The 72,089-nt window shown below is 37.6% G+C and overlaps 2 protein-coding genes across 2 annotated transcripts; both read left to right on the top strand.

Annotated features, from left to right (window-relative positions):
* Positions 1 to 26,383: 26,383 nt before the first annotated feature.
* Positions 26,384 to 28,978, top strand: LOC125863860 (uncharacterized). Its single transcript, XM_049543838.1, has 6 exons — positions 26,384 to 26,473; positions 26,549 to 26,656; positions 26,742 to 26,834; positions 26,952 to 27,059; positions 27,146 to 27,311; positions 28,929 to 28,978. Exons 1-6 carry the CDS (start codon positions 26,384 to 26,386, stop codon positions 28,976 to 28,978), a joined length of 615 nt encoding a protein of 204 aa, XP_049399795.1.
* Positions 28,979 to 31,382: 2,404 nt separating this feature from the next.
* On the top strand, positions 31,383 to 32,218 carry LOC125863862 (uncharacterized). Its single transcript, XM_049543839.1, has 2 exons — positions 31,383 to 31,565; positions 31,676 to 32,218. The coding sequence occupies exons 1-2, from the start codon at positions 31,383 to 31,385 to the stop codon at positions 32,216 to 32,218; spliced, it is 726 nt and encodes a 241-aa protein (XP_049399796.1).
* The last annotated feature ends 39,871 nt before the right edge of the window (positions 32,219 to 72,089 follow it).

The raw sequence follows: 72,089 nt of genomic DNA on the forward strand, positions 1-72,089 counted from the left end.
GAATGTTGTTCCGAAGGATAGACTCACCTATGAGGAGATCCCAGTTGAGATTCTTGATTGTCAGGTTTGTAAGTTGAGAAATAAGAAAGTCACTTTAGTAAAGGCTTTGTGGAGGAGTCAATCCGTAGAGGGAGCTACATGGGAAACAGAAGCAGTGAAGAGATCCAAGTACCCTCACCTTTTTCATTCGGATTCAGTTTCAGCTTGAGGTAATAGGTCCTCTCCAGTCTCTCAGTTTACTATTGTCTAATTTATTCTCAGTATCTTGCTCCCCCAATTATTCTTGAATATATGGATATTTGCATATTCATTGAACTCGGTTAAGTTAGATATCAGTTTCCATTACTTAGTGGTAGGGATTGCAGCTCCTTCCTTCCATGCTCATCTTGTGTAGTCTTCATTCGAGTAGGAATGTTACTAATGAGGAGATAATGTAACACCTCAGGTCCAAGGAGGTGAGACCTACAGTTGTGGTCCATGGCCTGTCGATGACCCACGGTCTGTAGGTGGACTCCTATTATTGGGGTCCAAGATTTAGGGATATTTGATCACACCCATGTGCGACTAGTACGGTACATGGTTGGACCTGTGGACCTTAGTTTTGGCTGTTGGTGAGGGTTGGAAATTACTTGGAAAGAAAGGGCTTTTGGGTCAATTTCAAACGGCCGTATCATATAGCACAAAATGAATTAGGTGACCCGTGACCTATCAAATTAAAGATAAGAGAATCCGCTTTCCAACGCCACCAGGTTTGCTAAAATCCAAGCCCAACATAAAACGTTATACTCATTTTAGTGAAGCCATGTTGACCAGTGCACAAACTACGACCTAATTGGCGAGCAGTGGTTCAAACGATGGCCCGTCAATCCCTTCGTGACTGACACTTCGTCAACTTTAAGTCAAGGTCAGTTTTTCATCTTTTCCCTTATGCGTTGGGCAATTAAACTATGTCGTTTCACTCAGTCTAGGCCTAATAACCTAGTCAGACGTACCAAGAACCCTCATTCTCTTAAAATCACCCAACTTAGAGTAAAAAAAAAGGAGAGGTCGTCAATTTCTTTCAAGAACAAACAGAGGTGTTCGTCTAAGTTCAGCCCCAAAACTCAAATCATTTCTCTGCATATTTCATCACCAGGTATGTGGGATTTCACTAGTGAGTTCCTTTTACCCATTACATCCCTAGAATTTAATCAGTTCTTCGGATTATCATAAATTTTTTCAAACCTAAGGTTTCTAGAGTTTCAAGATTTGTTGTGATTATGGTTCCTTTGATCTGACTAGCTTGTTTCTTGATAATTTAGTATAGTTCCATTCATATCACTCAGAACCCTAGCTTGTGTAATTTTTTCCTAGTTCATGCACTATACTTGTTAGGCCAGTTAGACAGAAATTCATGCTTCATATTTCGAATGACCATATATATATGTGTGTGTGAGTATGTGTTGCATTCTTAGTTAGCATGTTAGTTTTTGATCTATTTATATTTAGCATTTTAGCTTCATGAATATTCAAATGGGAGTAGACTTAGAACCGAGTTGGACTTGGGTTGAGCGTACCCTCAATGTCCTAGAACTACGTGCTCACATAGGTTTATAAGTCCTCTCAATTGGGCATCAATTTTAGTAAGCATGCCACAATCATGACTTTATATCGCTGGCAAGGTAAATCATGTCCTCTCTTTGGGGCATATACATCGGGATCTGCATTTAGCTCATCTTGTTTATGTCGGTTAGTAGTAGCTCCCAGAATAAAACTCTTATTGCATTAACCTGGTTTTCAGTAGTGAGTTCAATATACAATTCAACATGTTATTTTCATGATTAGTACTTGTTCATTGCTTTCAGTTTAGTTTTCAGTTATACTTCAATACATATATATATCCTTGTTCAGATTATATCATTGCTCAGTTATGCATTTTTCAGCTTATGTACTTTGTTCAGCTTAGCATATCTATGTCATGCATGCTCAATACATTCCAAGTACTGACGCATACTTTTGTACTACATCGTTTTATAATATAGGTTCATGTGCTCAGCATCATGATCACGCTCAGTTTGATCCTTAGTCCGACTTAAGCAGCTTTAGTGGTGAGTCCTCATACTTAAAGGACAATAGATATGTTCTACTTTTTAGTCTCTACTTTCAGTTTTTAGTCTTTTTGGAGTTAGCTGGGGGTATGTCCCAGTAACTCAGCTCAGTCAGAGGCTTTTCAGACATAGTAGTAGATTCATCTCGAGTGGTTAAGTGGTTGTGTCATTCATCAGTAGACTCTTACTAATTATAGTTACTTTTAGAATAGTTGGATTTTGTTCCCTCTTCAAATATCCATTGATTTATCTTCCGCATATGTAAGATCCCTCTATTCTTGCATAATATATGTGGCCTTGTATAGCATGGTTATATGAGGAGTATATGACTTTATATCATACATTGGAGGTTATGATTGGAAATATGTGGCAATATCAAGGAACTAAACTAATGTTTTAGGTCAAAGGGACCCCTCAAACAAAGTTTGTGATTAAAGAAATGGCTTGGGTAGAACTTCGCCCGTTTGAAAGGTTTAAATTGTCCCATACCTTGTGGATAAGCCTATGACTGTACGACATGCTAAGAATAGTATGTTATGAGGTATTATAATAGCACAAGGGTCATATGTTATGATTTGAAGTCAAGAAAATTAGTGAACTAAGGTCAGCAAAAGTTATCTAAGTTTCTCTAATAATATTTCTTAACTTTGGGTCAAATGTTTTGAATATTTTCTTCCAATATGTAAAGAGTTAGAAATCCTATCACCCATTAAATCGAAGGCCTATGAGTATAGTTTGTAATGCACAAAACCCCATATCCAACCAACATCGGAGTAAAGAGTTATAAGGGTTTTACCGCTAACGAACGGGGTAGAATCTGGATCACGATCTAGGTCGGGTCAATAAATGTGGTATGCCGGCTTACTTAACGTTTTAAGCCACAAAAATATTTCTTTTCACTCCCTAACCAGAAATAAAGCTTAAGAGATGGATTTAATGGAGTTCTTGCATGATGAAGGTTAGTTTTTGATGATTTCTACCATTAAAGGTAGCCCCCGTGCCTATAAAGGTAATCTCTACACGTGGCAATCATTCTCCCCTTCTATTAGATGCGCTTGGAGCTAGTTTTTGAAGATATAAATTTGTAGTTATTGGTGTTTCTTCAAGATTTACACTTGGTTAACTAAAGTAATCATCTCGAGTCTCTTTTATGATTGTTTTTATGAAGTTCTACGAACATTTCATCAAGTTGAGGCCATTTGGAAAATCTGCTGATTTAAGATCAATTATGAACTATTTATAGGTGCGTACCAGCTGTGTATATATAGTGTTTGTGAAGCTTACGATATAAGGAACAACATTCGTAAAGAAGCTATGGCCATTTGAGCGTTCATTGGAATGGTATGTTAAGGCTAAGCTATGTCCCTTATTTTAGCACCACCCCTTGGAAATTCCTAAAACGCCGAATGTGATATGTTGCACATCTCTTGCTAGAAAGACCTTTAGTGAAAGACATTGGAGACTCAGCTGAATTATTTTCAAGATTCTATTATTTTGATATTTCACTCGTTTGGATAAATAGAGTATTTGACATCTACATGTCATTTTATCGATTTCCTTGATTAAATGTCCGCATGTATGAATTCATATTCTTGTTTGGGTGATGTGACTTAAAATATCACGGGAGACCCTTATTACTTGTAACCAGCCCTCTTTTCCCACTAAAGTTATTATGAAAAATCTTGAAAGTAACTCACGATCTTCAAAACTCTCTAATATAACTTAAATGTTTAAACTATTAGAACACTTGGTTTTTGAAATACTTCTCTTATGGATTATCTAGGAAACAAGTTAGGAACTAAGTAAATCACCTTAAACTTGTTATGAATATATGCAAGGTTAGGTTATCTTTCTAAAATTTGAGTTAACTTTTCAAGATTATTTGAAAGAACATATGAGGTTCCATGAGATGGTTACATGTTATACGAAAGTGATTATGGGGTTATGAGAACAAGACTACAAACAAGCCAAGATTGGCAACATGACAACAGTAACTTATAGGTGTTATAAATTCATGACATGACATGTTATGCATTCTACTCTTGAGCTATAATCAGAAGGTATTGGGCCTATTCCCTATATTTATACGTATGAGACACAGATGGCCACAAGTTGGAGAATATGATGTCGGTTCGCTACCGAAGGCACCCCCATTGCTACCATTTGGTTGGGTATGTCATGCATTTGCATCTATATATATATATGTATGTATTCATGACATACTATTATACCAACATACCATGCATATTTAAATAGTAGGGGGCCAAATTTCAGCCATGGAGATTAATTGAGTGTCAGTTTCAAGTGGTATCTCTATTACCCTTTTACGGTTAATATTTGTGATTCTACTTTCTTCTTTACATACCAGTACATTTTTATTCGTATTGACGTCCCTTTGCCAGGATACATTGCTTTTTGTTTCGTGCAAGCAGGTACATGCAGGGACTCTAATCGACCCACCCGCTAGGATTCAGGTTTAGTTGTGAGTTGGTAAGCTCCATCTAATCCTAGGGCTATCACAAGATTTTTACTTTTGTTGTGCAGTTTGGGTATATTCGGGGCCTTGTCCCGACAATGCTTATCTCACTCATAGAGGCTATTGTGGACACAATATTCTGGGTTTTCTTTTGTATGTTTCAATCTCCAACCCATAGTCTTGGCATGTATATATATCTGTGTATAAGTAGGTATGTCTTCAGTTGTGGCCTCGTCTGCTAGCTAGTATATCTTTATTTTTTTGTCTTGCCTACCATTGTTTGTATGGTTTATTCTCATTCAGGTCATGACCTTAAGGGTCAAGGATTAACTTTTTAGAGGTTGTGCTGCCCAATCTTTTTGTCTCATGGTTTGGTTAGCTAGTATGCTTTAGTGGGTAACTTGTTCTAATAGGGTATCTTGTGCGAGTTAACCCCCCTACTTTGGGGCGTGATAGAATAATACATATTTTAACTTAGTTATTTTTAGTATGCTTGATATATATCATACTTAGGGTTAGCTTGGGGTCATTCTTGGACCTAGGTTTTGTGTTAAGTATAAAGGGTAGTCTCGGGACATGACATGCTCAAGGCAGCCAAGGTGAAGGTCACCTTGACGTGCCACTAGATGGCCTGTGGTGACTTGTATGGTCTGTTTAGTGGTCCATAAAAGTCACACATCAGATGTTGAGTTTTGGGTCAAATTTAAACGAACATTTATCTCAGCACAAAACAAATTAGGTGGTCCACTAACAATAAAATCAAATTTCTTTGAGTCCTCTTTCTGGTGCCACCTAGTTTGCCTAATTTCAGGCCTGGAGTAAAAAGTTATGCTCATTTTAGTGAAGCCCTACGGGCACCGCAAGTTGACGATCGATTAGATGGGCCATGATGCATTAAACAACCTATGAAGTAGTATACGACTCATGAGACTAGTTGTTTGGGGAACCTTTTTCAGTTTTAAAAGTTGCGGTCATTTCGGTGATTTCCCATGCATTTGTTACTTAAACTACGTCGTTTTAACGCTATTCTAAGACTAAACTACATCCTTTCACACCAACTTAAGGACTTAGAAAGTGTTAATCAATTCTTTGAAATTCATTAACACTTCACGACATTAGAGCAAGGTTCCAAGAGGAGAAAAACTAGGGTTCGGATATTTTTCAAGTTTCTTCGAATTTGCCTAAGAACTTCATTCTTCTAGGTATGTAAAGCTATCATAGTATTGGACTAGTTCATACTCATGCATTTACTTTCAAGTAAGTAAAAGAGTAATCTAGGGTTCTTTATTTAGATTTAAGTATTCCTGAGATGAGTTGATATTGAGTTATCAATCCTTGAGTTGTTGATTATTTAATTCCTATTCCTAATCATTGAATTGCCATACAATGTGAATTGTGATTATTAAGTTGATTGTTCATGAGTATTTTTCAGTATAAACCCTATTTTGAGTATTTAGTGAATTCTTATTGAAAATCTTTTAAACAAAACATTATTGTTTAAACTAATTTTTGAGGATGTAAAGAACAATTTGAGTAAGAGTATAAGGGAACTAAGTATTTTCCAAATATTCATTTTAACATGAAGAAAAAATAGTAGACTTCATGAGAAAAGTTAAAATAATTTTCAGAAAGATTGAGTACGGAGCAGTTACCTTTAAAGAGGCCCCTTTTTGAGTAATTATCTCAACCCACAATGTATTTTTACGGTTAGTAAAAATAAAGCTTGTTTTCTAAATAAACAATGAGTTTCAAAGACAATTAAGAGCAGTTACCTCTTTTAAGAGGATAGTTTGAGCAATTATCTCAAACTAGAAAAGCAGTAATATTTTCATACATTTGAGAAATAGTATATATATATTTTTAGGATTAGTATTGAGCACCAATATGGGTGAGGGTTCACACAACTCACAGCCCCCATAAACTATGTCTTTCTAGCATGGGTACAAAATCATACTTTTAGGATGAATCCTTATTACCTTCTGGCAGAGCTTAGTGGATCCACTTAGTTGAGGTGTCTTATATCACGGCATGATATAGAAAAGTTCTGGCAGCGTGGACAAGACATTGTATCATCACAAAGCTCATAGTGATGGTTCTCAGATAGAAAATCTCACAATAGAATTAAAGTATATTTTTATGCATCACTTCTTATGTTAAGGTTCAAAGAATGAGAAAGTATTTTGTTAAGTTAAATAATTTCATTCCTTTATTTCTTTACATTTAGTGGAGTTTATGTTATACCTATTGCAGTCCATTGTTTCAGTTATTTCCCCTTGGTTATATTACATACTCGTACATTCAAATGTACGGATTTCATTGGACCTACATCATTTTATGAAGTAGATACCGGTATTCAGGATCATTAGCAGGTGCTTCGTTGAGGTCATTTGACACTCCCCTTAGCTTTGGTGAGCCTCCTTGCATTCCGAAGGATTCCCCTTTTTCCTTTCAGTTTGGTCCTTTTAGGGTGTTGTGGGTCTTCTCCTAACACCCATGTTGAACTATAGAGGTTTTATAGATAGTTAGATTTGAGAAGTCTCTCAGTATTTCCCTTTTCATTGAGATGTTTTGAGACTGTTTTGCAAGGTATTATTATTATTGCAATTAAGTATTTTCAGGCAATTTGAGTTAAGTATTTCCTTGAGCTTAAATGTTATAAATTTCATTTTAAAGCTTCTTTATGCTTGAGTGAGTCTTCCTGTAAAGATTCATCAAGGCCAAGGGTTCGCTTGGGGATCAGGAATCGTTCTCAAGTTCTATCCACATCGAGGGAGTAGGCTCGGGGCATGATATTCATCCCATCGCTAAGGAAAATAAGAACAGTCTAAGAACTAATCTTTGGTGCATGTAACCCCATCTAACCTAGGAAGTCTTTGAAGTATCATCCCATCGTTTTAATTTGAGTCTTGGCTCCATTAAACATGTCTTTTATCACCCTAACGTAAGTTATTGATATACCTTCAGCCTCTAGGATTCTAAAGAGGACATCTCTTGAAACTGTATCGTAAGTCTTTTCTAGGTCAATAGACAATATATGCAAGTCTATCTTTATTTTCTACTATTTCTCAATTAGTCTCTTCACTAAATCTACGACTTCTGTTGTCGGTCTCCCCGACATGCAATCAAATTGGTTCTTAGAAATGGACACATCTCTCCTTACCCTCATCTCCATGAGCCTCTAAAATTTTTATAGTGTGACTTTGCAATTTGATGCCCTCGTAATTATTACAGTTTTGAATATCATCCTTATTCTTTTACAACGAGTTCATTGTACTCCACCTTTTTTCTTTAGACATTTTTATCATCTTAAAAATTACATTAAATAACTCAATCAACAAATTTAAGTCTATCATGATTGTGCTTTTCTAAAATTCCACCAGAATCTCATTTGGTTTGGTTGCTCTTCATATGTTCATCCTATTGATAGCACACTTAACCTCATCAACCTGGATTCACGCACAGTAAATAAAATCTTGATGCCTCTGAGAGTTCTCCAAATCCCCTAAAATAATGTCTATGTCTCCTTCTTCTTTCAAAAGTTTGTGGAAATATGTTTGCAATCTTTGCCTAACGAGGTTCTCTTCTACTAACACCCTACCTTCCTTATCCTTGATGCATTTCTCTTGATCAAGTTCTCAAGACTTTCTCTCTCTTACATTTGTGATACTGTACAATTTTTAATCTCCGTCTTTATCCTTTAGATCCAACTACATGCATTTCAAAGCAACCATTTTCCGTACCGTACCTACTAAATTACTCTCCATATTTTTCGTCTTATATATTGACATGTCATTTGTTTTTCCTCCTCATCCTTGGACTCCATCAATTTTTTAAAAGCAATCTTCTTCGCTTTCCCTTTTTCTTGGACTTCTTTATTACACAACAAATCCCCTATAAGACTATCAAAATAATTGTCATAATCCAGATCATCGTGAGCGGCACCCACGCTAACACTCTAGTGGGAGAACCAACTACCAACTTAAAATTAACCCAACAAACAATTTCTAAAACTAAGGCATCATAATAAATACTAGGAAAATAGTTTTTTTAAATAACTAAAGGATTAAGTCCCCGTAAACTCAATCAATAGTCGAAACTTATACATAAATAAAACCCATAGAAACTTAAAGTCGTAGTACTTATACTCCAACCAGTCTTGAATATAGATGAAACCCCGGAAACTGAAAATTGTATACCTAATATTCTAAAGTTTGTGTCTGAAAAAATGGACCTTAAAAGATAGAAGAATCTATGGCAACCTGGAAGAGTAACTAATCCTTGAATTTGAAAAGTCAAGTTTCCTTCAACTGAGGTCTTGTATCAACCGTCTGAATATGTCCTTACTAAATAGGGAGAGAGAAATTGAATTATCAATACACAACTATAGTGTAGTGGTAGGATCACACAACCAGTTCGAAACTATGAATGTAAACAGACAACCATAACATAGAAAACACAGGCTAATACATATGACAACAATTACCAACACATAGACTCCTGGTCACAATATCTTGAATCACCAATATCTGGAACATGTCCCATATGATCACAACTACACTTACACTATTCTTTCATCCAACCACAAATACAAATATTTGATCCTCTCATGGAACGCATACACAAAATGTTAGTGTATCAGCGTGGTACCCGAGTCAACTAATGTTAGCACTCATAACAAGCATGGTACCTGAGCCAACCATTAGTATTTATGTATCGCAGTGGTACCCGAGCCAATATCTAATCACAAACAACATACACAATCACAATCTAAATGAACAATAATACTTGAAATCACAAGTAAAATAATTAGGTTCATTACATGAGATTATCAACATGATTTCATTTCGTATCTTTCCTTAAGTTTCCCCAACATGCATTGCACAAGCGATACTGTCAAGCAATAATAACGAATTCATACATAAATTATAAAACATAGAACCATCACCTACCTCGAATCAAACCTCTAGGAAACTCTAAAGAACCTGAGATTTCCCCTTGTCAAATACCTTGGCTTGTTCTTGGTCTAAAATAATAAACACATACAACAATAAAAAAAAATGACCAGATTATAACGAAATCCTAATTCAAAGGCCAATTCATGATCATTCTATCCAACCCAGGGATTTTCTCATCACTAAATCAAGTCAAACTCCTCCCCCAAGAGTAGTATCCTAGATTTAATGGTTTAAGAATCAATTTATACGATAGGAGAGTAATGAACATACCTTGACTAACAAATTTTGGGAAAATTGAGCATAAATTGTTTTCACTCACCCCACTATAGTGGCGTCACTATAGTGATTGTCATCTCTCTATAGCACCTGCATGTGCCCGCTATAGTGGCCTGCCATCCACTATAATGGATTGCACAAAATTCAGAGATTCAGAAACCCCAAAAAGGCTATTTTTTACACCTACCTTTGACCATTAACGTGTAACACCCTAAAAATCCCAACCCAAAATCTAACCTTGAAATTTTTTATAGTCTGGTCCGACAGAAGCTTTCTACGGGTTGTAGAAGTATCTACAGACTGTATATGGGTTCGTGGAACTAGGACCTTGAATGTTGGTTCTCAAGTCTTAGTTACACGGATTAGAATACTGGTCGTACAAGTTTCTATAGTCTATAGAAAGGCCTCATGAAAACCAAGTCTTGAAATACCCCTTAGTAAGCTTTCTACAATTGAGAAGGATGGCCTATCAAAGTTCATATGAGCCATACAAATGATACGTTGACCCCAACTTCTGAGATCAACAACCTCGCATGTTTTTTATGAGAAGTCCATGGTCGGTAAACTTTTGTACGGTCCGTAGACTATTGTATGGACCGTAGATGGCCTTCCATAGATGAATTCTATTAGCTTCTAGGAGGGGTTATATTTAATCATGTCCAACCCTTTTTAAGCCTATACCCAGACGTTTTTGCACCTAATTAAGGTCACAAGAAACCCCTAGAATAAAGTTGATTTGAAAGCTCCCTTACTGATTAACTTGCAATAAGTCATTCTACTTAGGTAAACTTCTAATGGCCATATCTCTTAATTCATAATGATTTAGGTGGCCTATTATCTATAAACTTAAAGGTCTATGAGTCCTCTTTCCAACGTCACGAGGTTTGCTCAATTTAGAATTTGGAGTAAGATCTCATGTACGTTGAAGTAAAGCTATGTCAGGCAGTCGAAGTTCTTGAATGACATGACAGATGGTGGAGTGTTGAAGGGTTGCTACAATTATTTTTCACAAAATTCCTGCATGCTTTACAGGGTTATTTTGGTCCTTTCCCATGCGTTTTAACCCTATTCTAAGTCATTTTTGAGCTTTTTAACTAATTATATCATTCGACTAACTAGTTTTATCTAATAAAATCATTGATCTAAACATTCAAGTATCTTGAAATTTTCTCAAAATGCACCTAGGGGTCCTCTTCTCCATTAAGTACCCTAAAAACATTCAAGTCAAAAATTCAAGATACAAAGAGAAACTTTCTATCAATGGGTTTCCCAAGTTCTTCAACTCTTAGAACTTCATAACAGAGTTTCTTCTTTCAGGATCAAACCCCAAGATTTCAAGATCAAGATAAATCAAGTCTCCACGAAAGTTTCCGTTCTAAAATCTTCATAATTAAGTACTTAAGGCTATAACAGTGTTGGACTAGTTTGTCGTCACGCCCTAGATCTACTTTCAAATCAGTAAAAGAGTAATCTAGAGTTCTATCTTTAGATTTAAATGTTCTTGAGATGAGTTGATGTTGTGTTCTGAGTTCTTTAGTTTTTGATTATTGAATTTATGTTCCTAATTATTTAATTCTTGTATATTGTGCATTCAGATTTATTAGGTTCACTGTTTATGTTTATTCTTCAGCATGAACCATTCCCATGAGTACTCATTGAGTTCTTGTTGAGAATCTTTTAAAAAAATGTAAATGTTTTAAACTAAATTCTAAGAAAACGAAGAGGAGTCTTGAAACAGAGATTGAAATATGATTTGAGAAAGAGAGTAAGGGAACTAGGTAGACCCAAATGTATCATTTTGTTACATTAAGAAAGAGAAACTTTGATTTCTAAATGACTTTATAAGTTTAGAGATATTTCAGAGCATCACCTAATTGTTCTATGCATTTGAGCATGAGTATATATTTATTGGGAGTAGAATGTATCAATATAGGGATGAGTTCTAACAACTCAAAATCCTCTTATACCGTGTCTGCCAACATGGATAAAGGATAATACTTTTTTGATGAATCTTTATTGCTTAGTAGATCCAAGTAGTTGAGCTGTTTTATCCCTCGACACGATATAGGACAGTTTTGGCAGTGTGGGCGAGATGTTGTATCATCACGAGCTCATAGTGATGGTTGTTAGTTATAGAATTTCCAAAACAGAATTAAAAGTGTATTTTTAACATATAAGTTAGGCTTAAGTCATACACAGCCCATTAAAGTTTTCCTCATATTTCATTTAGCCACCCCAATTCAACTTTTTACCTAATGAATTCTTACATTGTAATAAATTTGTACCTATTATACATTTTTTGTCGACATGGTAGTAGGTGTGTAATACACACACTAGAGGAGTATGGAAAACATCATTTACTTTTAAAAATAAAGTTTTTTTTAAAAAAATTAATGTAACATCTCTTCTTCTTTGAATAAACTCAACCACCATTGCCACAAACTAGCCGCCATCGCCATTTTTTCTTCGATTATCTTCTTCCCCTTTTATTTTTCGAGCCATCATTTACTTCCTCTTCTTTCACCACCCACCACTGATGTCATAAGCTGAGCCTACACCCTTAACGTGGTCGGAACTCAAGAACCATTGCTCATCCCCCAGCGAACACTCAACCAGGCTTGGCTACATGTGGAAGACTAACTCAAGCATACAAAAGCTTAAAACTGAATCGATTTCAATAAACTCAAATACTCAACCTTTTTAATAGTTTGTACAATACTCAAAATAAAAGTAAATACAGAAACTCCTCAACTGTGTCTATCTATGAAGCATCTACTATTACAGAAGGATATCGGGACAACACCCACAACATCTCAAAACTACTAACTCTAAGATAAAGGTGAAGTCCTTTGGAATATAAGAAGGCTCACCAAAGCTGATTGGAATATCACATGACCCCAATGAAAAGCCTATTGATAATCCTGAATACATGTATCTGCATCATGAAACGATGCAAGCCAAATTGCTCACTACATGGAATGTACGACCATGTAAGGGCAATTCTAAATCGTAAACATAATTTTGAACTGCTGGAAAAGAAACAAACGTACCTCTTCTCAACTCAACTAAGAGAAAATAGGGCTCAATTCAATAATAAGATACTCAACTTATTGAAACATAATTCAACTTAACTTAGAGAAATAGGGCTCAACTCAACAATAAGATACTCAACTCTGTGAAACATAGTTCAACTCTAGATACTCACGGATAAAGCAACAATAAAAGATGCAATATATGGAAAGCTTTTAAAACATTAGATAGCAACTCAATGTATCGAATAATACAATAATAACTCAATTTATATATAAAAATACAATAAAAATTTGTTGGAGATTCTCTAATCGACAACCATCACTATAATCTATGTGATGATACAACGTCTAGCACACTCTACCAGAATTGTCCTATACTTTGCCAGGGTATAGAGCCTACTACTATGTGGTCCACTAGCCTATGCTAAAAATCAATAAGGAATCATCTAAAAAGTGTGACCCTTTCTACCCACGTTGGCTACATGGTTTATGGGGGCTGTGAGTTGTCTGAACTCTTCCCCAAATCGGTGCACAATACTACTCTCAAGATATAACTAGCTCATATGTTTAAAAACATAATTTTTTCTGTGTTTTGAGATTATTACTCAAAAATATTTCCCTTAAAAGAGATAGTACTCAAACTGCTCAAAACCTTTTTGGAAATCTCAGTTTCCTCCTCTTTTAATTGTAAAAACATTTACTCATGGGAATATTTAGTTCCCATATATTCATTTTGAAAAACATGAACTCAAATCTACTCTTTATCAAACTTAAGTGCTCAAGACTTTAAAACAAGTTTTCAAACAATTTGTAAAAAGACTTCTTAAAATAGGGTTTATGCCGAATTATGGACGTGAACGACTCAATTCATTGTTTTCAATAACCATACATAGAACTCAATAACTCCAAAACTCAAAGTGTCAATGATACTACTCATCTCAAGAATGGTCGACTTGGTTGATTCATGCAGAATTATGGGCATGAACTACTCAACTCAAGGACTCAATGATATTTCTCATCTCAAGAGTACTCGACTCATAGGGTTCATACGAAATTATGGGCATGAACCACTCAACTCACGAACCTTCATGGGTAACATGTAGTAGTTTCATGATTAGCAATATAACCCCAAAATGATTAGGAACTCTTTACTCCAGACTCAGAACTTGGAGATAGTACTCCTCTCAAGGATACTCAACTTATGGAGTTCATACGGAATTTATGGGCATGAACAACTCGACTCAAGCGTCTACATAACAATATGGAACTCATGTATACGACTCTTCTCATTATCATACTTACTTCCTCAAAACATAGTTCAAATCTATAGTTGATCTTAAAGGACTCACGAATTAAATCAAAGACTTTCTTGATTTGCACTCCTAAATCTTTCTTGAACTGGAATTATGAATTCAAGACTTATTCTTCATGATATGAAGGATCTCGATGAGAATGTAGACTTATGAATACATTCTCCTAATATCACTAAATTTTATCTCAAGAACTTCTCAAAACCTCAACAAAACAACATTTAGAATGAAACTTCAAGAACACTTATCAAGAACTCATCAAGAACATAAATTGCTCAATATTTATGGATAGATTCTCAAAATAAACTCATGATTGATGTGTGGGTGAACGAATCCAATACTATGGAAGCTTAAATACCTCAAAGAACTAGGTTCTTGGCGAAATCTTGAATTTCTTGAACGAACGCTTGAAACTTTGAACTTTTCCTCCTCTGTTCTCCTCTATTCTCTTCTTAAACTCCTCTTCAAACCCTAATTGTATTTTAGGAATAACTAAAAATGATTCCAATCAGTTTAGAGTCCTAAAACCTTACCAAAAGTGCTTAAATCTGGTTAGGTACGGAAAAGGCCAAAATACCCCTCATATATTTGGGTAACTTTCCATTTTTGGACAGCCCGACTTCAAATGGGAATATGTTCCGCATACGAACTCAAAATTAGCAAACTCGGCGTCTTTGAAAAGAGGGTTCTAAGACCATTAATTTTATATCTTATGGATATCCTAACTCTTTAATTCTTTTTGGAACTCAAGGTGCTATATCTAGTGACCTGACCTTAATACTTAAGAAATTTTATATTCCTCTGTTATACCTTACTCACAATGAAACATGGTTCAAGTCTTAGCTCAAAAAAAAATTCTAGGGTGTTACAATATCTCCCCCTTGTGATAATTCTCCCTCGAATGACAGCTGGACTAGGTATGGAATGGGGTTATTCTTATCATCTCCTCCATAGCTACTAGAATTTTCCCGCACTACTATTCGGAGCCAACTAAGGGCTCTCATTTAGCTATTTCTCATCGTAAACCCCCATCCACTTCTTCCTCCTCATTTATTGTCACGACCCAACCCACCGGATCGTGCGGGCACCCAATGTAACACCTAAGTAGGATTACCGTCATATCCCAATAGTAAAACATGAGGAAATTTAAAAAAAACAATAATAAAAGCAATACCTATGATTTTATAAATAATACCTTTAGACACGCTTTTGATTTAACTTGTAAAGTAATTTAAAACAACTCTTATGGATCTAGTCTAAACAGGTACAAGAGCTACTAAGAGTACAACTGGACAGTAATTAAAAGACCGAGCTCCCACAATGCGGAAGGAAGAATAGAAGTTGCTGGAGATTTCCTTCGTCTTCACCTAATGAAACGCCATCAATCCTGCATCTAGACTATGTCAATAAGACATAGCAAGAGTAGTATCAGTACAAAACACGCGTACTAGTAGGCATCATTAGTCAACCCGAGTCCCACCACATAACAAAAGAAACCAACTAGTAAGATCATGACATTAACCACTCGCTTGTCAACCTTTATTCTCTCTTGAAAAACCTCCAACATATACTAGTACTCTGACTACTAACATCCTTTGCAATCAACCTACCCTCCAGGTACTTGATCATAGCCTAAGTATTTTGACTCATAGAGCAATCCCCCAAACACAAACACCAACACCAACATTTTCACTAACCGTACATATCAAACCCCAATTTCCTCGTCGCATTACCCATCCATAGTCACATAATACATTAAATCAAGCTCCCTTAACACTAAACCAAATCTCTTTCCCCCAAGGTGAAATCCACCTAAGCGTGTTTCATCACACATGCTACCTCTACTCCTCGTCAGTACAACACACGAACAACCCTTACTATCTATTACTCGCCTCTTGAACACTTTTCCCTTCCACTATACCCAATAGGTTCGCTCATTACAACAAACAATCAAATATAAACCATCATACACGTGCCCACTAAGTGCAACATAAGCAAGTCAACACAACACTAAACTCACATGCGCATATCAAACATATACTATATCATCAATATTTACGAACAACAAACAACTTCACATTTTATATCGCATCATTGGTCCTCTCATGGAACCCAAACCCAAACAATTGGTTATGCCAGAATGTGGCAATCGATCTAAGTTAGTTATGTCAGAATGTGGCAACCGATCCCATAGTTATGCTGGAACCTGGAAACTGATCCCATAGTTATGCCGGAACGTGGCAACCGATCCAATGTTAGTTATGCCGAAATGTGACAATCGATCCATTTGACACATCACAATCACAATCACAAGTATATCTTAAAGATCATACATTTAAGTCATGATTTCATGGAAAATATAGTTCATCCATCCCATTTACAACCAGTATGATCAACAATACAACATTCATATACAACCATTGATTTGACCCTACTTAACCCTAGTTCATCATCTAAGGCTTCTTTGTTGGGTTTAGTCACAATTCATCATAAATCCTCAATTCAATCACTCCAATTTATGATCTAGCATGCATTCATAAATTTAGTTCCATTCATGATTTCATAGTATTATTCTTCAACCAATTGTATCCATGATAACAATTCTATAGTCCCAAACAATTCATCAATTCCTCTTCTCAAGGCATAAACCCACATACTTTGATTTCTAGGGATTACTCATGGAATTCATTTGGTGCATGAAGGTGTACGCATAAGCCTACCATTGATTTCCATATATTACGTAGTAAGCATAGATTTATAACTACTCAATTCATAAAACCTACCTGGGCGCCAAGCAGTTGCACGGAGTTTTTGACTTCGATTCAGGTTTTCCAGGCTTTCTGACAGTGAATTTAGCCGAGAATCCGCAAGATCTCACCATCCTTACACTAGAAATCTCCTTCTCCTTCCTTCCCAAGCTTATAGCAACTTTTCTGAGGTTTCTAGGGTGTTTTTCGACTTAATTAGGTATTTTAGGGAGATGGAGAAAATAGGATTTTTCATAATTTATTATCTATCTCACTTATCCTACTCTGGCTCCCACTTACACGCCCTGGCGGGAGGATGGCCCAGAATTTTGTTCCTCTTAAATAACGACGGTTCAAGTCGTTACAATAGATATCAATTTACCCCCCGTTCGTCCCTGAATGACTAGTGTATGATCCTCATGCGTCATATGTCGGCTTACTTTTGCATTAAAGAATCGGTCTACTACACAATCACAACGAATGGCGATCTTCCAACTAATTAGTACAGGTAGAGTACTATACCTAAAGACTAGAAGAAATTTTGAGGCAACACCTGAAGAAATGAAGAAATTTTAACTACACAGTCTGGCCTGCCAGGGCAGGATCCCTCCCGCTGAAGCGAGAGATCGGAAAACAGTAAAGAGGGAAAATGGAAAACATTTTCCCATTTCTCTCTTTAACTCTCAAAAACTACCCCAAATTTCGTTGGATCACTCTTCTCCAAACGTCGAAACTTCAGGTAATTTCACATTCCTTACGCTTTTTACTACATTACTTAACTAACAACGATTGGATGCTGCTATTTAATCGATTAGAATTGGTTTGGGGAGGTTTTGAAAATGCAATGAGTTGCTAGTTTAGTTTGATAATCGCAGCATGGTTACTTCCCTTACATCCCCAGCGTTCCCACAATGTCCTAGGAATAAGGATTTCGTAGCAATACGGGTAAGTCTGTACAAAAATGGGTGGGGGAACTTGAAGGGTCTCTTGGTATAAATCTCGGATTTAGGCCTCTTTTAGGAGTTACTTTGCTGAAATGATTGCTTATTTATGTTCTAGGATAGTTAAATAACTCCGATCTGCTGAAATTTTGTCGAAAATGGTGGTTTTGGGACAAAAAGGTACCATTGACGGGCCTGGTGTTCGTCCCAGATGAAGGCCGCTCCAACGGCCTTTATCCCGCTATGGCGACCTTCATAGTCCCACCAATGCGGGATTATGGCCACTGTGGCGGGATGCGCCAGTGTCACGTCGTACTTGACCCCAAAGGGGTCGCATACAAGCCCTTAGCATAATCATAACATTCAAGACATAGAATAATGCGAAAAAATTTAAAACATTTACAATCAAAGTTCAACTTCTTTTTCATAAAAAAAAATACGAATCTAGACTTATCTGAATCACCATCTAGTACATAAGGAGTACAAATAGGGTCAAAAGCCCTTTACATCAACAATAGTCTCAAAGTAGGAATTACAATAGAAACTAAGAAGTGATAACATCTTGTCCTCAAACTTGAAGAGTCACCAAGCCTAAGTAATAATCGACCCATGCTTCTCTTTGACGAAAGTAGAATGTATCAATGGCCGAAACCTACACTCATAGAATGTAGAAAATATGGGTTAGCACAAATAATGTACTAAGTATGGACACCATGCACAAAAATCCTTAAAACATGCATAAAAGGGGCATTTAGTTGAAATCATGCCTTTATTAAGTTTAGAAACCATTAAGCACATTTATGAAGAAACATAAGTCATACCAACACACGCGCAACCAAAAGCCACACTAGTGCAATGCAAATGTAAGGTCCCATAACCTCACCCAATGCTGTCACCCTTAGGCTACCAACATCATACACATCTTACTTTGCCTTATTCATAGTGATCATACAAGAGTAAAGAGTCATACATATTCATAACTCACAATAAGTGAAGTCAACCTTATTATTCATACATACCTTTCATACATAATCCATCAGTCATCATAACATAAAAGAACCTCACCATAACCTCTCTTAAGGACTACTTGTGCTTTGTGTAAGTGAAGTCAATACCCCCACTCATACTAAGTAGTACCTCTTAAGAAGTCATAATTAAAGTTCATGTTTTTACCGTAGTTCATATTCGTATCATATAGGGATAATAGCCTTAACTGACATACACCATGTGAGCTATATGGAATTCGGTTTTCAACCCCCACACCAAAAATAGGTGTCCTACTTGCCTGAGGTACGATGTACATAATAGCTTTTAGGTGGATCCACTAACTAAGACCTATGTGGGCACATAGTTATGGGATATGGGGATTGCTACTAGAAACCCGGACTTGCTAAACGTAAAAGGTTTCCATCCCATGAGAAAACATACATTGGGAAGCCGGACTTGCTAAAGGTAAAAGCCTCCATCTCATTTTCATATCCTCTCATTGCTAAGCATAATTACCTTTGAAAGTTACATTAAGTCTTTACTTAAGTTTAGGTTCATGAAATAATGCACTAGGCACTCAAACCTAGCATACATCATAATTGCTCATAGATTCATTAGTTGAGAATTCCCTTTCAACCTTAGAATCATCAACATGTGAGTAACCCTTTCACATCATATTCATAATGTTCATGAGGATGGCCTTTCTTTCAACACAACAATAGTACCATAATCATATCATATCATACATAATCATGTGTTGGGGTATAAGGAAAAAGGATCTTGCATAAATACCACAATATACACAATAACTAAAAACCTCCACCTTTCAAGTGGATAAACACGATCATATACATTTGTCACAGATTCATCACTATCTAAGTGAATCACAAGTTCATATACAATCTTCATCAACATACACAAACCCTAGTTATTGCCCCTTAAGGCTAAGAATCAAGATCAACCCTAATTGCAAAAATTACAACATTAGATAGGGAAATTCCATGATTCAATGATATATTAAGCATAAACATAATCAATTGACAATCTTACAAGATCAATCAAATCATACCCTAGTCCACAATTTAGGAAAAAGGGGAAATCATGGGTCCAAGGGAGATTTTCATCAAAATCCAACAATACTTCAGTATTCCCATCATAAATCATCATAATCAACCATAACAAACAATAATTAAATAATGGAAAACATTTTGGAAAAACACCCATGTTGTACATTGAAAACCCTAGGTTTGGGAAATTTGAAAACATAATTTGAAGGGGCTTCTTGGGTGATAGCTACCCAAAAATTAAGAGCATCCATACCTCAATTAAGAATCTCCTAGAACTTTGGGGAAGAACCTTCGGAATCCACAACCCTAGCTTCAATCACTTATTCTTCTTCCTAGAACTTAGAGAGAGAATTTTTGAGAGAAAGATGATGTTCTTGGGTTTCTTCTTTTATTAAGTGGGAGTAACTAAAAAGGAAGAATTTTGACTTCATAAAGTATATATACTTGTTAGGAAAAGAGTGGGAAAGTGTTGGTTCATGTTTTTGAATGACTACTTAAAAACCCCAACTTTAACTTTAAAAAATTTCCTTCCTCATGCTGGAGCTCACCCTTTGGCCCTCCTTGGTTCGCCAAGGGAACTAGGAAACTCGCCTAATGAGCCCTTGGCTCGCCTAAAATTCCAGTAAGCTCCCTAAATGGGTAGCTCACTAGCCTATGGGGTGGTGCATTGGGGGAATCACCAACTCAAATGGCGACCCACGACCTTTCTCGCCCAATTTTCTAGAACCTATGCAAAGTGAAGGTTGTCCACCAGGCGAGGAGAGCCCATTTGGCTCATCGCCAAGGCACATGGGTGAAGCTACTGCCCATCTCTGAATGGACCAAAGGTAGGCATTATTTTCCTTCATTTTTCTTAGGTAGTTTAAGGTCCTTCACTTCATCCTACATGATTACTGATGAGTCCACAAATTGGACTCATTTAGGAATGTATTTTGATAGAGATAGTATCCTCGAATGAGTTTCAGGTATTTGAAGTTTTAGTGGAAGCATGGACACTTAGGCGCAAAAAGGAACAAAAGGGCTGAAAAGAACGAAGAAGCTAAAGCCCGAGCATCGCCAAGCACACTTGGTGAATCGCCGAAGGGATTTACTCCGCCATTTGTTCCAATACGTGAAGCCCTGAAGGAGAAGGATCAAAAAGGCGATAAAAGGTGCAGTCGGTGCTTCGCCGAATAGTTTCGCGAAGCAGTACTACATCATCCAATGGTCCAAAACGTGAAGATACGAAAGGCAAGCACAAAATGGTGATGAGACAGACGAAGGGCGAATCGCCTAAGTCATAAGGTGATAGCGACTAACTTCACTGAAAGATCCGTCAGTGCTATTTTCTGAAGTCTATAAATACTGAACTTATTATTAATTTTAGGGACTCAAAATTTTATTTTAATTTCCATAATAGAATAGTACATTTTGGATATTTTTCTCTCAAGTTTGGAGAGGGTTTTTGGGAGACTTAAAGAAAGAAGGATTTCATCTTCCCCAAGTTGGAAGTGGTTCTTCGCCATTCTTCTTCCTTTGCTTAAACTAAGGTTTAATCTCCTATACCCATTTGATTTTACTATCATTTTAGGTGTATTTTGTTACTTCTTGATGTCTAGCTAAAAACCCACATTCTTGGGGTGTGATTTAGCAAATATGTATTGATATTATTGTTGGGTCTTGCTTACTGATAGGTTAGATGTAGTTTAACAGTGATTTCACCTAGTGGTTGTGGTTTAATCTAAAGGTTTTGTAGTTGCAAATACAAAGCGACCCATATGTTTTTGGCTTGCCCGAGAGGGAGGTCATAAAACCTAGACCTCTAGACTGATGGCTTAAGGAGTGGGTCAACATGAGGTTCAGCCTGAGAGGGTGAGGCCTAGTCCCATATCCTAATACTCAGCTCCAGAGAGTGAGTAGGGTAAGGGGTAGAATGGTCTTCATGCGGCGAATGAGCGTTCGAGAGGAACGCATTTGAAACGGGGTAAGTTGCCCTAGAGGGAACTTATTTCTATTTAAGCTTAGCCTAGTCACTATTATCTTACAAATTTCCTTTCAAAAGCATGTACCCAACTACTTATATCTCAACTTGTATTGCAGTCACACCCCAAGAACATTTCCCCATACACTACTAGAAATTTGACTTACTGCAACACTTATGTAGCAACGGTTATACAATCGTAGCAATAGCTCACCAATTACAACGGTTATAAATGTTGCCAAATATCCTTGAATCTAATAGAACAATTCTTAAAATGAACCGTTGCATCATCCCTATAAGTGTCCCTATAGAGATTCTATGGCTACAAATTTTAGAATTGTTGCAATAGATGACTCTATGGCAACGGCTATTTTAGAAAAAATATTGTGCTTCTGATATTTATCCTTAAATATATTTCCCTCCATTAATTTTGCAAAGAGGCAAATATATTCTCTCATTAAAAAATCTAAAAGAAAAAATCCGTTTATTCCAGAAATTTTCAGCGATGTGAGGATACTCCACAAAACGACTAAGAAGCCCTATTTCAGAAAGTTTCAACCAAAGCGACTGTTTCAAAAAATTTCAGCAAAGCTTTTGGTGAGGAAAACAACAACGAACAACAACCTCTTGGACTACGAATCTCTTGGACAGCGAAGTTATGGTTGCAGCTCGTTGGTCCTCTTGGACAGCGAGGTTCGACTACGGATTCTTGCATATAAAGGTGAATAATGTTTAAGTTTTCTCTACTAGTTCATGATTTCGAAATCCCCATTGAATGATTTTTGAAAAATCTTAAAGAATAATATATGGGCTAGTCTTAAATCTATGTTATTTGTTCTAATCTAGGTAGTGTGTACACTTCCCCTGTTTGACTCTGTGATGTATAGTGAAACAGGAAAAGGAAACATCTCTAAATTAAAGTTACAATTGAGTATTTAGGATTAAACTTGAAGAGGATTTAGGGCTAAACTTGAAGAGGATTTAGGGTTGAGTCAGGCTCTAGATTGAAAACACTAATGCTTTCTGGTTGTTTGTGCTATATGCAAGCTGGCTCACTTGGGAGATCCAAAATATAATTGCTTTGTACCTATGCCAAATGAATTTAAGATAAGCTAAATTGTTATTTAATATGCCATGTTCATTGTTGAAGAGTTGCCTTATCTTTATTGAAATGAATTTGATGAAAAATCTTTGAGGGTGTAGTTATCAAATATTTATTTGTATTGCAAAATACACAAAAGATACAAGAAGCCAACCCTTGGTAAAGTAAAATTGTAGAAGAATCTGTTAGAAACCTTTATGTGTTCTCGTCTCAGTGTCGCTACCCCCGCAAAGGTAACTCCTTTGGACCTCAACTCGTTTTAGCAGGCATTTTGTTTTGATAATCTAAAGCTTACTCTCACCTTTTGTTCTCCTTCGCTCGAATGGTTCTTTTCTTCTTTGATTTATTATTGATGCCTAGTGATGGACTATTTGGTTTCAAATTGAGTGTGTCTTAGTTGTTTGAGGTATTAGCTATGCTCTTGCGTTTGTTATTGTTTTGTTCGTGAATGTTATCGCTTCAATCACTGGTTCCTTTGAATGGTTTTAGTCAATTATGTTTAAGGAGTTATTTATCGATTTTATTTAAGTTTGGTTAGCATGGTATTTAGTTGTCTGGTTGCTTTCAGCTTATGTGCTTGCTTCAAAAACTTACCGGATTAATTTGAGTAATTGTCTTTCCCATGCCTGTTTGTGATATGTGGAGCTTCGTCTTTAATCCTTAACAAATTTGGATGAGTTGAAAGAGCATAGAACTGGGAGGTTGCGACTATCCACCTAGTTCCTTGACCTATTTCCTCATTTTATATGCCTGATGTAATTGCCTTTGGATAAGTAGTTTATATGGTCTAGGAAGTATTGCTTTGAAGTAGGAAGGGGCTGATCTTGTTGTTAAGTTTTGACTTTGGCTTCCCCCATAAATATTTTTTCCTTTCTTCAAATATTAGAAATTATTTGGCTTGATCTTCCAGTAGTTTGGTTTGTGCTTTGTTCTCTGGAAATTTTACTTTAGATCAATTGACTCTTAATAGAGAGGGATTAATGTGTGTTGTGCGTGGCATAAGTTGCTACAGAATGTGTCGCATTCTCCTCCTTGCCATAGCTTAAATGTTAAGATAATTTTGTTAGCTTTGAATATGTGAAAACACTAATACTTTCTGGTTGTCTGTGCTATATGCAAGTTGGCTCACTTGGGAGATACAAAATATAATTTCATTTTATGAATACATGAAATGGTTTACTACAATTAAAATAAATGTACTGATAGTTATTTGCTTGACACAGTCTGTTGCATTGTGGTGTGACTACTTAAGTTTTGTTCAAGAGCACTACCAATTAGTCCATAAACTTTCTGCAGTTGGAATTTCAAAGGTCAAAAATCTGTTTGAGCGTGCCCTTATTGCTTGGTATAATCTATGTTATTTTCTCTAATCTAGGGTTGCCATATTATCTATGTTATTTTCTCTAATCTATGTCTGTGTGTAAATGAAAATTTAGATACTAAATATTGCAGCAACATTACTAGTCAGTGGGCAAGTTGATAACATAGCTGAAGGAGTGGCAACAGCCCGTACAACACATATATAAGGGCAAAGCTCTCAATACTCTTAATCTTTTGATTGGTGTTACTACGGTAAGTCAACCATACTACTGAAATACAAATTACAGAATTATGAGCTCTTTTTGTTGGACTAGAAAACAAAGCGATGATGTCTTCTCATCCTCAATTTTATGAAACTTCAAGTATTAATTAGGGTATATTTTGTTCTTCATATTATTGATCTGAGATGTGCCTTATTTTTATCCAGATACTCTTGTTGTTCGTTCTACTAACTGTTTTTATGTTGTCATTCATAACTGAAAATTCTGCACTAAGGACATCTTCTAAACACAAAAATGAGCAAAGAAAAATAAAATGTGATTGAGTGCAGAAAATATTATCAGAATGTCCCTTAAGGTTTAATTCTATTTTCAGCTCTTTGTCTCATATAACTGATATGATTATTAAAGAGTTAAATATTTGGTTTGAAATTTTTACTGATAAAAAATATGATTACCTTGGTGATTATGTTTAAGTGTGGGTGTACTCTGCCATAATTTTTAACCACTTTAGTCCTATGATTACACAGGTTAGAATAGTCATGAGTCAACAAGAACCTTCAAAAAGAAACAAAAAAGCAAAAAATAAGACATTTACTAAACCAGGATCGTTATCATTCTTGGTATATAAGAAATAGTTGTTATTGACAACAAATGAAATTGTTCAAGCTATAGAGTGTGAGAAAGGACATCTACTTAAATTAATTGGAATACAACAACCAGTAGCACCACAATCTGAAGAAAATAGACAATATGTAGAGGAGCAACCTGTCGAGGAGCTGCCTTTCGAGGAGATGCCTTTCGAGAAGCAGCCTGTGGGAGAGCTGCCTTTCGAGGATCAAGTGCAAATGAATTTTGTCACTCCTCAAACAGATGATCAACCTGAAGAACAAGGTAACATATAAGCTTAGAAACCTATTAAATGTATCCATGATTTCTAATTATATTTCTTGTATTTTCTTATAGTTGAAGACGTTTCCACTCAAATAAAAGAGGTAGAACGCAAATGCATAATGTACATGCCCAAAAAGAGAGTAAGTTGATCCTACTTAATAGGGAAAATCAACCTGTTGGTCCTACTGATGATGTTGTCATAGAGTTAAGTAGCATCCTAGGAACTATGGCTAGAAATGCGACTCTTTGCCCATTTGTTATATTTGATTGGAGGAGCATGGACAATAAACAAGATTTATGGGATTATATCAAGGTTTGTAGTTTATAATATTAAATTATTTGTAAAAGTATTTTACTTCTTTTGGCTAAGCGAATGACACAAAATTATAGGAGAAATACATTATTCCTAAATCTGCATAGAATTGGACTATGCTAACAATTCGAGGGGCTTGGAGAAGACGTAGAAGTGATTTGAATATGACTTATTATGATCCATATGACAATGATGAAGTTTGAATGGCAAAAAGGCCTGGTCATATTCCAGAATGTCAATTTAGAGAGCTCCTCAAATATTGGAAGTCTGAAAAATTCAAGGTAAAAATGTAGTTCAGAATCTCAAATTTTCAGCTTATTCATTTTGTGATCTCTTTTATGATATCAGTGTTGCTGCTGCTGCTTTATTTTTTTCTTTTACTTTCTCTTCTTTGTTGTAATATGTTGCAGCTTATTTCTTCATTTGGTGTGATAGTCACAATTAAAATAGCTTGTTTACAAGACACATGACTGTTATAAAGGGTTGCCAACCTGCTTTGATCTCTATATTGGCTTGAATTAAAACTTGAATAATGTTGTGACTTTGATAATTATAGCAGCCTCCCAAATCTATTACTCGCTCTTTCTATTCAATTGGACTTGTTAAAAAAGAAATATTTATATATTGGCCTCGTCTAGTACACTATATAACACTAATATGCCTTCGGTTAACATAATTGATTCATTTCTTTGCAAAAAATGTCTGAAAAAAATATTAAGAATCGAAAAAACCAGATGAATCCACACGCTTCTGGCAAAAAGAGTTTCGCTTTAGTCCGTAATAAGCTGGTGTGTTCTCTTATTTATTATCTAGTCTTAACATGTCATTTAAACAATTTCTGATATACATTTCAAAGTGACTAGGAGAAAGATAAGGAGACAGTATCATCTAAGGATCTCTGTGTGTTTACAAGAACAAGAAAATCCGAGCGTTTGTACAAGACTTCGAATGAAAATACTACTGGTAAAATTGTATGAGTACTGTCTATTTTCATTTTTTTTATTGAGATCAATTATTTTTTTCATAAGATTGTGTTTGTTGGAATTGCTTTGGTAGGCTGAAATGGAGGAGATTGAAAAACAAATGAGCATAAATGATGAGTATGTTGATGCATTTTCAAGCGTCATGGGTCCTGAACATCCGGGATGTGTAAGACTATGTCGAGTAGGAGTTACAAACACTAATTGGAAAAAAAAATTTGGCAATTTGGATTCAACTTTGAATGCAACAACTGATGGAATGCATTAAATGCAAGAAAGTATGCAGAAAATGGAGAAACAAATGGAGGAACAAAAGAAAACAGGGAGACAAGAAGTTATTGCAGATGTAATTGCACAACTTAAGCATGCGGGATTAATTGATCCTAACATACTGGCAACATTGTCCATTCCTTCCCCAAAGAATCTACTTCTATTCAAGGGGCTGAGCAAGGTTGGTGTCACTAATTCTATGTTTTGCAGAAAATGGAGAAACAAATGGAGGAACAAAAGAAAACAGTGAGACAAGAAGTTATTGCAGATGTAATTGCACAACTTAAGCATGCGGGATTAATTGATCCTAACATACTGGCAACATTGTCCATTCCTTCCCCAAGAGAATCTACTTCTATTCAAGGGGCTGAGCAAGGTTGGTGTCGCTAATTCTATGTTTTGACTGTTTCTTCTTCTTCTTCTTCTTTCTCTGTTGCGACTTTGTTTATTTTTCTATTGCGACTCTTTTTTCTTGCTGTTCTTCTTCATTTTTTTATTGATGGTGATGTGGAGGGTGTGGTGAAGTATGTTCTTTGGGTGTGGAAGAAAAATGCAATAAATGGAATGGAACTATTCTTGGTGATAGTGTTGAAAGACATAGCGTGAAGTACTGATAAAAAAACAAGATGGGGCAGTTTTAGTTCATAAACTTGAGGAATTGGTAATGCCTTGTTTTATTTCACAGACTTGAGGATTGGAATGCACTAATTGCCTGCTACCTTAAATGAGTACACACTTGAAATTTTTTAGTGAATTTAGAGTGTTCAAATGTGAAGTTTAGCGTATTTAATTATGCTGAATTAGGCAGATTATTTTTTTGAATTTTTTAGAGTCCTAAAATCTACAGAAATTTTGCTAAAATATGGTATTAAAGCTGAAGTACTATGAAAATGTGAATATGTTGTTATTTGCATTTTTATTTTGAAGGGTAATGTACTAAATTGTGGACCTTATTTGTCGTGAAAATGTGCTGAAACAACACTATAGAAACTGCAGATAGAAAAATTCCGTCCATATTTGAAAAATGTGAAAGATGTTCATAACATAGTCTAAAAGAAATAGCTAAAACATATATATAGTTTAGTCCCTATGGGAAGTGGAAATGACTTAAAGACTGTCAAAAGTTAAAACTATCTCCATCAGCAGGAGACAAGGATAGACAACCATTTAAGGAATTATGTGTTTTTCATCAATTGTACAATTAGGAAAAAGGCCAATTATGATAGAGATGTGTCTTGTACAATGGTTAAAATCAATGAAAGAGTTTGTGAAAACTTCAAAAGGATTTAAGACTATTTTACACATAGTCACAATCTTCCTACTGATTCTTTAAGGTTAAATAGGAAAGCATTTCAAATGAACCTTAAATAGGAAATAATGTATTAACCATTCAATTCAAAGCATACACAAAAATAGGCTATGAAAACTGTCCAAAGGAATCTGGAATTCTCTGAGAGTGCCTATTGTATCTGTTTGCAGTTTGTAAAGAAGGTTGTTGTTATTGGTTCTATAACAATGACCTTGTGTTGTGAATTGTATGTTTGATTTTTCACTGTATAAATCTTGAGTTATTTGATTATTGGAGATTAATGCATTGCCTTGTAAAAGCTGTGTATGGAAATATTCGGACGATTTGATGTCTTCAGGATCAGTTGTTGAGAAGGCATTGCTATCAAAGAAAGAAGAGTTCCTTTGCAATTCAATACTAGTACTGCTTCCATTATTTGTAGTGAAAGTGTGCTGAAACAGCCTATAGAAACTGCAGATAGAAAAATTCCGTCCATATTTGAGGAATGTGAAAGATGTACATAACATAGTCTAAAACAACAACTATAACATATATATAGTTTAATGTTGTTTGAGTTTATTGAGTTTATAAATGTATGTCTTAGATATATAGAGTAATAACTTTGTAATATATTACTACTGTGGATCCATTAAGCTTTTGCGAAAAAATTGCTAAATTATTTATATTTTTTCTAATTGTATGTAGGTGATGAAATCGAAAAAGGTGATGAAAGATGTAGTGAAGACCTGACATAGGAGCTAAATTGTTGATGTTAACTTACTGATGTTATAGAAATCTTATATTTTTGAAGATTGAAAACAGCGTGGTGCATGTGTTTCACCTTTTTTTGAATGGTAAAAAAGTATTTGTATAATTTGCTTTTATTGATATTCGCCAACCATGGATCTTGAATTATAATTTTGGTAATGAACATTTCTTATCATGAACGATATATGTGTATTTTATGTTATAAAATTACTGCAATAGCTCAAAAGTATAATATTTGTGGAACTGCACCAATAATATATATACATTGCAATAACTTAATAGTAACTATTGCAGAAAGTAAGAACTGTTGCAGTACCCTGTAATAACCATTGCAATAGCCATTGAACAACATTTATAATTGTTTAAAACTGTTGCATTACCCTATAACAAATGTCGCAATAGAATAAAATTGTTGTTGAATAGAAATAAAATTTGTAGCCATAACCTCAAAAGAACTGATGCATAAAACTCTTTGCCAACGGTTCATAACCGTACCAATACGACACTAACCGTTGGCAATTAATTAAAGTGAAAACCGTGGCAATAGGTCTATCTACTGCTACAGTTATGGGAATCGTCGCACCTAACCGTAGCAAAAGTTCTATTGCTACGCAATCTGTTGTAGCAGTTGCCATAACCGTGGTTTTAGACCAATGGCTACGGTAGGAAAGTCTATTGCAACGGTAAATGAACCGTGACAGTAGTTCAGATTTCTAGTAGTGATACTTGATTTTCTTGTTAATTTTTGCTATTTTTACTACTTGTGACAAAACCCCCAAATCAATATTTCACATTTTTGTGTCGCTCCCTTTAATTTACTATGTTTTTAATCGTTAATGTCTTTAGCTACGACTAGTTAGAGCTTAATTTTACTTTTCTATCAATTCTCAAAACCACTCCCTTGGGACACGACCCCAACCTTTAGTTGGGTTACTATACTATCGACGATCGTAGACACTCATACCGTAGGTTAGTGTTGTTGGTCACGATAAGCATCAAAATGGCGCCACTGCCGGGGAGTAGTGTTATTTGAAAAATTTTAGATTAGTAGAATTTTTGCTCTTCTTAGTTGTAATTTACTAATTTAATTTTCAGTTTTGTTTTGAGTATTTGTGTGACATAACAGGCCATATGAGAACAAACAGGGACAATAGCTGCCAAGCGTGCTTTTCATCGAGACGACATCAACGATGCTAATATTGTTTATCATCCGACCGGCATGGGAGAGATGGGTGAAACTTGCATATCACAAGCTTACGGGAATGTAATATTCGAAGTTACCAGTGCAACACTCCAACTCATACATTTGAGAGGTTTATTTGGAGGGTTGGAGCATGAAGATCCACACAATCATGTAAGAAGCTTTGTGGAAGTGTGCACCCCTTTATCATTAAAGAACCTATCTCAAGAATCCGTACGGTTTCGCTTATTTCCATTTTTGTTAACTAGAGGAGCCACTAAATGGTTGATTGAGCGCCCGAACAACTCCATCAGATCATGGGAGGAGTTGGTTATGGCATTTCACGAAAGATTCTTTCCTCCATCAAGAATGATGAAGTTGAGGGACGATATCCAGAATTTCAAGGAACAAGAGGGTGAACCAATTCACGAGTCATGGACAAGGTTCAAAAGATCTTTGCGTAAGTGCCTAACGCATGGGCTACCAGGTGAGTTGCTGCTCCAATACTTTTACCGTAGTCTAGATTCAGTGAATAAAGGAATAGTTGATCAATTGGTTCAAGGAGGAATAACGTTACAATCATTTGAAGTAGCCTCATTTCTCCTAGATGGTATGACTAAAGTAAGCCAAGCATGGTATACCAAAGATGATCAAGTCTCCCCACTATGCTTCCGATTAACGCAAGAACAAATCGAAAAAGAAAGGGAAAGGGATGATAACATCAAGAAGATGTTATCTCAAATGGAAATGCTACAAGAACATATGAAGGGGACATGTGGGGTGTTTCGAGTTGAGGAGGGTTATTCTTTCGGTTACTCAAGACCGGGGGAGAATTAAGGTTAGAACTCCAGAAGATACGAGGAGGGTTTCCACACACGCTATTAACCGCGGGGTGGGAATTAAGGTTGGAGCTATCATAGAGGAGAAAAACCAGGGAGGTATTGGAAAGATTGGGCTGAGCAGGATGGTTAGGAGGAGGACCATATTCACTTGAGCGAAAGCCCAAAATCTAAAGGGTGTACAAGTAGTCCTCGGGTAAATGAGTTGTTATCACGCATACTCGACAAAGTTGAAGGCTCTGATGATCTGCTAAAAGGAATGAAAGATGACTTTTCATCATTGAACAACAAAGTAAATTCTCATGCGGATGCCATCAAAATGCTGGAAGGTAAATGAGTCTGTTATCAGCTCAATTAACATCCACAACTACCATGGACCATATTGAAAGAGAGTTGGTTGTGGTTACTCGTGGCGGTAAGGTGGCGATAGGGGATATGATGGAAGATGAGGATACTCAAAAACATGAAGAGTTTCAAGGAGTGGAGGAACGAGATTTGCTTATTCAGCAAGGCCTTACTAAAGAACCACAGGAGGAAGCAGATCAACAAGTTCAAGTTCCAAAAGTCATAAATCCCTTACCCAAGATACCTCCACCATTTCCCCAACGTTTGAAAAAGAAAAATGAAGATGAGAAGTTCAAAAAAAAAAAATTTCAGTATTCAAGAGCTTATCAATCAACATTCCTTTGGTAGAAGCATTGTTGGAAATGCCGGGATACGCCAAATTCATGAAAGAATTGGTTACAAAGAAAGGGAACTTGGAATATGAAACCATAGAGGTGCCCCATAGTTGCAGTGCAATTATGACAAATGATTCAATCACTGAGAGAGAAGATCCTGGAGCATTCACAATCCCGTGCACAATTGGCATGCTCCAATTTGCTAAAGCCTTGTGGGACTTACGGGCAAGTATCAACTTGATGCCCTATGCAATAAACAAGAAACTTGGTTTGGGTGAACCAAAGGCAACCACAATGAGACTCCTCATGGCTAATAGATCAATCAAGCACCCAGTCAGAATACTCTATGACATATTAGTAAAAGTGGATCGGTTTATCTTTTCGGTTGATTTTGTGATTCTAGACTGTGAGATCGATGCTGAAATTTCCATTATTTTGGGAAGGCCTTTCTTAGCTACAGGGAGAGCGCTAGTGGATGTTGAATGCGGGAAATTGACGTTCTGTGTGAATGATGATGAGGTGACCTGATATCTTTAAGTTCATGAAGCAACCAAGTAACATCTATGTGGTCTCCACTGAGGATGTGATAGATAAGGCAGTGGCAAGTGCGAGTCATTTGATACGCAATAATAAGCCCCTTGAATCTTCGTTTGCTAATTATGATGAATCTTAAGTTTAGGGTCATGAGGAAGCGGTAACTGCTTTATCAGGATTAGTAGCATATTCAAGAAATCCAATCAAATTGGATATCGATTTGAAAACCACAGAAATTCCCCCCGCTAAACCATCAACTGAAGAACCACAAAATTTTAAGTTCAAAAGTCTTACCCTCTCATCTCAAATATGCCTTCTTAGACACCAATAATACTCTACCGGTAATTATTGCCGCCAATCTGCTTTAAAGGCAGGTGAAATTGCTCATTAAAATACTACGGAAGCACATAAAAGCTATTAGATGAACAATAGCCGGTATAGTAGGAATTCATCCTGGCATCTGCACTAACAAAATTCGGCTCTACAAGGAATGCAAGCCTACTGTAGAACATCAACGGAGATTAAACCCTCCAATGCAAAAGCTGGTAAAAAGGGAAATCATCAAGTTGCTAGATACAAGGGTGATATACCCTATTGCAGATATTAAGTGGGTAAGTTTGATGCAATGTGTCCTGAAAAAGGGAGGAATATCCGTAGTCCTGAATACAAAAGGAGAACTTGTGCCAACAAGACCAGTGACTTGGTGGAGAGTATGCATGGATTACCGAAATCTTAACTCATGGACCGAGAAACACCATTTTCGGATGCCTTTTATGGATCAGATGCTTGACCAGTTATCAGAAAGAAGGTGGTCCTATTTCTTGAATAGATACTCTCGCTACAATCAAATCTCTATTGCACCGGAAGACTAAGAGAAAACCACTTTTAATTGCCCTTTATGGAACTTTCACATTCAAAAGGATGCCATTCTGGCTATATAATGCCCCAACAACATTTCAGCGTTGCATGCTGTCTATTTTTGCAGATATGGTTGAAGACTCTATGGAGGTGTTCATGGACGACTTCTCAGTCATCTGGGATACGTTCGAAGAATGCTTGACTCACTTAGGACAAGTACTCCAAAGATGCGTCGAAACGAATCTTGTTCTGAATTAGGAGAAATGTAACTTTATGGTAAAAAAAAACGTATTGTTCTTGGGCATAAGGTATCACAAAAGGGGTTGGAGGTTGACAAGGCAAATATTGAGGTCATTGAGAAATTACCCCCACCGATTTCAGTAAAGGGTGCTCGCAACTTTTTAGGGCACGCAAGATTTTATAGAAGGTTCATCAAAGACTTCTCAAAGATTGCACTCCCATTATGCAAAATCCTAGAAAAGGAAGTGAAATTCCACTTTAATGATGCTTGTGTGGCTGCAATTCAATGTTTGAAAGAGAAGCGAATATCCATCATGATCATAATCAGCCCTAATTGGTCCGAATCTTTTGAGTTAATGTGTGATGCCAGCGGTATGGCACTAGGGGTTGTGTTGGGGCAGAAGCGCAACAAAATGTTTCACCCAATCTACTATGCAAGCAAGACTCTAAATAGTGCCCAGCAAATTATACGGTCACCAAACAAGAGTTGCTTGCAGTAGTCTATACATTCGAAAAATTGAGGGCGTACTTGCTAGGCACCAAAGTAATCATATACACTGATCATGTTGCACTCTGTTATTTGATGGCAAATAAAGATGCAAAACCACGATTGATTAGATGGGTACTACTATTACAAGAATTTGATTTCGAGGTGGAAGATCGAAAAGGGTCAAAAATCAAGTGGCTGATCATTTATCAGGGCTGGAAACAAGGGAGAATGTCGAGCACGAGGTTGACATAGATGAATGTTTTCAGATGAACGGGTGTTTGCAATATCCCTCAAACATATACCATGGTATGCAGATTTTGCAAATTACATTATGTGTGGGCTGATGCCGAATGAGTTGACCTTTTACCAACAGAAAAGATGTTAAAAAGTACTTTGGGGATGAGCCATACTTGTTTCGAGAGTGTGTTGACCATGTCATCAGAAGGTGTATTCTTGAAGAAGAAGTGGTAGAAATTCTCCTTGCGTGCCACACATCACCAGTGGGAGGTAACCATGGTGGTGTCTTACCGCCGCTAAAGTTCTATAGAGTGGATATTGCTGGCCATCACTCTACAAGGATGCAGATGAGTTTGTAAAGAAATGCTCTAAATGTCAGCACCAAGGCGGAGTGTCTAGAAGACACGAATTACCTCTCACTCCTATTTTAGAGGTTGAGTTATTCAATGTATGCGGGATAGAATTCATGGGCCCATTTGTGAGTTCATTTGGAAATAAATATATCTTGGTGGCTGTGGATTTTGTTTACAAATGGGTGGAAGCCATCGCACTTCCAAACATTGATGGAAAAAGCATCGTCCAATTCTTGAAACGCTACATCTTCGCTAGATTTGGCACTCCGAGAGCAATCATAAGCGATCCCACTTTTGCAATAAGTGGTTCTCAATGGCACTGAGTAAATATGGGGTGAAACATAAAGTGGCAACCCTATATCATCCCCAAACAAGTGGCCAACTCGAAGTGTCGAATAGGGAAATTAAAAGTATCTTGGCCAAGACAGTAAATGTCAATAGAACTGATTGGTCTAGGAAACTCGATGATGCAGTATGGGCATATCGGACTGCTTACAAAACACCAATTGGGATGTCTCCATATCAGTTGGTTTATGGTAAGGCTTGTCATCTACATGTTGAGTTTAAACAAAAAGCATTATGGGCATTGAAAGCTTTAAATTTGGACTGGTCAAAAACTTCAAGGGAGAGAACAGAGCAGCTGAACGAACTGAATGAATTTAGACTCAGGTCATATGAAATTTCAACCATCTATAAAGAGAAGATGAAGAAATGGCATGATGCTCGAATACTCAAGCAAGACTTCAAGGTAGGAGATTAGGTTCTTCTATACAACTCATGACTTAGACTCTTCCCTGGAAATCTCAAATCCAAATGGTCTGGACCATTTTGAGTAACGCGAGTGTTCATCAATGGTGCCACAGAAGTTAAAGATCAGGAAGGACCTCCATTTACAGTGAACGGTCAACGTCTAAAATTATATCTCGGAGATTGCCAAGAGATTTCGTTGGTTGAAGTGGTATATTTAGAAGACGTCTGAAGGCACTGTTGCGTCGTACCGCGATGTTAACTAAGGTGTTGTTTGGGAGGCAACCCAAAATCCCTTTAATTGTTTTACTTTTATTATTGTCAGTACTTATTTCTTGGTAATAAAATGGTATGTTGTTTGTGTAGGTAAAAGTACTAAACTGAATGAAGGATGGCAAACAATAAACCCCTGTGGCAAGTCGCCGAAGTGGTCAGCAAATCCGACCTTATCCGTCGTTTGACTCAGAACATCGTAAACACTGAAGCCTGTTACACTCGACGAGATTTGGAGATTATCTGTGATTCGCCATCAATTTCGGCGATCTCGATGAAAACCGCCATTTGGATCTTCACAATGACTGTAGATTCTATAAAACTCGGCGAGTCAAGTGCTCACTCAGGGAATCGCCAAGATATTTGGCGATTAGACCTAATATTGCCAAACAAAAAAAAGAAAAAAAAACATAACTGATGCCATGATAGATGGAGCAAACTCCATTAGCCAGGATCCCCTTCTAACCTCCCTCTCTATCTTTCTTTATCTTGCCTCTTAAATTCTCATTACTTGCATTTGAGGGCAAATTGCTTTTTATTTGTGGTGGGGTGAGGCTCACCTTTTGTGTGCTATTTGTGATTCGTGTTTTGAATACATTTGGGTTGTATGTTCATAATTGTGCTAATAACTGCTTTTCTGTGGATGTTTGAGCTCGTGCCCCCATTTACTTTTAATTGCGAAATGATTTTGATGATTTTGACCATTTAATTTTTTTTTGAATTTTTCGCACATTTTTGGCACCGTTCGTGAGTTGAATGTGGCTGTTCTTTTGCAAGAATTTAAGTCTCAGTTTTGATCAATATCGATGACTTGAATAGTACTCTCAATTGAACGAACATGAATATATAGCTACGATGACGCCAAATGAAGTTGCATAGACAATATGTGAACTCGTTGTGATTAGCCATTTATCGAATTGATTCTGTTGTTATGACCGTTGTACACTATCGAAATTGTGTAGATGCCTTGTGTCATTAGATTGATTTGAACCATACATGAATAAACCTAGAATTTGCCCTGTTAGTCTGATTGATTTAGAAAGGTGTGCTCTTGAAATGATCTTAGGAAACTTTAAAGAGTGTGAGCCAAATTTGACATATACCTTTTTGTGGCCTACCCGTGAGTGTATGAAACTCTTTTGAACACCCTTTGAGCCTTACCTTTCTTTGGAAGAACCTTGATGAACCCTAGACCTTACTTGATCCACTACCTACTATCCCCTTAATTTGTGATTTAGTAAATAGCCAACTTAGGCCAAAAGCCTAAGTTGGGGGTATGGTAAAAAGGAAAATGAGAGGTCAAGAAGTGCAAGAAAAAGTCCTAAGTGGAAACCCCTTCAATTCAAAAAAAAAGAAAAAACATGTGCAATAAGATACGAAGGAAATCGAGTTTCCAAGCAATCCATGAAGGTGAATAAACAGGTGACTTAGAAGCATTAGAAAAAAATTGATAAAGGAGGAGAAGGGAATGCCTTGAGAATACCACATCCCACGAGGAAGGAGCCATTGATCCTAAATGAGCATACATTTGCACTCATCCCCATTACAAGCCTTAGAAAGACCTTATTGATCTTGAGTAAGCCGAATCAAAAGTCAATTGGAAAATAAAGGCAAACATATGGGTGAAAACATGCATTGTGTTCCTCATTTTTTGAGTGTGAGCATTGCATCTGATTCCTGATCTTGAATTGATTAACCTCTGTGTATGAATATGGAATTTTTCTTCATGTGAGGGCATTTAGATACTTTTTGTCAAGCTTGAACTCGCACAAGTAGCGAGTGTTGCGAGCATGAGAAACTCTGGTAAAGGTGTGTCACAACTTGAATCTTTGAGTGCACAGTTGATCTTTGCATAAGTAATTTGAATCTTGTTGTGTATGTTCATGATTGAGTCTTGTGTAGCACTGTTTGAGACGCCCTTTTTGAACGGCTGAACTTGAATTTGCCTGACGACAAGTAAAAGTTTATGTTGGGGTGTTGATGAGTCCACAAATTGAACTCATTTAGGGTTGTATTTTGATAGAAATAGTGTCCTGAAATGCTTATTTTGTCTCAATATCTGATAAAAACTCTTAAGTTTCAAGTATTTGAAGTTTTAGTGGAAGCATGGACAATTAGGTGAAAAACGAAACAAAAAGGCTGAAAAGAACGAAGAAGTTGAAGCCCGAGCATCGCCAAGAACACTTGGCGATTCGCCGAAGGGATTTACTCCGCCATTTGTTCCAATACGTGAAGACCTGAAGGAGAAGGATCAAAAAGGCAATAAAATGATCATTCAGTGCTGCACTAAATAGTTTCGCGAAGTAGTACTATATCGCCCAACGGTACAAAATGTGAAGATGCGGAAGGCAAGCACGAAATGGCAATGAGACAGATGAAGGGCGAATCACCGAAGTCATTAGGCGATATCGACTAACTTCGCCAAAAGATCTGCCAGCGCTATTTTCTGAAGTCTATAAATACTGAACTTATTAATAATTTAAGGGACTCAAACTTTTATTTTAATTTCCATAATAGAATAGTACTTTTTGTATATTATTCTCTCAAGTTTGGAGATGGTTTTTGGGAGACTTAAAGAAAGAAGGATTTCATCTTCTCCAAGTTGGAAGTGGGTCTTCTCCATTTTTCTTCCTTTGCTTAAATTAAGGTTTAATTTCTTCTACCCATTTGATTTTACTAGCATTTTAGGTGTATTTTGTTATTTCTTGAGGTGTGGCTAAAAAACCCCATTCTTGGGGTGTGATTTAGCAAATATGTGTTGATATTATTATTATGTCTTGCTTGTTGATAGGTTAGATGTAGTTTAATGGTGATTTCACCTAGTGGTTGTGGTTTAATCTATAGGGTTTGTAGTTGCAAATACAAAGTCACCTATGTGTTTTCAGCTTGCCCGAAAGGGAGGTCGCGAAACCAAGACCACTAGACTGATGGCCTAAGGAGTGGGTCGACATGAGAATCAGCCCGAGAGGCTGAGCCCTAGTCCCATATCCTAACACTCAGTTCGAGAGAGTGAATGGGGTAAGGCGTAGGCTGGTCTTCATGCGGCAAATGGGTGTTTGAGAGGAACGCATTTGAAACGTGGTAAGTTGCTCGAGAGGGAACTTATTTCCATTTAATGCTTAGCGTAGTAACTATTATCTTACAAATTTCCTTTCAAAAGCATGTACCCAACTACTTATCTTAACTTGTATTGCGGTCACACCCCAAGAACATTTCCCCATACTTGATTTTCTTGTTAATTTTTGCTATTTTTACTACATGTGACAAAACCCCCAAATCGATATTTGACACTTTTCTGTCGCCCCCTTTAATTTACAATGTTTTTAATCGTTAATGTCTTTAGCAACGACTAGTTAGAGCTTAATTTTATTTTTCTATCAATTCTCAAAGTCACTCCCACGGGACACGACCCCAACCTTTAGTTGGTTTAGTATACTATCGACGATCATAGACACTCATACTATAGCTTAGTGTCGTTGGTCACGATAAGCATCACTTACCTTCTCCCTTTTTATCCTAGTTTAGTCTAAAGATCTCCGGAAAGTTACCCAAAATCTCACGCTTAGGCTCTAGGTTAACCTACCATTTTCCGGGGTGTTACAACCAGGCAGTGGCCTTACCCCTTATCACCCACAAATTCATTTTTCTTCATTCTCAATTTTTAGCCTTACCCTGACTATACTTTCGCGTTCGAACTTATCTTCAACTTATTCTAGACTTTCCAAATGGCATGACAAAATTTTCATCCGATTTCCCGATGCCGCAAGTCGGGAGAGACATCACAACAACCGCAATACGGGGTTCTGTTGCGAGAGGGGTTTTATGTTGCACAAGCTAGAGGAGAAAACGTTTGCATTTTATGCTCGCCTGATGGAGTTCGGATGGGCTCCACAAACTGAGGCTCCCCCAGATGCACGTTCCACTTGGTTGAGGGAGTTCTATGCCATCCTCCCTACCATCCGCTTGAATGACTCTTACCCCATCATTTGCGTCCGGGGAGTCGACATCCCCTTGAATGCCACTACAATTAATGAAATATTAGAGTTTCCCGATGTTTAAAATGCAGAGTTTGAGGCCAAGCTAAGGGAGATGGATCTGGATTGGCTGAGAGACACTCTGGTTGAGCCTACTCGTTGGGATCAGGTATACAGGGCTACTGCGGAGGGTATTACTACCACGGAGTGGTCACCCGATTCTAAGAAGTGGCTACACTTGGTAACCCGAAGGATCCACCCGTCGGGCAACTGTACCGACGTGACCTTTCCTCGAGCTCTTGTAGCGGCGTGCGCTGTACAGCGCATCCCATTAAATGTGGGGGAGCAGATCATTTCAAAGTGGAAGATGTTCTACCGGGGCAACAAGAAGGCTTTCTTCCTACCGGGGCTGATTATTGCACTATGAAAGCGGGAGGGAGTGCCACTTTTCGACGCCGATGAAGTACTTCCTATGAATCCCTCCTTTCACCCTATATCGGTTAGACAGGGCTCTACTTGTAGGAGCAAGAGGAGAAGGACGGGCAGGGCTAGCAGCAGTAAGGCGGTCGTGGATTCGAACGACGAGGACCTACTTTCAAGTACATGGGTTGAAGAGGATCTAAAGGCTGTCTGGAAGAAGATGGGGAGTACCCATGCCGACTTCACTTCGGTTCCACCCAGCACTACACTAGATGTCATGACCCAAGCCTAGGGCCTAGACGTGACAGGCGAATGGGGAACCCGAAGGAACCCCAAACAAGCCTCATAGCGTATCATTACAAATCCTTGGTCGCGGAAGCAATTGAAATGACCATAAGCGATAAGCATAATCAAGGGGAAATCGGGACTAAGGGAGCAAGAAACAAAAAAAAGGGAGTGATACATAAATACCATAGATGAGTCAAGCTCAAGCATAATACACAACTTGTCCAACACCACCTCTAAACATGGGTACTTAGCGGGGGCCAAGACAAACTACCGGGCTCACCCTCATAGTTAATACATAACAAAAAAAGGAAAAGGTCTTATACATAGCAAAAGATCATGAGCAACGTCCCCGGAATGGAGGACTCACCAATAACCTTGATAGGAAATCGTATTAGCCACGCGGAGGAGGATGGTCAATCGGTGCTCCGGTCCCTACATGGTGACATCATGTAGGCATAGAGTATGCATTAGTACGTTTGAATGTACTAAGTATATGGGATGCAATGCAATGCTACAATAGATGGACATCATAGGAAAAATGCATAATCATACCCGATAGATAGCACATTAATGAAATGATATATATAATGACGCTTACATAAAAATCATATTTAGTGGGACGTAGTACATGTGTGGTGAGTGACCATCAATATAGTATTTTCCAAGGCCTACCACCCCCTTGGAGAGGCGAAAGAGGTACAAACCCCTCAATGTGGTTACCCGGGCCTACCACCCCCCGAGCTAGGGACCAAGGTACAAACCCCTCGATGTGGTTATACGGGCCTACTACCCCCCGTACTAGGCAACCAAGGTACCAACCCCTTGATACGGTTACCCGGGCCTACAACCCCCCGAGCTAGGCTTGGTCGACTCACAACACTTATATAGAGAAAATCATATACATGTATCCCTTTCATCATCATTTCAATAATTATATAATCATCCGACTCATAGGATGTACATTGGACATTCCATTCCCTAAGAATTCTATCAATGGCATTTTATCAAACACATGGTGGGCTATTGTTCATGTAGATAAAATTATGTCTTTCAAGAGTATTAAGTCCAACCAATTCCGAAATACATATAAATCAGCCCACCAACAACATACATATATATATCAACCTTCATAATTTGATCATGGAAGCATGAAAACCATAAACATCACATAATAATTCCATTTCATGATAATATGCAAAAATAGACCATAATAGAATGTGTAGTAGTAATTCCATAATTCAAGAGTTCATAAATGATCATAAGGACCCATAAACTTGAAGTAAAATAGAGGATAAATGGTTGGACTTGTGGAAAGGAAGGTTTCCACAATCAACCCACATACCTCAACTTTGGAGAATCCTTGATGAAGATTGGAATGGAGAATTGATGCTTGAGATTGAGTCTTGAATCCGGAATTAGAACTTGAGATGTTTGAATTTGGTTGAAGATCTTGGTGGAATTTTGGAGAGGGATTAGTGAGTGTTTTTGAGTGTTTTGAAGCTAGAAAGAAATATAACTAAGTATGGGACAATCCTCTTTTTTATAAAAGAAAAACGTCCCAGCCGCTACAGTAACGTAGCTCACTGGAATTTGCAAATCTGCTCCGACAGGTTTTACGAAAATGGTCATAACTCCTTCATCCTAACTCGAAATGAGGTGAAACCAATTGCATTGGAAAGATAACTCGAAGGGCTTTAATTTAATAGGTAGTGGCCCTTCCAGTTCCTTGTGTGCTAAGAGATATGCCCCTTTAAAGTTGACCCTGAAAATCGCATTTTTTGCGATTTTCGAATTTTGATACGGTTGCTCTAAAATTCGGGTTAGACCCATTTCCCACTCAATTTTACCCCCTGAATAAGAATATGAAGTCGAATTTCCGAAATCATGCACGGATTTTGAGATATATGGAAATTACAATTATAGGTGTTTCCGAAGCACATTTTCGGGCATTTTTGGGGTCGTTTCAATATCTCCCCCTTGGGAACATTCGTCCCCGAATGTTAAAGAAACGTACATGAGGGACACAAACATGGCAATATCAGCCCACATAAGGATGCAACAATGCACTTACATCTTATTTCAAAAACCTCAACATAGTTGTAAAACCACAATGAACTTGTCAATTTAAACATGAATGTATGCAATGACATGGGGGCTGAACTTAAGACCTGAGATTTTTATAAAGGGCTTAAATTAATACCTTAGGCTTGAGTGGATTGGAAAAGATAAGGATATCGCCTTTGCATGTCCGCTTCGGCCTCCCAAGTAGCACTTTCAACTTGTTGATTTCTCCAAAGGACTTTAACGGAAGCCACATCTTTGTTTCTCAACCTCTTCACTTGTCTATCTAAAATCTGGACCGGAACCTCTTCATAGGTCAAATTATCTTCAACAACACCCACAACATCAAGAGACACAATGGCATTTGGATCACCCACACACTTCCTCAACATAGACACATGAAATACCGGATGAACCAAATTCATTTCGCTAGGCAATTCCAACTCATAAGCTACCTTGCCAATTCTCCTCATCACCTTATAAGGACCCACGTATCTTGGGCTCAACTTGCCCTTCTTACCAAAACGAACCACACCCTTCATGGGTGACACCTTCAAATAGACCCAATCACCAACTTGGAATTCAAGAGCCCTTCTCCTCACATCGGCATAGGACTTTTGGCGACTTTGGGCCGTCTTCAACCTTTCTCTAATCATCCTAACCTTCTCAAGAGCCTCCATAACTAGATCTGGTCCTAACAAGGCCACCTCACCAACCTCAAACCACCCAACCGGTGATCTACAACGCCTCCCATAGAGAGCCTCAAAAGGAGCCATACCGATGCTAGAATGATAGCTATTGTTATAGGCAAACTCAATCAATGGAAGATGATCATCCCAACTACCCTTAAGCTCCAATACACAAGCCCTAAGCATATCCTCAAGTGTTTGGATAGTCCTTTCGGCTTGTCCATCCGTTTGCGGGTGAAAGGCCGTAGTAAGCTTAACTCTCGTACCTAGACCCCTTTGAAAGGACTTCCAAAAGTGTGAAGTAAATTGAGTACCACGGTCCGATATGATGGATAGAGGAATCCCATGCAACCTTACCAAGTCATGAATATATAACCTTGCATAATCTTCCGCCCCATATGTTGTCTTTACCGGTAGAAAATGAGCCGATTTTGTCATCCTATCAACCACCACCCAAATAGAATCAAAACCTTTTCTAGTCTTGGGTAAACCAACTACAAAATCCATATTAATTTCTTCCCACTTCCAAGTAGGAATCTCTATGTCTTGGGTTAGACCACCCGGCCTTTGATGTTCGGCCTTGACTTGTTGACAACTATGACAACCGGAGACGAATTTGGCAATGTCCTTCTTCATGCCTCCCCACCAATACACATCCCTCAAATCTCTATACATTTTGGTGGAACCGGGGTGAATGGAGTAGGAAGAATTATGAGCCTCCTCAAGAATTTTCTCCCTCAAACCATCAACACAAGGCACACACAACCTACCTTGGTACCTAAGGGCACCATCTCCCCCTTGGGAGAAAACTTCCACCTTGCCCTCTTTCACCAAGGCCTTCAATTCTAACAAGGAAGAGTCAAGATCTTGTTTTGCTATCACCTCATCAACCAAGGAAGACCTAGCACCATCAACAACGACCACACCACCATTACCAACCTCTTCCAACCTAACCCCCAACCTAGCCAACCGATGCACCTCCCTAGCCATTTCCCTATCACCAATATCAACATGAGCTAGGCTACCCATAGACACCCTACTCAAAGCATCCGCCACCACATTAGCTTTACCGGGATGATAATGCACACTCATATCATAATCTTTAAGAAATTCTAGCCACCTTCTTTGTCTCAAGTTGAGATCTTTTTGGGTGAAGACATATTGGAGGCTCTTATGATCGGTGAACACATCAACATGTACCCCATACAAGTAATGACGCCAAATCTTTAAAGCAAACACCACCGCGGCTAATTCAAGATCATGCGTAGGATAGTTCTTTTCATGCACTTTGAGTTGTCTAGAAGCATAGGCTATCACCTTACCATTTTGCATTAGGACACAACCCAAGCCAACTCTAGAAGCATCACAATACACAACAAATCCCTCAAGCCCATCCGGTAGTGACAATATAGGAGCGGACACAAGTTTATCTTTCAAGGTTTGAAAACTCCTTTCGCACTCGTCGGTCCACTCAAACTTAGCCTTCTTTTGTGTCAACTTAGTCATGGGAGAAGCAATAGAAAAAAACCCATTCACAAATCTCCGGTAGTAACCCGCTAAGCCCAAGAAGCTCCTAATATCCGACGGGGTCAATGGCCTAGGCCAATTTCTAATCACATCGGTCTTCTTAGGGTCCACCTTAATACCATCCCCCGACATCACATGACCTAGGAAGGCAACCTCCCTCAACCAAAATTCACACTTTTCATACTTGGCATACAACTTCTCCTCTCTCAATCTTTGCAACACAACCCTCAAGTGACCCATATGTTTTTCCTCACTATGCGAATAGATTAAAATATCATCAATGAAGACCACAACAAAGGAATCAAGGTAGGGTTTAAAGACCCTATTCATTAGGTCCATGAAGATAGCCGGTGCATTAGTCAACCCAAAGGACATGACCACAAATTCATAATGCCCATACCTAGTCTGGAAGGCTGTCTTGGGAATGTCACACTCCCTCACCTTCACTTGATGATACCCGGACCGAAGATCAATCTTAGAGAAATGGCTAGCCCCTTGCAATTCGTCGAACAAGTCATCAATCCTAGGAAGAGGATATTTATTCTTGACGGTGGCCCTATTGAGTTGCCGGTAATCAATGCACATCCTAAGGGACCCATCTTTCTTCTTCACAAACAACACCGGTGCACCCCATGGTGATTGGCTAGGCCTAATAAAACCCTTGTCCAACAAGTCCCTCAATTGTTCCTTTAACTCCGCCGGGGCCATACGGTAAGGGGGAAAAGAAATGGGTTGAGTATCGGGGAGGAGGTCTATGCCAAAATCTATTTCCCTTTCGGGAGGAACACCGGGAAGGTCAGTAGGAAAGACATCAAGGAATTCATTTACAACCGGAACCGACTCTATAAGAAGGGTTTTGGACTCCACATCTCTAACCCTCACAAGGTGATAGAGACACCCCTTAGAGATCAACTTACGGGCTTTAATGCAAGAGATGAACCTACCCTTGACTACCACATTTTGGCTTTCCCACTCAAGAATGGGTTCACTTGGGAATTGGAACTTGACCCTACGGGTTCTACAATCAATGGAAGCATAGTATGCATGCAACCAATCCTTCCCAAGAACAACATCAAAATCGACCATGTTCAACTCAACAAGATCACAAGGCAATATTTTATGCAAGATGCAAATAGGACAATTTCTATAGACCTTCCTAGCAACAATATATGCATCAATAGGAGTAGACACCTTATATGACTCACGCAACAAGTCGGGCTCAACATGAAACTTTTTGGCAACAAAGGGGGTGACAAAAGAAAGAGAGGCACCCGGATCAATTAATGCATATACATCAAAGTCAAAGATTTTCAACATACCGGTAACGACATCGGGGACTTCATCGACCCCTTGCCTCCCATGCAAAGCATAAAATCGATTGTGCCTTGGGGCACCATCTTGTTGCCCCCTCTCCCCAAAGGAACCGCATTGGCACCTTGTGGACGGACCTCCTTACCCTTGTTGCGATTTCGGGGACAATCCATTGCCTTGTGCCCCATTTCCCCACAACTGTAGCAAGCACCGGTATTTCTCAAGCACGGGCCACCATAGCCCTTACCATACTTCGGACATACATCAATAGGACTCATACCACCAACACCTTGGGCCCTTGGAACATCATTGGCGAACCCCTTATGGGGCGCATGAGAAGACCCTTGGCCTTGATGAAACCGACCTCCCCTTCGACTTTGGAACTTGCCCTCAAAACGGGCCCTCTTGGCCTCATGACCCCTCATCTTCCTCAATTTCTCCTCCTCCATTTGTTCGGCATAGACCATCAAGCGGGACAAGTCCATGTCACTAATCAACATTGCGGACCGGCATTCTTCACTCACTAGGTCGGACACACCCATCACGAATTTGTTCATTCTAGATCGTGAGTCGGCAACCAAGTGTGGAGCATATCTTGAAAGTTGGTTAAACTTGAGGCATACTCCCTCACACTCATAGACCCTTGTTTTAAATTCATGAACTCCACCAATTTGGCTTCCCTAAGTTCAAGAGGAAAGAATCGATTAAGGAAAGCCGTTTTGTACTCTTCCCAAGGCACCACATAGTTTGCCCCCTTTTCTTCTTTCCATTGGTTGTACCATATTTGGGCCACCCCTTTTAGTTGGTAGGCCGCCAACTCCGCCTTATCTTCTGACCTCATGCCCATGATAGCTAATATCTTGTGCACTTCATCAATGAACTCTTGAGGGTCTTCATCTAACTTAGACCCATAGAATTCTGGGGGATTCATCCGCACGAAGCCTCTCACCCGAGATGCCGGGGTAGGAGCCTGAGGAGCTTGGGCCCCGTGGTTGGCTTGATTAGCCATAGCTTGAGCAAATAAAGTAAGGGCATCCCGAAGATCCCCATTGGTCGGTTGTTCCTCGGGTGCGCGGGCTCGTCTTCCTCTTGTATTACGCATGATCTAGCATAACAAAGAACAACCATTAGGGAAGAACTTAATTCAACTCTACAGCACGACTTAGAACAAGGAGAAGGGAAACATTTCCTAAAACGTCTCATAGCCTCCTACTCATAGTTGTGGTGCACAACACAACCATGAATCGGACTCTAATCAACGCGGTGTGTTGGACTCCGAGGATCTATCAACCTAGTGCTCTGATACCAAGTTTGTCACGACCCAAGCCTAGGGCCTAGACGTGACCGGCGAATGGGGAACCCGAAGGAACCCCAAACAAGCCTCATAGCGTATCATTACACATCCTTGGTCGCGGAAGCAATTAAAATGACCATAAGCAATAAGCATAATCAAAGGGGGAAATCGGGACTAAGGGAGCAAGAGAAAAAAAGAAGAAATGGTACATAAATACCATAGATGAGTCAAGCTCAAGCATAATACACAACTTGTCCAACACCACCTCTAAACATGAGTACTTAGCGGGGGCCAAGACAAACTACCGGGCTCACCCTCATAGTCAAAACATAACTAAAAAGAAAAGTCTTATACATAGCAAAAGATCATGAGCAACGTCCCCGGAATGGAGGACTCACCAATAACCTTGATAGGAAATCGTATTAGCCACGCGGAGGAGGATGGTCAAGCGGTGCTCCGGTCCCTACATGGTGACATCATGTAGGCATAGAGTATGCGTTAGTACGTTTGAATGTACTAAGTATGTGGGATGCAATGCAATGCTACAATAGATGGACATCATAGGAAAAATGCATAATCATACCCGATAGATAGCACATTAGAGAAATGATATGTATAATGATGCTTACATAAAAATCATATTTAGTGGGACGTAGTACATGTGTGGTGAGTGACCATCAATATAGTATTTCCAAGGCCTACCACCCCCTTGGAGAGGCGAAAGAGGTACAAACCCCTCAATGTGGTTACCCGGGCCTACCACCCCCCGAGCTAGGGACCAAGGTACAAACCCCTCGATGTGGTTATACGGGCCTACTACCCCCCGTACTAGGCAACCAAGGTACAAACCCCTCGATACGGTTATACGGGCCTACTACCCCCCGTACTAGGCTTGGTCGACTCACAACACTATATAGAGAAAATCATATACATGTATCCCTTTCATCATCATTTCAATAATTATATAATCATCCGACTCATAGGATGTACATTGGACCTTCCATTTCCTATGAATTCTATAAATGACATTTTATCAAACACATGGTGGGCTATTGTTCATGTAGATAAAATCATGTCTTTCAAGAGTACTAAGTCCAACCAATTCCGAAATACATATAAATCAGCCCACCAACAACATACATATATATATCAACCTTCATAATTTGATCATGGAAGCATGAAAACCATAAACATCACATAATAATTCCATTTCATGATAATATGCAAAAATAGACCATAATAGAATGTGTAGTAGTAATTCCATAATTCAAGAGTTCATAAATGATCATAAGGACCCATAAACTTGAAGTAAAATAGAGGATAAATGGTTGGACTTGTGGAAAGGAAGGTTTCCACAATCAACCCACATACCTCAACTTTGGAGAATCCTTGATGAAGATTGGAATGGAGAATTGATGCTTGAGATTGAGTCTTGAATCCGGAATTAGAACTTGAGATGTTTGAATTTGGTTGAAGATCTTGGTGGAATTTTGGAGAGGGATTAGTGAGTGTTTTTGAGTGTTTTGAAGCTAGAAAGAAATATAACTAAGTATGGGACAATCCTCTTTTTTATAAAAGAAAAACGTCCCAGCCGCTACAGTAACGTAGCTCACTGGAATTTGCAAATCTGCTCCGACAGGTTTTACGAAAATGGTCATAACTCCTTCATCCTAACTCGAAATGAGGTGAAACCAATTGCATTGGAAAGATAACTCGAAGAGCTTTAATTTAATAGGTAATGGCCCTTCCAGTTCCTTGTGTGCTAAGAGATATGCCTCTTTAAAGTTGACCCTCCAAATCGCATTTTTTACGATTTTCAAATTTTGATACGGTTGCTCTAAAATTCGGGTTAGACCCATTTCCCACTCAATTTGACCCCCTGAATAAGAATATGAAGTCGAATTTCCGAAATCATGCACGGATTTTGAGATATATGGAAATTACAATTATAGGTGTTTCCGAAGCACATTTTCGGGCATTTTTGGGGTCGTTTCACTAGAGGTCGAGATGTTCCGTCGCGAGCTGTTCCAGGAAAGGAAGAAGAACCTAGTGAGGGACCGTCCATGGCAGTAAAAATCATGTTTACCTGTATCGCTCTAGGGCAGGAGATGCCCATAGCGGAGAATGATGATTACGTTCTATTTTCAGAGGTGGAGGAGGCCGTGACTGGCTTGGTGCCCCTGGAGGAGTTATATTCCGACACCGACACCTCTCAATCGCAGGGCTCCTGAGTTGCTTTTCTTTTCCCTTTTTGGGCTTGTAAATTTAAGAAAACTTGTTTTTATCTGCCGACTCTTTGAAGTTTTTGTAGCACCTGGATGATTGATTTCCTGCTTTTCCGTAATAAATGGTGAATTTCTAAGTTTTAAATCTATTCTCTAATTTGTTGTACACTAAAAGAATTGTAGGGATTTGTTCGGATCCCATTTTGGTTGACATTTCGAAGTTAGGGATAATAGGGGAGGCTGGGTTGAGGTTCTGCCTTACCCTGTCCCGCTCTGGCAGTCTCTCTATGGCGGGAATAATCCCACCCCAGCGGCTTACACGAGACCAAAACCCAGGCTAATAATATCTGGATTCTTCTCATTTTTCTAAGACTTCCCAAGGTTTCCAGCTTAACCAAACAATCTAAGATAAATCTCCAAGCTAGGAAAATTATTAACTAATCCGAAACAATCTTAACGACACGGCATCCCACTAGTTCTCATAATTGAACGTTACCCCCACACATCCCCAGAATACACCCAGACGTTCACATGATTATTAATTGGTTGTGATACATGTCCAGATTCTGTTTTACGAATCACCTCGTAAATTACCTAGACCCTCGCACCAGCTTAGCTCTAATTTCTTTTTGCAGTGAGTTTCACGACACTCCAACATTTACAACATTCATAACATCAATTAGTGTAGCCAACACAGTGCACATAATCACCTCATCATATTCAAGAAATTACAACTTCACCTTCACAGTAAATTATGAAAACAAGAAGTACACACCCACACATTCAAGTAGTAACTCAGAACAGGCCCAAATTTGTAATTAGTTATTTCACTCCATGGATCACCATTACTGATCATCCATGCAATTACGCTGCCTCTAGGGTCAGATACCGATTGGAACCTTCCCAGTTCCAATTTACCTTGCTTGTGTTCCTTCAGTCGCGACCGCAACTTCCGATTCACTTTGTTGATATACCAATTGGAATTGGGAGATACCAATTGGACTCAACTCATACCCACAAGTGACACTTCTCACGAAAGGAGAGAATGAGTGGCACAATTTCCTAGAATGCTTCCTAGCTTTCGGAAAATTAGTTGTGGACGTCAACACATCAATCCGTAAGAGTCTAGTCCACATTTTGCTCTGGTACGGGGAGACTGGTTACCTAGGCTCTGATACCAATTGGTCACAACCCAACCCACCGGATCGTGCAGGCACCCACTCTAACACCTAAGTATGAGAACCCTCATATCCTAATAGTAAAACATGCGGAAATTTAAAGAAAAAAAGAATAAAAGCAATACTTATGATTTTATACATAATACCATTAAACACGCTTTTGATTTAACTTGTAAAGTAATGTAAAACAACTACCATGGATCTAGTCAAAATAGGTACAAGAGCTAGTAAGAGTACAACTGGACAATAATTAAAAGACACAACTCCTACCATGCGGAAGGAAGAATAGAAGTTGTTGGAGATTTCCTTCATCTTCACCTAATGAAACTCCACCAATCTTGCATCCAGACTATGTGCAAAAGACATAGCAAGAGTAGTATCGATATCAAAACACATGTACTAGTAGGCGTCATCGATCAACCCGACGTCCACTACATAACAAAAGAAACCAACTAGTAAGATCATGACATCAACCACTTGCTTCTCCACCTTTACTCTCTCTTGAAAAACCCCCAACATACACTAGTACTCTTACTACTAACATCCTTCGCAATCAACCTACCCTCCAGGTACTTGATCATAGCCTAACCATTTTAGCTCATAGAGCAATACCCCATAAACAAACACCAACATTTCGACTAACCGTTCACGTCATACCCACACTTCCTCGTCATATTACCCAGCCATAGTCACATAATATATTACATCAAGCTCCTTTAACACTAAACCCAATCTTTTTCCCCCTAGGTGAAATCCACCTAAGCATATTTCATCACACACACTACCTCTACTCCTCGCTATTACAACACACGAACAACCCTTACTATCTATTACTCGCCTCTTGAACACTTTACCCTTCCACTATACCCAATAGGTTCGCTCATTACAACGAAATATCAAATATAAACCATTATACACGTGCCCACTAAGTGCAACATAAGCAAGTCAATACAACACGAAACTCGCATGCGCATATCAAACATATACTATATCATCAATATTTATGAACAACTTCACATTTTATATAATATCATTTGTCCTGTCATGGAACCCAAACCCAATCAGTTAGTTATGCCGGAACGTGGCAACTGATCCAAGTTAGTTATGTCGAAACGTGGCAACTGATCCCACAGTTATGCCAAAACATGCCAATCGATCCCATATTTATGCCAGAACGTGGCAACCGATCCAATGCTAGTTATGTCGGAATGTGGGAACCGACCCATTCAACACATCATAATCACAATCATGATTTCATGGAAAACATAGTTCACCCATCCCATTTACAACCAGTGTGATCAACAATACAACATTCATATACAACCATTGATTTGACCCTACTTAACCCTAGTTCATCATCTAAGGCTTCTTTCTAGGGTTTAGTCATAATTCATCATAAATCCTCAATTCAATCACTCCAATTTATGATCTAGCATGCATTCATAAATTTAGTTCCATTCATGATTTAATAGTATTTTTCTTTAACCAATTGTATCCATGATGACAATTCTAGAATCCCTAACAATTCATCAACTCCTCTTCTCAAGGCATAAACCTACATACTTTGATTTCTAGGAATTACTCATGGAATTTACATAGTAAGCACAGATTTATAACTACTCAATTCATAAAATCTAGCCTACCTGGGCAACAAGCAGTTGCACGGAGTTTTTGACTTTGATTCGGGATTTCCGGGCTTCGTGACGGTGAATTTGGCCAAGAGTCCCTAAGATCTCACCATCCTCACGCTAGAAATCTCTTTCTCCTTCTTTCCCAAGCTTAGAGCAGCTTTTCTGAGGTTTCTAGGGTGTTTTACGACTTAATTAGGTATTTTAGGAAGATGGAGAAAATAGGATTTCTCATAATTTACGCTTTGGCTCGCTTATCCCGCTCTGGCGCCAACTTACCCCGCCCTTGCGACATCTAGCCCGCTCTAGCGAGAGAATATCCTCGAATTTTCTGGATTTTTGTTCCTTCTAAATAACGACGGTTCAGGTCGTTAGATTTATACCCTTAGACGAACTTATCACACCATCATTATCCCGATAGGATCATTAACCTTCTCTTTCATACATTACTCCATTACTAAAAGGACCTCTGAAAGGATATCTCCCATACTCTTTCGAACTCATTACTATCTTATTGTCAAACACTTGACTTGATTTCACATCTCATCAACTCCCCCTTAGGTCTAAAGATGACAGTTGAAAGCTATGGACTTATTCCACTATCTCTAACTGGTCTACATCCTCTTTTACTCTAACACTCAGGAGAAGCTTATCTCATGACTACCGAACTCTCCATAAGCAGGTACTAAGACCTCTTTCTAAGTTGATTCTTTTAACTTCTTCTAGTTACATAACCTCTAGGTACACCTATTAATGCTCTTTTTTACTCTTGTGACTTAGCCACACTTCACTGCCCTTACCTAAAGGTCAAGGTCTCTCATTTGTACCACTCATATTTATTGCGGCTAATCACCTCAATTCCTCTCCAAATCTATGTCAAGTCTTCTACATCAAATCTCAAGACTAATATCATCATCCCTCATGGTGACATCCTTTTGATCAAGACACTCATCTCAAATTCAAGCTTAATGTTTATTACTAAAACCGATCATCAATATGATTGCTCTCTTACTATACTAACTTACCACTACTAGATACAAATTCAGAAACACTCATCCACTAGGACCTTATGACAAGTAGCCAATCCTTACCTCTTAGTCTCTACATTCACAAATTACCATACATTCCCCTTCACAACTTAAATACTATTTACTCACTCAGTGCACATTATCTCTCAAATATTTCGATCATCCTCTGAATACTCCTACTCTTCTTTTCAACATTTACACGTGGTCATTACCTACACAATGACACTTTATCACAAACTCATCTGTAGCTACAACACACTCTATCTCCAATGATAGAATCTTCACAAATCATCACTTCTTAGTCTACCCATAAGGAAAAAATTCTTCACTAATAACTTACTAGGTGCAGGGCTATAGTAAAATAGCTTTTCAAAAGACCATCTCCCTTACATAGATTATTAAACCTTGGCATACTTTCGTCTAACTTTGGGCATTGTCACTACTGTTGCTCATGATCTCATAACTCATGCTACCTTTTCGGGTGAAAATATTATCCAAGCTCTAAACATACTATCCTCTTAAAGGTCTTAGCTGAATAAGGTTTAGGAAAGAGTGTACAACTCACTTTTAGCTCAAACGCATGATTCATACGAACATGAGTGCATTCAGGGCCGACTCAACAAGATCGGGGGCCTAAAGCCAAACCTTAAAAAGAGGCCCTAATATTTCTAGAAGTATTTTGTTTCTTTAATCTCTTTAATAATTTTATTCTAGACTTCACTTGCTAATAAGTTAAATAATTCACTTTGTATATTATGTCCAAGATAATGACTATGAATTATGTCATGCTTATTCTTCGAATTTGTTCTTGCTTAGATGGATCAAATTTATTACTAATTTCAATTAGGCTTTAAAAATTACTGTTACTTTCTTGATAGATCTTTCCCTTTGTTCTCCTAAATGCTAAATTATTTTTCCCTAGAGTTTGATAAGGTCAATAATTCTTGACAATACATTTTGCCATTGCACTTTGTCTCTATCAATGTGTTCTTGCACAACTTTATCAATTGTTTTTTAATGCAATCTCATTTATAAATCAATACACGAGCTCATATTTTTAATAATATGTTCATTATTTACTTCTTGGACTTTGAGCTAACACTAAGATTTCTCCACTCATTACTACCTTCACTAGCTAGTTTACTATTACAAATAATAGAAGTTGCGCTAAATAGTTTACAACAAAAACAAAAAATTTATCCAAATCTTTAGAGTATATTAATAATTTTCTTTCATGCTTTTCTCCGTTTACAAATTTTTGAATATAGTGTGTTGTAGAAAAATGTCGTACGTATTTATCTTCTGGAAAATTTATATTAGTCATTCTAAATGGTCCCTTTTCTACTATTAGATCTCTCAATTTTGTATCTACATTATTCCATTGACTTTGATCATATATATTTTAAGGAATGCAACTATTCTAATTATTTAGGAGTTATTGATATCGGGAACAATGTCACATTTTCACCAGCTTCTTCTAGATTTTCTTCTTGGATATTATTATCATCTAACTCAATTCTATTGGTCACTTGTTCATTTGAAGAACATCCTCCAACATTTTTTTATTCAATTTTTTTTATTATTTGTTAAAAATCTATCTAGGGCTCCTTTTTAAGATTTATTTAATTCTTCAAGTTTTCTGTCTTTTTGCAAAATCGAAATCAGGTTTTATAGTTGACATATTAAAATTTAATAAATTTCAATAATAATTAAAACAATCTACATATACTTGTGAACTAAGAATATCAACAATAACAATTTTTCAAGAAAAATTATAAAACCTCTTACACATTTCTTTCAAAAAATTAATATAATTTTTTAATAATATGTATAAGTACTTTTTTTTAAAAAATTGGGGTCCCCAAGCAATGGCTTTAGTGGCCTAGTGGTTAAGATGTCCCTGAGTGCATTCCTCTGAAACTCAACACTTAACTCACTCATGGGCTTCTCTCAAGCCCCTTTGGAATCTCATGACTTCCTCAAGACGCTTGCTAAGAGCAACTCATTAATAAAGGACTGACTTTCCTTTTCTACCACCTCTAGTATAGGGGGTAGTCGAATAGATATGAGACCGCACGAATTAGAATAAATCTCTATGAAATGGCTCTATTGCACGATTAAGAGTATGAAAGATGGGAAATTTTTCTTAAATGTCTGTAGTCCCTCGTTTATAGAGGTGGGGTCCTCACAACAATAAACAAGATCTTATTAACACGGCTTCATCGATACCCTAGGACACTTGAACTTTGTGTTATGATTCCAACTTTGTCACGACCCGAGCCTACACTCTGGACGTGGCCGGCACTCGAGAACTATTGTTGGTCCCCAAGCGAACCCTCATCCTAGCTAGCTACAAGCAGGAGACTAACTCAAACTTACAAAAGATTAAAACTGAATTAATTTCAATAAACTCAAATACTCAATCTCTTCAAAAGTCTGTACAATATTCAAAATAAAAGTAAATTGAGAAACTCCTCAACTATGTCTATCTATGAAGCCTACTATTATAGAAGGATATCGGGACAAGACCTACGACATTTCAAAACTACTAACTGTAAAATAAAGGTAAAGTCCTCTAGAATATAAGAAGGCTCACCCAAGCTGACTGAAATATCACATGACCCCAACAAAATGCCTGTTGATGATCCTGAATGCATGTATCTGCATTATGAAATGATGTAGGACAAATGGTTGAGTACGTGAAATGTGCGAGCATGTAATGGGAATTCTAAAGCATAAACATAAGCTTGAACTGATGGAAAAGAAACATACTTACCTCTTCCCAACTCAGTCAACTCAACTAGACTCAACTCAGAGAAAATAGGGCTCAACTCAATAATAAGAAACTCAACTCAGAGAAATAGGGTGAGCTCAACAATAAGATACTCAACTTTGTGAAACATAGTTTAACTCTGGATACTCAAGAATAAAGCAACAATAAAAGATGCAATATATCAAAAACTTTTAAAACATTAGATAGCAACTCAACGTATTGAAGAAAACACTAATAACTCAATTTGTATATAAAAATACAATATAACTATGTGGGAGATTCTCTAACCGACAACCATCACTATGAACTATGTGATGATACAAAGTCTAGTCCATGATGCCAGAATTGTCCTATACTTTACTAGGGTATAGAACCTACTACTTAGTGGATCCACTAGTCTATGCTAAAAATCAATAAGGAATCATCTAAAAAGTACGACCCTTTCTACCTGTGTTGGCTACATGGTTTATGGGGGTTGTGAGTTGTCTGAACTCTCCTCCATATCGGTGCTCAATACTATCCCAAAATATATTTAGCTCATATGTTTAAAAACATAACTTTTTCTTTGTTTTGAGTTTATTACTCAAAAATCATTCTCTAAAAAGAGATGGTACTCAAACTGCTCAAAACACTTTTGGAAATCTAAGCTTCCTCTTCTTTTAAATCTGAAAACATTTTACTCTTGGAAATACTTAGTTTCCATATATTCATTTTGAAACAAAAGAACTCAACTCTACTCTTTCGGAAACTCAAGCGCTCGAGTCTTTAAACCATATTTTAAAATAATTTGTAAAAAGACTTCTTAATATAGGTTTATGCCGACTTATGGACGTGAACGACTCAATTCAAGGTTTTCAATAACCATGCATAGAAATTAATACTTGGAACTCAAAAACTCTAGAACTCAAGGAGTCAAAGATACTACTCATCTTAAGAATGCTTGACTCGGAGGGTTCATGCGGAATTATGGGCATCAACTACTCAACTCAAGGACTAATGATACTTCTCATCTCAAGAGTACTCGACTCATAGGGTTCATGCAAAATTATGGGCATAAACCGCAACTCATGGACCTTCATGGGTAACATGAAGTCCCATGTTTAGGAATATAATCCCAAAATTATTAGGAACTGATTACTTAAGACATAGAACTTGAAGATACTAATCATCTTACGGATACTCAACTTATGAAGTTCATGCAAAATTTATGGGCATGAACGACTCGACTCACGGGTCTACATAAAAATATGGAACTCATGTGTACGTCTCATATCTTTCTCATACTTGCTTCCTCAAAACATAGTTCAAATCGATAGTTGGTTTTAAAGGATTCACGATTTAACTCAAAGACTTCCTTGAACTACACTCTTAAATCTTTCTTGAATTTGAATTATAAATTCAAGAATTATTATTCATGATATGAAGGATAACGATGATAATGTAGACTTATGAATACATTCTCCTAAAATTACTAACTTTCATCTCAAGAATTCGTCAAAACCTCAACAAAACAAGATTTAGAATGAAACTTCAAGAATACTTATCAAGAACATTAATTGCTTAATATTTATGAATAGATTCGCAAAAGAAACTCATGATTGGCGTGTGGGTGAACGAACCCAACACTATAGAGGCTTAAATACCTTAAAGAGCTAGGTTCTTGGTAAAATCTTGGACTTCTCGAATGAACGCTTGAAAGTTTGAACTTTTTCTCCTCTTTTCTATTCTTGAACTCCTCCAAAAACTCTAAGCGTATTTTAGGAATAACTAAAACTGATTCCAATCGTTTTAGACTCCTTAAACCTTATCAGAAACACATATATACCATTGGGTAAGGAAAAGACCAAAATATCCCTCATATTTTTGGGTAACTTTCCTTTTTTGGAGATCCCAACTTCAAACTGGCATATCTCCCTCATTCGAGCTGGAAAATTAGCAAACTCGGCGGCGTTGGAAAGAGGATTCTAAGACCTTTAATTTGATATCTTATGGATCTCCTAACTCATCTTGTTCAAAAAGTTATGGTCATTATAAGTTGACCCAACCTTAAAAAGAACTTATGAATGACTTGAATGAACTCTCTTTTAAAACCCTAAGCGTATTTGGATTTATAAATTGACCCAAATCAGATTTGTCCCCATAATATTACCAAAGTTTGTTTTAAGTTGACTGGGTAAGGAAAAGACCAAAATACCCTTCATATTTTTGGGTAACTTTCCTTAATTGGATAGCCTGACTTCACACGGGCATATCTCTCTCATACGAGCTCAAAAATCAGCAAACTCACGGCGTTGAAAAGAGGATTCCAAGACCTTTCATTTGATATCTTACGTGTCTCCTAATTCATCTTGTATTGAATGTTATGGCTTTGTGAAGTTGACCCAAAACTTAGAAGAACTTAGGAACGGCTTGAATGAATTCTCTTTAATTCTTTTTGGAACTCAAGGTTCTATATCTAGTGACCTGACGTTAATACTTAAAAAAGAATTCCTTGGTAAAATCTTACTCACAAGGAAATATGGTTTGAGTCTTAGCTCAAAAAATTTTTTTAGGGGTGTTACATTTGACACCACCCATATCCAAATCTATTGTCGTAAAAAAAATAATCAAATTGCATCAAAAATAATTATGACGGAACTTTTTTTTCCAAAGAATCTGAAATTATATTCTTCGAAATCGATAAACAATTAAAATTGTAAAGAACTCACAACATAAAAGAAAAAAAGTATCAAATATCCAAATTAATGTTTAAGAAAATAGTGAGATTGGGAGAAATACCACTTACAATATTGGATCATATTCAAAGAGAGGGGTAGGTGGGTGGGTGGAAATAAAAAACTCATATAATTTTGCATTGAAAGGAAAAAAGGCAAAGTGAAAATGGCTATTGGAATGTGCTTCAATTTAGTGTCTTCTTGTAAAGAAAATGGGGAATGGACGCCGGGGGTGGGTGAGGTGTTCGGGGAACGGATGCCACATGTCTCTCTTTGATTAGCTACTTTGCCACATCAGCCACGAGTGTATGACACACTATCTTTACTTTTAGTTGATTGTCAAAATATGTTCAATAGGTATTTTTTTTTTAGTAAAGAAGGTGTTCAATTGGAACAAGCCTAAGATATGGTGTCTAAATAAAATATGCGGACAACTTTAAGTGGTTATAGATGACTTAAGCCTATAAATTAATATGTTGAGTTCAGAGATGAGTAACTATTTTTGTAAAGTTTTAATAATTTCACACCTTTATTTCTTTACATTCAGTTCGGCATATATCTATATCTATTGCGGTCCTTTAACTCAGTTATTTTTTATTCAATTATTTTATATATTCATACATTTAATGTACTGATTTCACTCAACCTGCAATTTTAATGATACAGATACAAGTTCTTAGGATCTTCAACGAGAGTTCGTTGAGATTACTTCATCCACTCATCAATTTTGGAGTGAAACTTCCTTTCTTCCAGAGGACTCCAGTTTTATGAGTTGTTAATAATAGTTCTCTTGAGGAGTTGTGGGTCCTGTCCTAACAGTTATCCTTGTTTAGTAGAGGCTTCATAGATAGATAGTTTTGGAGAGTCTTTTCGAGAGTTTTACTCACCTGAATTCAAGTATTTAAAGCCATGCGGGTTCCTTAATGTCTTGGATACTAGAAAATATAACTTCCAAGCCTAGATAAATCACCTCACCCATTGTTGGATGGCCCTACACCTCATCTTACTCATATTTCGTCTAAGACTAGCCTAGCTTAGAATTTTTTAGTCATTACCGGAAAATTTTCTGGCCCAATTGTTTTACCATTGGCCTACTCATAACAACCAGAACGAGTCATTGGAACTCAAATAACACAAAAATAAAAATATTTATGATGATTACTTATTGGGCGGGATTTGAACGATAATCATATAATTAAGGGATAATGGTCTGAAAAATACCCCAACTTTGGTCGGATTTACTGTGGCGATACTAAACTTTCATGAGGACGTATTACCTCCCTGGACTATTTAATACCGTATTTTAAACATATATATTTGCCCATGTGGACATAAAAAATAATGTAAAATTATAAATAGTAATGTGTCCACGTGGGCATATATATACCTTCAAAATACACTATTAAATAGTCCAGGGGATAAAAAATACGGTATTAAATAGTCTAGGGAGGTAATAGGTCCTTATGAAAGTTTAGTATCGCAACAATAAATTCGACCAAAGTTGGGGTATTTTTCAGACCCTTATCCCTATAATTAATTGAATTTCTTTTTATATTTCATTTTATCGTTGTCAATTTGTAAACGTAGTAATTACAAACGACATATTATTCTAGTTAGATTTATTTTATTAAATTATTCGAAGAATTTTATTTGTGACTATTTTTGTAATATATGTTTTATTAAGTTAATATGTAAATTGTTGATAATTTTTTAGGTAAATATTTTTTATTGTGTTAATATATATTTTAAATTTTCTCTTGTCCAACTGTGTATATTTCCTAATGCAATGCTTAATGAAAGACCTTCCACTATTATCTTTCTATAACGTTTGCAAACTCATAAAATGTACTTTGTAACATATTACAAGTGAAAGAATATCATAACAGTACAGAAAATTCTAAATCTAACACAATTTAGTTTGTATAAACTGCTTTCAAATATTCTCATACACTTTATAATTCATTATAAATTTTTTAAATGATACAACAAATTTTGTGGCTTCTTTTATCGAACCACTAGATATTTGAATTTGATATGATACATTATAAAATAATACGTAATAACCATCCAAACAAAGTATAATTTGTGAAGATTGTATGCACTCTATTTTCCCAACATCATCTATCTAACTTTGAGACTAGAAATGTAACAACATGTTCCCGTAGTTATGGAAAGACCAAAGAAGGAAAGAATTGGGGGCAAAAAACATTTGAGTAGTGACTTGGAAATTTCTAGCCTAGTCTAGATTTGGACGAGATTTGAGTCAAGTGAGGTCTGGGGAAATCTGGGAATGAATGGGGGATCTAATTATGAATTTGATCGCATGAGTATATAGCGAAGACATTAAAAAGCCCGTACAGCTTTACGAAATTGAAATTCGGTGAGTAGAACTCCCGAAATGGATCTTAGCGTGAAAGGGTAGTTTCACAACGTCAAAGGTTTGAACGTGTGTTGCGAAATGGAAGTTTGGAACTCAAATTAAAACTCTCTGTCTCCGAGAAAGCCGCCAGAGCAGGGCTGGTTCCACCAGAATGGGGCCGCTATAGACGGTTGGTTCTCGTTGTTGCGGGACAGTTGCGACTTAAAACGAGGAAAAACCTCAAAATCGTTATTTTTTGCAAACTTCGTTCTAAAGAACTAGGAGATGACCCGGAGCTCTTCTAGCGCAAAAGACCAAGATAAAGCAGATAAAATCCACAAAGGGAAGACACAAGTGTCTTAGGAGGATTCAAGCTTGGTTTCGTGGTAGGTGATAAATTGATTTCCTCTTTGTGTTATATATGCCGGTAATTGCTTCGTTGTATGCATTTATGTATGAGAATAATCATTTGAAACCGAATATAATGCAAATTAGTATAAGTATATGAATAATTACATGACATGAACCCATTACTTAATTGTATGACTAAGAGTATTGTTCATTATGGGTGTGATTGGAATTACGGTTGTGCTGACTGGATCGGGTGTCACGTTCTGACACATATATTAGATTGGGTGTCACGTTCCGACACATATATTCGATCGGGTGTCACGTTTCAATACATATATTGGAGCGGGTGTCACGTTCTGATGCTTATCATGACCAACGACACTACGTTATGAGTGTCTACGATCGTCGATAGTATAGTAATCCAACTAAAGGTTGGGTCGTGTCCCAAGGGAGTGGTTTTGATAATTGATAGAAAAATAAAATTAAGCTTTAACTTGTCGTAGCTAAAGATATTAACGAACAAAAAAATAGTAAATTAAAGGGGGTGACACGAAAGTGTCAAATATCAATTGGGGTTTTTGTCAGAAGTAGTAAAAATAGCAAAAATTAACAAGAAAATCAAGTATAGGAAAATGTTCTTAGGGTGTGACCGCTATACAAGTTGAGATAAATTGTTGGTTACATGCTTTCAATACGAAATTTGCAAGATAATAGTGACTAGGCTAAGCTTTAGATGGAAATAAGTTCCCTTTCGGGCAACTTACCCCATTTCAAATAGGTTCCTCTCGGACACCCATTTGCCGCATGAAGACCAGCCTACGCCTTACCCCACTCACTCTCTCGAACTAAGTGTTAGGATTTGGGACTAAAGCCCACCCTTTTAGGCTGAACCTCATGTCGACCCAATCCTTAGGCCATCAGTCTAGTGGTCTTGGTTTCGGGACCTCCCTCTCGGGCAAGTCGAAAACACATGGGTGGTTTTGTATTTGCAACCACTAACCCATTAAATTAAACCACAACCACTAGATGAAATCACCATTAAAATAAATCTACCCTATCAACAAGCGAAACCTTATAACAATATTAACACATATTTGCTAAATCACACCCCAAGAATGGGTGTTTTTAACCACACATCAAGAAATAACAAAATACACCAAAAATGATACTAGAATAAAATGGTTATAGGATATTAAACTTTGATTTAAGCAAAGGAAGAAGAATGGAGAATACCCATTTCCAACTTGGGGAAGATGAAATCTTTCTCTCCTCAAGTCTACCACAAAACCCTCTCAAAACTTGAGAGAAAATATCTAAAAACGTACTATTCTAATCTGAAATTAATAATGGTTCAGAACTTTTTAAAATTAATAACAAGTTTAGTATTTATAGACTACTGAAAATAGCGCTGGCGGATATTTCGGTGAAGTTAGTCGATGCCGCCGAATGACTCAACGACTCGCCCTTCTTCTGTTTCATGCTTTCATTCAGCATCTTCATGTTCTGGACCATTAGGCACTATAGTATTGCTTCGCAAAACTATTTAGCTAAGCGCTGACATCTCTTTTCATCTCTCTTTTGATCCTCTTCCTTGATGGCTTTGCATACTAGAACAAAGGGAGGAGTCTATGCTTTCGGCAAATCACCAAAGGTTCTTGGCGATGCTCATGCTTCAGCTTCTTCGTTCTTTTCAGCCTTTCTTTTCCTTTTTGCGCCTAAATGTCCATGCTTCTACTAAAACATCAAATACATTAAACTTAAGAGTTTTCATCAGATATTGAGACAAAATAAGCATTCAAGGACACTATTTCTATCAAAATAAAGCCCTAAATGAGTCCAATTTGTGGACTCATCAACACCCCCAACTTAAACTTTTACTTGTCCTCAAGAATACTTGAGTTCAGCCATTCAAAAAAGGTGTCTCAAACAGTGCTACACAAGACTCAATCATGAGGGCACACAACAACACTCAATTTACATATGAAAGGATCAATTATGTACTCAAAAATTCAAGTTGTGATACACCATTACCAAAAATTCTCATGCTCGCAAAACATGCTACTTGTTCAAGTTCAAGCTCAACAAAAATTATCTAAAGGCCCTCACATGCAGATTGATTCCATATTCACACACAGAGGTTAATCAATTCAAGATCAGGAATCAGATGCAAACACAACGCGTGTTTTCACCCATAGGTTTGCCCTTATTTTCCTATCGACTTCCGATTCGGCTTACCCAAGATCAAAAAGGTATTTCTAAGGCTTATAATGAGGCTGAGTGCAAAGGTATGGTCATTTAAGATCAATGGCTCCTTCCTCGTGGGATGTGGTATTCTCAAGGCATTCTCTTCTTTTCCTTTATCTATTCTTTTTCTAGTGCTTCTAAGTCACCTTTTCATTCACCTTCATGGATTGCTTGGAAACCCGATTTCTTTCGTCCTTTATTCCAAAGTTTTTTTTTTATTAAATGAATTGAAGGGGTTTCCACTTATGCAATACTATGGGTTAGGGGAGACTTTTCCTTGCACTTCTTGACTTGTCCTTTTCCTTTTCACCACACCCCAACTTAGGCTTTTGGCCTAAGTTGCCTATTGACAAAATCACAAATTACGAGGAATGTAGGTAGTGGGTCAAGTAAGGTCTAGGGTTCATCAAGGTTCTTCCAAAGAAAGATAAGGTTCAAAGGGTGTTCAAAAGAGTTTCACACGCTCACGGGTAAGCCACAAAAGAGGTATATGTCATATTTTGCTCACACTCTTCAAAGTTACCTAAGATCATCTCAAGAGGACACCTTTCTAAATCAATCAGGCTAAAAGGGTAAATTCTAGGTTTATTCATGAAAGTTTCGAAGCAAGCTAATCACACAAGGCATCGACACTTAAGTCAAACAAGACTACACACTTTAGATAGTGTGCAATGATCATTATAAGAAAATCAATTCAATAAATAGCTAATCACAACGAGATGAAAAGAGTTCACATATTGTCTATTCAACTTCATTTGGCCACATCGTAGCCGTACATTCATGTTCGTTCAATTGAGAGCACTATTCAAGTCATCGATATTGATCGAAATTGAGACTCAAATTTTTGCAAAATAATAGCCACATTCAACTCATGAGGGGTGGCAAAAATGTGCGAAAAATTCAAAAATTTTTGGAAGGGTCAAAATTATTTGCAATTAAAAATAAGCGAAAACGGAGCCACAATCTCAAACAATCGCAAAGCAGTTTTGAAAACACAAATTAGAAACATAACTGCCCAAATGTAATCACAAAATGTGAACATCAAATAGCACACAAAAGGTGTGGGCTTTGTGACCTCACCCCACCACAATTGAAAATATATTTGTCCTCAAATATATGACAATAATCCAGAGGTCAAATTAACGAAAGACAGAGATAGGGCTAGAGAATAATCCTAGTTAGGCAACTGTTTCGAGTTGGAGTCCTTCAATGGATGTCTCGTAAAGTAGAAAATATTCTGGGGACGGTTGGTGCACTGCCGAGTGATTCATCAAACTCTATCCAGCTTTTCTTAGCATTCCAATACACCTATCTTCAAACCCACACTCTCGATTCACTAATCAGAAATCATTGTGTTCGTTGGCCTGCAGCTTATCTAGTTTGTTCATGTTCGGTGACAGCGCTTTGATTTTTGAGTAATTCGGTGCTATGTCAAACGCTACAAAATCTTCTAAGCAGTTGTGGATGTTAAAACGGTGGTGAGCCTCGAAGTCGCCGATCAAATGGGTGAATCGCCGAAACCTTCCTGAACTCGCCGATTTTTACAAATTCCAGTTTCAGAAAGTGCCTTGAGTGAAATGACAAAATAGCACTGATCATAGGTGTCTACGTTGACTCGCCGACTGGCTTCGTTGTTCGCCATTCTGCACCTCTTTGGCACCCACCACACCTCAATCTACAAGACTAAGACACTATTATTTGTACTAGTACGCAAATATAAGATAATATGGGGTTTTGGGTTGCCTCCCAAATAGCGCCTTAGTTAACGTCGCGGCACAATGCAAGTTAGCGACTATTCTTCATCCTCTGAGTTGCCCAAGTTGTAATTGGGTGAGTCCTCAGCAAATGATAGGTAATGGCCTAATATCAAATGGTCGATTTGAGCATCTTGTAGCTAAATGGTCATGGAGTGAGAGGCTGATGCTTCGTTTAGCATTTCGATGTTCTCCTTCATCTCATTTAACATCTTCTCATGTGCCTCGATTTTTTGCTGAATGAGTGACGGAGCTTTATCATCTTGCACATTTCTCTGCTTTCTCCCATGTTTACACCCTTGAAGGGAGGAGTGCATTTCTTCTTTCATGGCCTGTGTTTCCAATTCCGTGACTCTGGTGGATAAAACATCCAACTGGTGACAAGTTAGTCCCACTACTCCTGCTCTCTTTTTGCTTTTTTGTTGGCTTTCACTATGCCATCGAGGAATTTTGCTACCACTTCATAGGGCTAGTGTAGCATGCTGCCATCGAAATGTTGATCAACTATACTTCTATTCTCATGTCCTAGACCTCGATAGAAGCACTCCAGTAGCCCCTTACCCGTCATCCTGTGAGATGGGCATGGTTGCAGCACCGCTTGAAACTTTAGCCACATTTCTTGAATTTTTTCATCCCCTTCCTATTTAAATGTCAAGAGGTTGTTCCTAAGGTTCAGTAGTTTCAGAAGGTGATGTTCTATGTGATATCCATAATGATTTTCCATCCTTAGTTCCTGTTCTGATATTCACACTAGCAAAACAAAACTACAATTTAGATTAGTATAACTAAAACTAGGAAGAATCAAAAAATTTATTCAACTAAGAATTTCCAAATAACACCACTCCCCGGTAGCGGCGCCCTTTTGATGCTTATCGTGATCAACGACACTAACCTACGGTAGGGTAGTTTCACAACGTCAAAGGTTTGAAGGTGTGTTGCGAAATGGGAGTTTGGAACTCAAATTAAAACTCTCTGTCTCCGAGAAAGCTGCCAGAGCAGGGTTGGTTCCGCTAGAATGGGGCCACTATTGAGGGTTGGTTCTCGTTGTTGCGGGACAGTCGCGACTTAAAACTAGGAAAAACCTTAAAATCGTTATTTTTTGCAAAATTCGTTCTAAAGAAATAGGAGATGAGCCAGAGCTCTTCTAGCGCAAAAGACAAAGATAAAGTAGATAGAATCCAGAAAAGGAAGACACAAGTGTCTTAGGAGGATTCAAACTTGGTTTCGAGGTAGGTGATAAATTGATTTTCTCTTTGTGTTATTATATATGCTGGTAATTGCTTCGTTGTATGCATTTGTGTATGAGAATAAGGATTTTAAACCGAATATAATGCAAATTAGTATAAGTAGATGAATAATTACATGACATGAACCTATTACTTAATTGTATGACTAAGAGTATTGTTCATTATGGGTGTGATTGGGATTACGATTGTGCTAACTAGATTGGGTGTCACGTTCCGACACATATATTCGATCGGTGTCACGTTCCAACACATATATTGGAGCGGGTGTCACGTTCTGATGCTTATCATGACCAACGACACTACCTTAAAGTTTGAGTGTCTACGATCGTCGATAGTACAGTAATCTAAGTAAAGGTTGCGGTCGAGTCCCAAGGGAGTGGTTTTGAGAATTGATAGAAAAATAAAATTAAGCGTTAACTAGTCGTAGCTAAAGACATTAACAAACAAAAACATAGTAAATTAAAAGGGGTGACACCAAAGTGTCAAATATCAATTAGGGGTTTTGTCACAGGTAGTAAAAATAGCAAAAATTAATAAGAAAACCAAGTATGGGGAAATGTTCTTGGGTGTGACCGCAATATAGGTTGAGATAAATTGTAGGGTACATGCTTTCAATACGAAATTTCCAAGATAATAGTGACTAGGCTAAGCTTTCGATGGAAATAAGTTCCCTCTCGGCAACTTACCCCGTTTGAAATGGGTTCCTCTCGGACACCCATTTGCCACACGCAGACCTGCCTACGCCTTACCCCACTCACTCTCTCAGGCTGAGTGTTAGAATATGGGACTAGGGCTCACCATCTTGGGCTGAACTTCTTGTCGACCCACTCCTTAGGCCATCAGTTTCTTGGTTTCGGACCTCTCTCTTGGGTAAGCCGAAAATACATGGGTGATTTTGTATTTGCAACTAAAAACCCATTAAATTAAACCATAACCACTAGGTGAAATAACCATTAAAATACGTCTACCCTATCAACAAGCAAAACCCAATAACAATATCAACACACATTTGCTAAATCACACCCCAATAATGGGGGTTTTTAGCCACACATCCAGAAATAACAAAATACACCTAAAATGATACTAAAATCAAATGGATATAAGAAATTAGATTTTAATTTAAGCAAAGGAAGAAGAATGGAAAAGACCCACTTCCAACTTGGGGAAGATGAAATCCTTCTCTCTTCAAGTCTCCCACAAAACCCTCTCCAAATTTGAGACAAAAGATTTAAAAGCGTAGTATTCTAATCTGAAATTAATAATAATTGTTCAAAACTTTTGAAAATTAATAAAAAGTTTAGTATTTATAAACTTCAGAAAATTACGTTGATGGATCTTTTGGCAAAGATAGTCGATGCCGCCGAATGACTCGGCACTCGCCCTTCTTCATTTTCATCGTCGTCTAATGCTTGCCTTCAACATCTTCACGTTTAGGACCGTTGAACGGTATAGTACTGTTATGTGGAACTATTCAACGAAGTGTCGACTGCTTCTTTCATCACCTTTTTGATCCTCTTCCTTCAGGGATTCGCATACTGGAATAAAGGGCGGAGTCTATCCTTTCGGTGAATCACCAAATGTTCTTGGCGATGCTCATGCTTTAGCTTCTTCAATCTTTTCAGCCTTTCTGTTCCTTTTTGTGCCTAAGTGTCCATGCTTCCACTAAAATTTCAAATACCTGAAACTTGAGAGTTTTCATCAGATATTGAGACAATATAAGCATTTGAGGACACTATTTCTATCAAAATAAAACCATAAATGAGTCCAATTTCTGGACTTATCAATACCCCTAACTTAAACTTTTGCTTCTCCTCAAGCAAACTTGAGTTCAGCCGTTCAAAAAGGGTGTGTCAAACAGTGCTACACATGACTCAATCATGAGTGCACATAAGAAGACACAATTTACTTATGCTAGGATCAATTGTGTACTCAAAGATTCAAGTTGTGACACACTATTATCAAAAATTCTCATGCTCGCAATACTTGCTACTTGTGCAAGTTCAAGCTCAACAAAAAGTATCTAAATGCCCTCACATGAAGAATGATTCCTTAATCACACACAGAAGTTAATCAATTCAAGATCAGGAATCAGATGCAACGCTCACACTCAAAAGAGAGGAACACAATGCACGTTTTAACCCATAGGTTTGCCCTTATTTTACAATCAACTTTCGATTCGACTTACTCAAGATAAAAAAGGTCTTTCTAAGGCTTGTAATGGGGCTTAGTGCAAAGGTATGGTCATTTAGGCTCAGTGGCTCCTTCCTCGTGGGATATGGTATTCTCAAGGCATTCCCTTCTTTTCCTTTATCGATTCTTTTTCTAGTGCTTCTAAGTCACCTTTTTATTCACCTTCATGGATTGCTTGGAAACCCGATTTCTTTCATACTTTAATCCACAGTTCTTCTTCTAATATAATTGAAGGGAATTTCCACTTATGTAATACTATGGGTTAGAGGGGACTTTTACTCGCAATTCTTGACTTCTCTTTTTCCTTTTCACCAAACCCCCAACTTAAGATTTTGGCCTAAGTTGGATGTTCACTAAATCAAAAAGTAAGAGGATTGTAGGTAGTGGGACAAGTAAGGTCTAGGGTTCATCAAGGTTCTTCGAAAGAAAGGTAAGGCTCAAAGGGTGTTCAAAAGAGTTTAACACGCTCACGGGTAGGCCAGAAAAGATATATATGTCAAATTTCGCTCACACTCTTTAAAGTTGCCTAAGATCATCTTAAGGGGACACCTTTTTAAATCAATCAGACTAAGAGGGTAAATTCTAGGTTTATTCATGTAGGTTTCAAGGCAAGTTAATCACACAAGGCATCAACATTTAAGTCAAACAAGACTACACACTTTCGATAGTGTGCAATGGTCATTACAAGAGAATCAATTCAATAAATGGCTAATCAAAACGAGATGCAAAGAGTTCACATATTGTTTATGCAACTTCATTTGACCTCATCGTAATTGTACATTCATGTTCGTTCAATTGAGAGCATTAATCAAGTCATCGGTATTGATCGAAACCGAGACTCATTCTTTTCCAAAAGAATAGCCATTTTTAATTCATGAGGGGTGGCAAAACTGTGCGAAAAATTTTAAAAATTTCGAAAGGGTCAAAATCATTTGCAATTAAAAATAAGCGAAAACGGAGCCACAAGCTCAAACAATCGCAAAGCAGTTTTAAAAACACAAATTAAAAACATAACAGCCCAAATGTAATCACAAAATGTGAATATCAAATAGCACACAAAAGGTGTGGGCTTTGTGACATCACCCCACCACAATTGAAAATATATCTGTCCTCAAATATATGACAATAATCCAGAGGTCAAATTAAAGAAAGACAGAGAAAGGGCTAAAGAATAATTCTGGTTAGGCAACTACTTCGAGTTGGAGTCCTTCGACAGATATTACGTAAAGCAGAAAATATGTTGGGGATGGTTGGTGCATTGCCGAGTGATTCATCAAGTTCTGTATAGCTTTTCTTAGCATTCCAATACACCTATCTTCAAACCCACACTCTCGACTGGCTAATCAGCTATCATTTTGTGCGTTGGCCTGTAGCTTATCCAGTTTGTTCCTGTTCGGTGACAACGCTTTGACTTCTGAGTGATTCGGCGCTTCGCCAAACAATACAAAATCTTCTCAGCGGCTATGGATGTTCAAACGGCAGTGACCCTCGAGGTCGCTAATCAAATGGGTGAATCGTCATAACCTTTCTGAGCTCTTCGAGTTTTACAAATTCCAGGCTAAGAAAGTGCCTTGAGTCAAATGGCAAAATAGCACTGATCATCGGTGTTTTCAGCGACTCGCCAACTGGGTCTACTGCTCGCCGTTATGCACCTCTTTCGAACCTACCACACTTCAATCTACAAGACTAAGACACTATTATTTGTACTAGTACACAAATATAAGATAATATGGGGTTTTGGGTTGCCTCCCAAATAGAGCCTTAGTGAAAGTCGTTGCACGAAGCAAGTCAACGACTATTTTTCATCCTCGGAGTTGCCCATGTTGTAATTGGGTGATTCCTTGGAGAATGATGGGTAATGGCCTGATATCAAATGGTTGATTTGAGCAACCTACAGTTGAATGGTCATGGAGTGAAAGGCTGATGCTTCGTTTAGCATTTTGATGTTCTCCTTCATCTCATTTAACATCTTCTCATGTGCCTCGATTTTTTGCTGAATAAGTGACGGAGCTTCATCATCTTGCACATTTCTCTACTTTCTCCCATGTTTACATTCTCGAATGGAGGAGTGCATTTCTTCTTTCATGGATTGTGTTTCAAATTTCGTTACTCAAGTGGATTGAGCATCCAACTGGGTGACTAGTTCGTCTGATTCCTGCTTTCTTTTTGCTTCTTTGTTGGCTTCCACCATGCCATCGAGGAGTTTTGCTACCACTTCATAGGGATGGTGTAGCATGTTGCCATTGAAATGTTGATCAACTGTACTTCTTTTCTCGTGTCCTAGACCTCAATAGAAGCACTCCAGTAGCCCCTTATCTGTCATCCCATGAGATGGGTATGGGTGTAGCACCACTTAAAACTTTAAACACATTTCTTGAATTTTTTCATCCTCTTCCTGTTTAAATGTCAAGAGGTTGTCCCTAAGGTTCAGTAGTTTCAGAAACTGATGGTTTGTGTGATATCCATAATGATTTTCCATCTTTAGTTCCTGCTTCGTTATTTATATTAGTATAACTAAAACTAGGAAGAATCAAAATTTTTATAAAACTACGAATTCCCAAATAACACCACTCCCCGACAGCGGCGCCCTTTTGAAGCTTACCATGACCAACGACACTAACCTATAGTATGAGTGTCTACAATCATCGATAGTATAGTAACCCAACTAAAGGTTGCGGTCGTGTCCCAAGGGAGTGGTTTTGAGAATTGATAGAAAATTAAAATTAAGCTCTAACTAGTCGTAGCTAAAGACATTAACGAACAAAATCATAGTAAATTAAAGGGGGTGACACAAAAGTGTCAAATATCAATTGGGGGTTTTGTCACAAGTTGTAAAAATAGCAAAACTTAACAAGAAAATCAAGTATAGGGTATTGTTCTTGGGGTGTGACCGCAATACAAGTTGAGATAAATTGTTGGGTACATGCTTCCAATAGGAATTTTTCAAGATAATAGTGACTAGGCTAAGCTTTAGAGGGAAATAAGTTCCCTCTCGAGCAACTTACCCCGTTTCAAATGCGTTCCTGTCCGACACTCATTTGTCGCATGAAGACCAGCCTAAGCCTATCCCCACTCACTCTTTCCAGCTGAGTGTTAGGATATGGGACTATGGCTTACCCTTTTGGGTTGAATCTCATGTCAACCCACTCCTTAGGCCATCAGCCTAGTGGACTTGGTTTTGCGACCTCCCTCTCGGGCAAGCCAAAAACAGATGTGTGATTTTGTATTTGCAACTACAAACCCATTAAATTAAACCACAACCACTAGGTGAAACCACCATTAAAATACATCTACCCTATCAGCAAGGAAAACCCAACAACAATATTAACATATATTTGCTAAATCACACCCCAAGAATGGGGTTTTTAGCCAAACATCAAGAAATAACAAAATACACCTAAAATGATACAAA

The sequence above is a fragment of the Solanum stenotomum genome, chromosome 5 (assembly GCF_019186545.1).
Source record: "Solanum stenotomum isolate F172 chromosome 5, ASM1918654v1, whole genome shotgun sequence".
Taxonomy (NCBI): domain Eukaryota; kingdom Viridiplantae; phylum Streptophyta; class Magnoliopsida; order Solanales; family Solanaceae; genus Solanum; species Solanum stenotomum.

Bases quoted from the DNA above. Each gene is read 5' to 3' on its own strand.
- LOC125863862 (XM_049543839.1), top strand. From the start codon at position 31,383: ATGGACCATATTGAAAGAGAGTTGGTTGTGGTTACTCGTGGCGGTAAG. The intron at 31,566-31,675 runs GTTCCAAAAGTC...TCAGTATTCAAG, and splicing joins AAGCAGATCAACAAGTTCAA to AGCTTATCAATCAACATTCC.
- LOC125863860 (XM_049543838.1), top strand. From the start codon at position 26,384: ATGTCTGAAAAAAATATTAAGAATCGAAAAAACCAGATGAATCCACAC. The intron at 26,657-26,741 runs GTATGAGTACTG...TTGCTTTGGTAG, and splicing joins AAAATACTACTGGTAAAATT to GCTGAAATGGAGGAGATTGA. The intron at 26,835-26,951 runs GTAAGACTATGT...GAAAGTATGCAG, and splicing joins GTCCTGAACATCCGGGATGT to AAAATGGAGAAACAAATGGA.